This window comes from Arachis ipaensis, chromosome B10 (assembly GCF_059453495.1).
Source record: "Arachis ipaensis isolate K30076 ecotype BB chromosome B10, ASM5945349v1, whole genome shotgun sequence".
Classification (NCBI taxonomy): Eukaryota; Viridiplantae; Streptophyta; class Magnoliopsida; order Fabales; family Fabaceae; genus Arachis; species Arachis ipaensis.
In genome coordinates, this window is record NC_142435.1 from 26031543 (window position 1) to 26103631 (window position 72089).

The 72089-nt window shown below is 38.1% G+C and overlaps 2 protein-coding genes across 2 annotated transcripts; one reads left to right on the forward strand and one right to left on the reverse strand.

Moving 5' to 3' along the window:
• Positions 1-22298: 22298 nt before the first annotated feature.
• Positions 22299-23256, reverse strand: LOC148579463 (uncharacterized). Its single transcript, XM_088490301.1, has 3 exons — positions 22991-23256; positions 22718-22874; positions 22299-22619 (listed from the first exon to the last, which is right to left on the reverse strand). The coding sequence occupies exons 1-3, from the start codon at positions 23254-23256 to the stop codon at positions 22299-22301; spliced, it is 744 nt and encodes a 247-aa protein (XP_088346427.1).
• An 11655-nt stretch (positions 23257-34911) lies between these two features.
• Positions 34912-36808, forward strand: LOC107624190 (membrane magnesium transporter-like). Its single transcript, XM_016326672.3, has 4 exons — positions 34912-35115; positions 35204-35256; positions 35338-35438; positions 36486-36808. Exons 1-4 carry the CDS (start codon positions 35043-35045, stop codon positions 36577-36579), a joined length of 321 nt encoding a protein of 106 aa, XP_016182158.1. The 5' UTR covers positions 34912-35042; the 3' UTR covers positions 36580-36808.
• The last annotated feature ends 35281 nt before the right edge of the window (positions 36809-72089 follow it).

The following is a 72089-nucleotide window of genomic DNA, read 5'->3' on the forward strand; positions in this document are numbered from 1 at the left end:
CCAAAGGCTTGGTGCTCTAATCTCAATTCATAATTTGTCATAATTTCGATACAACTAACCAGCAAGTGCACTGGATCGTCTAAGTAATAAACCTTACGTGAGTAAGGGTCGATCCCACGGAGATTGTTGGTATGAAGCAAGCTATGGTCACCTTGTAAATCTCAGTCAGGCGGATATAAAATAATTATGGAGTTTTCAAAAAAGGATAATATAATGAGGATAGAAATACTTATGTAAATCATTGGTGAGAATTTCAGATAAGCGCATAGAGATGCTTTCGTTCCTCTGAACCTCTGCTTTCCTGCTGTCTTCATCCAATCAATCTTACTCCTTTCTATGGCTGGCTTTTTGTAAGGATGTCACCGGTGCCAATGGCTACTTTCAATCCTCTCGGGAAAATGGTCCAAATGCTCTGTCACAGCACGGCTAATCGTCTGGAGGCATCACCCTTGTCGATGGTTGCATCCTATTCCTCTCTGTGAAAATGGTCCGATGCACTGTCACTGCATGGCTAATCATCTTTGAGGTTATCGATCATACTGGAATAGAATTTACTATCCTTTTGCGTCTGTCACTACGCCCAGCACTTGCGAGTTTGAAGTTCGTCACAGTCATTCAATCCTAGAGTCCTACTCGAAATACCACGGACAAGGTTTAGACTTTCCGGACTCTCATGAATGCCGCCATCAATCTAGCTTATACCACAAAGATTCTGATTAAGAGATCTAAGAGATACTCATTCAATCTAATGTAGAACGGAAGTAGTTGTCAAGCACGCGTTCATAGGGAATGATGATGATTGTCACATTCATCACATTCAGGTTGAAGTGCGAATGAATATCTTAGAAGCGAAATAAGATGAATTGAATAGAAAACAGTAGTACTTTGCATTAATCTTTGAGGAACAGCAGAGCTCCACACCTTAATCTATGGAGTATAGAAACTCTACCTTTTGAAAATACATAAGTGAAAGGTCCAGGCATGGCCAAATGGCCAGCCCCTCTGATCTAAGAACCAGGCGTCCAAAGATGTCTAATACAATAGTAAAAAGTCCTATTTATAATAAACTAGCTACTAGGGTTTACAGAAGTAAGTAATTGATGCATAAATCCACTTTCGGGGCCCACTTGGTGTGTGCTTGGGCTGAGCTTGAAGTCTACACATGGAGAGGTCATTCTTGGAGTTGAACGCCAGCTTTTGTGCCATTTTGGGCGTTGAACTCCACTTTGCAACTTGTTTCTGGCGCTGGACGCCAGAATTGGGCAGAGAGCTGGCGTTGAACGCCAGTTTGCATCATCTAAACTTGGGCAAAGTATGGACTATTATATATTTCTGGAAAGCCCTGGATGTCTACTTTCCAACGCAATTGGAAGCGCGCCATTTTGAGTTCTGTAGCTCCAGAAAATCTATTTTGAGTGCAGGGAGGTCAGAATCCAATAGCATCAGCAGTCCTTCTTCAACCTCTGAATCTGATTTTTGCTCAAGTCCCTCAATTTCAGCCAGAAAATACCTGAAATCACAGAAAAACACACAAACTCATAGTAAAGTCCAGAAATGTGAATTTAACATAAAAACTAATGAAAACATCCCTAAAAGTAGCAAAATTCTACTAAAAACAATGCCAAAAAGCGTATAAATTATCCGCTCATCAATATGTAAAACCATATGCATTGATATATTTGTATATACTTTAAAAAAATGATAAAAAAAAGAACATATATATATATATATAAAAGAAAAAAATATAGAAAAAAAAGAAAAAAAAAAAGAGAAAAAGAAATAAAAAAGGGGCAAAAATGCCCCAAAGTAAAGTTCAATAAAAATCAATGCATATGGAATGTAAATTAAAAAGAATGCATGAGTATGTGAAAAAGTGGGAATCATGGGTAGCTAGGTTGTGTATTAGAATTGTATAGGTTGTTATATGTGTTAGGTGAGAGCTTAGGCTAATCAAAGATTCAAATTTCAAGCTCACTTGATCATATGCATCCTACCTTTGACCCTAGCCCCATTACAACCTATGAACAAGTCCTCATGATGAATGTATGCATGCATTGAATAATTGTTGATTGTTAGATAAAAAACAAATCATGAAAAACATGATTAGAAGAGAATTGAGTGGATCGACCCTATACACTAGAGCGACTAGAGTGCATGCACTTCCGGTGAGGGTTCGATGCTCAATTCCTTGTTCCCGGCTTTCATGAGCTTTCTTCTTGCAAGTCTATTTGAACTTTATTTTGACATTTGAATTGGTAGAGTTTGTGAGTCGTCATATGACCTTTGCCCTACTTGCTCATTGATGACATGTCACCATGTCATGTTTTTTATGCTTTTTCATACAAGAAAATTATGATTAGTGCTTAAATATTGCATTCTTTGGTGCTTAAATGGTATATTTCTTTGATTTTTGATTTGATAAACTTTGTAGGAAATAAGAAGAAAAAGAAGCAAAAAGAGCACAAAATAAGCTAAAAAGAAGAAAAGAGGAATTTTGGGCACACTTTGAAGTTGGAGCACACTTTGGAGACTTAGGCCACGCTTTTAAAAGCATGGCCCATGACCAAATCAAGGAAGAGAAGTGTGGCCCAAAGGAAGAAAAGCGTGGCTCAAAACAAGGAGCAAGAGCACAAAGCTCTTGCCAAGAGCTTAAAAGCTCTTGCCAAGAGCTTTATCAAAAGCACATGGAAGAAGGAAGCAAGGCAAGCTCACATGCAGAACTCTTGCCAAGAGCTTTGCCCAAGAGCTTTTTTGGGCTTGCCTCAAGGAAAATGAGCTTGGAGGCAAAAATTTTCGCTAAGTTAAACTTGGGCACTTACAGCATGACCATGCCTCCTTCAAAGGGCCATAACTTGAGCTACAGAAGTCCGATTGATGTGCTTCTAGTTGCGTTGGAAAGCTGACATTCAGAGCTTTCCAACGATGTATGGCAATCCATATTTGGCATGAAATTGAGGCACGAGTGAAAGGTATCTTTAAGGACCAAAAATAAGCAAAAATGAATCAAAGTGGCTTCACCAGGATTCGAAGAGGGAGACCAAGGGAAGCAAGAAAGTAGCGCTCTCCTCATGAAAATATAAGAAAAAGGGCTCACAAAATGCTTCCATCATGGTTCGAACTTGGAGTTTCTCTCCAAAACAAAGGGGTGCTTCTAATAGAGCTCTTACGGAGAGCTTTGAAGCTCTTGGGGAGAGCTTTGCCCTGGGAGTGTGACCCATGGTCCAAAAATCAAATTAATTCAATCCTGCACCAAAATTTAAAAGCCCATGGACATCATTTCAAGGCACAAGAACAAGTTATCTTAGGAATTTATTTTTAATTGTAATTTGTTTAGAATTTCATTTTTTATTTTCATTTTTATTTTGTGAAAAGCCTATAAAAAGGCATCTGCTTCATTTCTTTAGGGGGGAGCTCGATTAGAAAGGAGGCTAGCTCCAATACAGAGTTGTGCACTCTTTAGTTTTCATTTTGCTTTCTCTCTTAGTTTTCTTTTCTGTTTTGAAATTTTGGATTGAGATTGGAAGGAATTCTATTTTCATTCTCCATCTGCAACTTCTCTTGTTCTTCTTCTGCAATTTACTCTTCCATTTTCATTTTGCAATTGTTCTTGTTAGATCAAGGAAGGATTTGAGATCTAGACTTGTTTTCTAGTCTCTTCCACTCCTGATATCTTGAACCACTTTTAAATTACTGCAAATTAAGCACTGCTTTTCTGTTTTGAATTCTTCAAGCAATTTCCCTTTTCTGTTTAGATCTGTTGCATGATTTTGCACCTTTTACTTCTCTGTTTGATTGCTATTTACACTTTCCTGTTAAATTTTAATTTTCAGCACCCACTCCCCTTTATATTTCATGCAATTTACATTTCTTGTCATTTAAGATTCTTGCAATTTACATTTCTTGCTCTTTAAGTTTCTGTCCAATTTACTTTCTGCACTTTAATTCCTCTTGTCATTTACTTTTTGTTGTTTCAACTGTCACTCAAATCACTCAATGTTAGCTTGACTAAACTAATCACCCACTAAAGTTGCTTGATCCATCAATCCCTGTGGGATCGACCTCACTCTAAGTGAGTTTTACTACTTGATGTGACCCGGTACACTTGCCGGTGAGATTTGTGTGTTTGGAAATTCATTTTTTCATAAAAACAACCATCACTCATACATGCTCTTGAAGATTGATTTACTTTTGACCAAGTAGGTAGAACCATTTTGCATTTAGTTGCATTCATATAGATAGGTGCATAGAGTTTATTTGCATTGAATAAATGTTCATACCCCTTTTCTTGTCCTTCTTTATTCTTAGCATGAGGACATGCTTATTTTAAGTGTGGGGAGATTTGATAAACCCCGATTTTGTGGTTTATCTTGTGCTTATTTTGGGGGATTTTATCACATTTTCTCACATTTATTCAATGAAATAGCATGGTTTTGCAATTCTCCCTTGATTTGTGCTTAAATGTGAAAACATGCTTTTTAGGCCCTAAAATTGGTGATTTTAATTCACTTTAATTCCATTCGATGCCTTGATATGTTTGTTGAGTAATTTCAGGTTCATAAGGCAAGTATTGGATGGAAGAAGTGAGGAGAAAAGCATTCAAAGTGGGAGAACTCATGAAGAAATGAAGGAACCGTAAAGCTGTCAAGCCTGACCTCTTTGCACTCAATCGACCATAACTTGAGCTACAGAAGTCCAAATGAGGTGGTTCTAGTTGCATTGAAAAGATAACATCCGGGGCTTCAAAATGATATAAAATTTGCCATATGTTGCTTCGTGCATAGGGGCACGCGTGCGCCATGTATGCGTGCGCGCCGATGGAGCACGTGGGTCCACTAAAGAGAAATCGCCCCCAGCGATTTTGTAGCTCATTTTGGGCCCAATCCAACCCATTTCTGATGCTATTGAACCCAAGGATTGAAGGGGGAATGAACCAAGTAGTCATAGTTTAGTTTTCATCATGTTTTAGGTTAGAATTCTAGAGAGAGAAGCTCTCTCTTCTCTCTAGAATTTAGGGTAGTTTAGGTTTAATTTTCTTAAATCCAACTTTTAATTCTTGTTTTAATTTAGTTTCTCCTTTTAATTTCTTGTTGCTACTACTCTATTCTTCTTAGTTTTCTTGTCAATTTTACTTTTATGTCTTTTTTATGTTCATGAACCCTTTGTTGGATTTGGATCTTTTCTTTAATGAAATTTAATGTTTGATGTTCTTTTATTGATGATTTGAGTTGTTGATTTACTTTTCTTGCAATTGATAGTTGGTAGATTTATATTTCTTGCACATTTTACTATGCTTTCCATGTACGCCTTCCAAGTGTTTGACAAAATGCTTGGTTGGTCTTTAGAGTAGATTTTTGAGCATTCTTGGCTTGGAGAGAGTAATTAGACAATCTTGAGTCATGAAAACCCAACTCATGTTGGTGATTTAGAGTTGTTAGCTAATATTGTTTCCATTGACGCTAATCTTTTTCTAATTTAATTAGTAAGTTGATTAGGACTTTTGGATTGAGATTAGCTAGTCTTATTAGACTTTCTCTCATGGAAGATAATATGATACCTTCTTCCAATGTTGGAGATTATGTAATAAGATAAATTCTTGTTTATTATTGTGATATGATTGATTAATCTTGTTTGACTTTCTCCCTATGTGTTGGAGTTGACTAAATAAGATGAATTAATCATTGCATGACTAGGATAGAAAGCCTAGGATCTCAATCTTTGCCATGAATGTCTCCCTTTATTACTTTCTCTCTTTAATTGCTCTCTTTAACTTTTCTTACCATTTAATTCCTTGCCCTCTTATCAATCAAACCCCCACTTGCATCTTCATAGCCAATAATTGAGCATTTCATTGCAATTCCTTGTGAGGCGACCCGGAGTCTAAATACTTCGGTTAATTTTCATTTGGAATTTGTTATTTGTGACAATCAAATTTAATTTGATGTGAGAGTTATTTGTTGGTTTGGAGCTATGCTTACAACGAAATTCTTATTTCTACAAGAGAAATTCCTTGCCGACAACGATTTTTGCTTATTAGTGGTTCACCAAAAAGATACGCCAGGGATGGCGACCTCCCCACACTTAAAATATAGCATCGTCCTCGATGCTCACTCAAGCTGGGTGGAAAGAAGTGTTATCACCGGAAGGATGGGCTGCGGGTGTCTCTGTGGAAACCTGAAGGTCTGCAGACTGGATAAGTGTAGGAGGATCTGTCTGCTGCAGTGGAGGCACTGACTGTAGAGGAATCTCTGGGTCTGTGGCCTAAATCTGGTGTGGCTCCGCATGCTGTGGTGCGGCCTACTCTGGTCCTGCCTGCTCAGCCTCTCTCTGTGCATGTGTCTCCTCCTCAGATGGCTCTGATGGTATGTCAGGCTCGGAGGGGATGTCGTCGCCGGATCGGATCATCAACTTGAGGTGCTCATAGCATCGCTTGTTGCGACGCTCAGATCTCTCATATCGCCGCCGGTTGTGGCGCTCCATCTAGTTCAGCTGCTGAAATAGGCGGTGCACGAGGTGGTAAATGGGCTCTGAGGCAGGTAGAGGTGCAGTGGTGGTAGATGGTGCAGCAGTGGATGAAGAAGGGGCAGATAAAAGTGTGGCGGTCTCATCAGAAGCGGTGAGGAATGGGGGTCTGTGGCCTAAAGCCTGAAACTTCCTGCTGTGAGGGATAATCTTCTTGCAGTCTGCAGCAGGTGGCTTCTCATCAGCAAGCTCCCAAGGCACGTCAGCTCGACGGCCTAGCTGGGTGATCAGATAAGGGAAAGGAAGAGTGCCTCTGACATGGACACTGTCCATATAGTACCGGATGAAACGTGGAAGGTACAGGTCCTTACCCTCCATCACACACCAGATGAGGGTGATCATAGCAGCGGGCAACTCTGTCTCATGAGTGCTCGGCATCACATAGTTGCTCAGAATCTGGTGCCAGAGCCGAGACTCATCATTCAGGTAAATCAGCTTGATTCCCTTAGGCATCATTGTGTTCTTCCCCATGACCCATGGGACAGTAGGATCAAGGGCTATCCTCTGCTTGACAGCATCCCAGTCAAATCTCATAAAGCGCATGTCCTCTTCAGCCTTTTGGTAACCATCAGGCTAATCTAATTTAGGCTGAAGGTGGAGGATGTCCTCAATGGCTTCCTCAGTTACCAAAATCTGTTTCCCTCTGAGGTGCACTGCATTCAGAGAAGTCTTGAAATAGTTGCAGTAAAATTCTCTAACCTAGGAAGCATTGTCCTTTGTCAAGTTTCTCTCCAAGAAGAACCAGCCTCTCTGTTTTATCTGTTCGGAGGTGTAATGCTATAGTTCTTTTGGAATTTTCAGAGTTCTCTCCAGGTACAAGTTCCTGGAGGTGGCAAACACTGAATACTTCAGCTCACAATATCTGTTTGCAAATTTAACTGGATCATTAGCAGTGAGGAGCTGGTCAGCCTTCTCCTACGGGGTAAAGTGCTTTTCCCGCCAGGAGTCGTCATGCATAATGTCGAGGATGGACATAGAGGATTCGTCTCTTTTTCATTTGCTAGTGGTTGCTTTGCCTTTTCCTTTGCGCTGAGGGTCAGACATCCTGAAAAGTAGAAATTCCAGGGTATAATTGAAGAACAAAGCAGGAAAATAAGTAAGCAAATAGAATAATAACAATATAAGCACATAGTGGCAAAAGAGCAGTAGAATTATGAAATGAGTTGAGTATATGTGCATTATGGATTGTATTTGAGTTAGAAATCTAAGATGAAAAATCACAATCTAAAATGTAATATAAGTAGAATTCATGTTAATTAGGAAAACCAATAATCATGCCTTGAGTTAGAAAGTTAAAGTAAATAGTTAAAAACCAAAAAGAGAAGTTTGAAAGTTAGATCGGTTAGGATTGAAAAAGAGGTTAGAAAGTGGAAATCAGTGAGTTAGGAGAAAGAAAATTAAAGTGAGTGGCATTGATAAATGTTTTCTAGGTAACAATAAATTCACAAATTTAAAGAATAATCAACTCATATTCAAGCAAAAATTTCAGTTTATTGATGATAATTCAGAAGGATGGAAAAGTTGCAAAACTAACATGAAATCATCAATAGTGCAAGTTATTAACTAGGGGATCAAAAGGAATAAGAATGCTAGCCCGGGCAGGCATGAATTGGTTTAGTTGTAGCCAAGTAAGGTAAAATAGTAAATTACCAAACTCAATACATGAAAACAATTTGCGAAAAATTGGGCAGCATCTCGGCTAAAAATGGATGATCCCAGAAATAAACAGCATGAAAAAAAAGTAGTTCATATAAATTAAAATGAAGTTGCATAGATACAGATAATATGAACATGAAAGAGCAATATAATAGCAGCAAGAAACATGGAAGAACAATGTATGAACAATATGATTATCATAGCAAAATCAGAATTGCAAATGGATAAAACAGGTAGCAAGAACGGCACAATTATCAGGCCTAAATCCACTAACCATATCCTAGCTACCTAACCACCTAGAATCCACTACAAACATGCATCTCTAACTAGTCTAATTCGAACATAATCTGAAAAATAAATAACTACAAGTGATAGAGAAATTGGCGTTCGGCAGAACCTGGTATGTGTAAGAACAGAGGTGAGGGCAGAGAGATGGTGGTGGTGATGCGGCGGCGCTGAAAGGGAGCACGGCGGGGCGGTGGCGGAGCAGGGGCAGTGGCAGGGGGTTTCAGGTTGGGGTTGATGGTGGAGGGGTGGGTTAGAAGGGAGGTAGGTGAGGGTTGTGGGGGTGGGAGGTGGCGCTGGTGGCGGGGTGGTCGTGGCTGGCCGCGATGGGGGGGCAGCGGTGGTTGAAGGAAGAAGAGAGAGAAGAAGGAGGGGAAAGGGAGAAGGAGGGAGGAAGAAGGGCATCGGCGGTCGGGGTGGTGCGGCGGTCAGGTCTGGCGCGGTGGTCGGAATGGTGGCTGGGAGTGGTGGTGGTTGGTGGTGGGAGAAGGGAAGGAGTTGCAGAGAAGAGAGGAAGAAGGGGGGTTATGGGGCGCGACGGGTAGGGTTTCGCGTGGAAAAGGGGGTTAGTGATTTTGAATCCATGCGAACGTGTGGGGCACGCGATCACGTGACTAGGGTGAAATGGGGTTGACGCGGTCGCGTGATTGACGCGATCGCGTGGGTTGGGTAAAAGATGGATGACGCGGACGCGTGAGGCATGCGACCGCGTCGCTGTAAATTGTGCTAAAGGCACAATTCCAGTGTTGTTTCAGCGCAACTCTCTGTTTCCATTTAGGGGGGCCATGATATCCACGCGACGCGGGCGCATCGTTCACGCTTCCGCGTGGGATGAGTGTTTTGCAAGTGACGCGTCCGCGTCAGGGACACGAACGCGTGGGCCGTTTGTGCTAAACGCACACCAGCCGCATGATTCCAGCCCAGATTTCTGGACGTTGGATCTTTTGCCGATTTCCAGGTCACGCATTCGGGTGAGTGATGCGGACGCGTGGGAGGCATGTTTTCGCAACTAATGTGAACGCGTTAGCGACGCGGTCGCGTGGAACAATTTGTGCCAAAGGCACGCCTCCAGCCACGCTTTCGCGTGACTTTCTGTTCACTTTTTTTCCTAATGCACTTGTGACGCGAACGCAAGCATTGCGTGCAACCCTTTATATATATATATATATGCAATTATGCAGTATGCAATGCTGATGCAAATGCTATGAATAATATTCAGGTTCAATGAAAATAATATAATATAAAAACAAACAGAACGAAATAAAATTGAAACAGGAACGATCATAGCATGGTGGGTTGTCTCCCACCTAGCACTTTTAGTTAAAGTCCTTAAGTTGGACATTTGATGAGCTTCCTGTCATGGTGGCTTGTGCTTAAATTCATCCAGAAATCTTCACCAATGTTTGGAATGCCGACTGCCTCTGGGGTCCCAAACTAGGCATGTAAAGCTTTTGAGCGGCTTCAAACAGATTCTCAGGCTCCCGGGGTGACGAATGTCAGAATAGATTCCAGGATCCCAAACTTTGCTTTTAAATCCGCCTTCGTCTTGATCTATATTCTTCCATCTGGGCGGTTTAGAAATTGTATTCTCACCAAGATGACCAAACGTCTTCCGAGACCCATTCAATTGAACTTGGTATCAATCCGTGCACTTCGAATTGAAGCGTGGAACCTTATTGAATCTTGCATACCAGCTCTTAGTATGAGCCATCTTCCTCTTACTCTTAAAGTCGCAGAGAGCTCTAAGCTGGCCATCTGTTTCAAGCAAGCCATATTCAAGTTGAAAAGTAAAGATAAAGGTTAAGGATTGTACCCACTTGAAGCTTGTATTAGGTGGTAATGGCCTTGGGATAGGTGTTTCCTGTGGTTCTGTAAGCTCTACTCCCTTGTATTTTTCTGTGAATTCCTCCACTTTCTTACAAAATTCTTCAACTGCAACTGCGTCCTGATCAAGGTCTTATATGTCTTCCTCGTCACTTAAGTCATACGTTGGAGGTTGAGAGAAATCTACCTCGACGTCATCTTCGTATTCACTTGGATAAGGTTCTTCAGGCTTATGGAGTTCAGTTGCGGATGTAAGTTCGTGACTAGGAGAGCTTGATTCATGGTCATCACTGCCTATGGAATCAATTTCTTGGTCTGTTCCGTCCAATTTTTCACAAGGTATATGCATTGGAGGTTGTGCACTATCCTCCTTGGCATCAAATTCGAATGTCTCGGCGGAATTCTTCACAGTTCTCGATTCCCATGGAGGTTCAGCATCTCCTAAATCTTCAACCATTTCTTCCTCTACAACTATCATGGCTTCTTCCACTTGTTCCAATACAAAGCCATGCTCCTCATTGTCCACCGAAGTTTCTAGTGTCTCCTTCATGCTACGCTCTTCTCTAGATTCTCCACATGTAGCCATGGGAGTACTTTGAGTGCTCAGATGTCGAGAAGCTATTATATTTACTATCTCGATTAAGGCAGTAGTGAGTTCCAGTACGTTCCTTTGCATCTTCGCTTGCCCTTGAAGAAGAACACGAAGTTTGTCATTCATTGGAGGTTGTGGTGGGTATGAGGGTTCATTGGTTGGGGAAGAGGGTTCAAAATAAGAATGTGGTGGTTCTTGGGAGTAATTGGATTGGGATTGTGGTGGATAAGGGTCATACGGTGGTGAATGGTGAAAAGGAACTTGTGAGTGTGGTGGTTCAAAGCTACGTTGAGAGGATGGTCTATAAGCACAGGGTGGGGCTTGTTAGTAATTACAAGGGGGTCCACCATATCTATCTGCTTGGTATGCATTGTAGAGTGGTCCTTGCCCATGATATCTTGGAGGGTGTTGTTGCCTGGGTTGATCAGGGCCTCTTGGCTCCATCCATCTTTGATTGCTTAGACCTTGATGCATATTTCTGTTATAGCTTTCACTCCTTCCAACAGATTTAGAACCAAACTCAAAGCGAGAGGGGTGAGAATTCATAGTAGCTAATAGAAATAAAAGGGAAAAACAAAAACAAATAAACAAGTAAAAGGAAAAAATAATATTTACAATAACCAATAATAAGGCACACGTTTGCAATTCTCCGGCAACGGCACCATTTTGAAGAGCGGAAGATTAACGGTTTAGAATTCAGAATAAATTCCCGTTGCAAGTATAGTTTCTAAACCAAGCAATCATCCTTTCTTACAAACATTTTGGTTGTCACAAGTAACAAACCCCTTTGAAATTGATAACCGAAGTATTTAAACTCGGGTCGTCTTCTCAAGGAATTGCAGGGAGGTGTTCTTATTATTGGTTGTGAGTCTTGTAAATTGGGGGTTTTGAAAGTAAGGAACAGGTAATTTAAATGACAAGAAAAATAAATAAATAACTATAAAATAAACTCTTTGCAAGGTATGAAAATTCGGAAGTCCTATCCTAGTTATCCTTATGAGAATTGAGTTTAATCCCACTTAGTTAACCTTTACAAAAGCAAGGGAAAGTCAAGTGGACTAATTAGATAGATCCCCAAGTCCTAGCCAACTCCTAAGGAAAGACTAGAGTTAGTGGAATTCAATTCAATTAGAGAAATTAATCAGCAATCACGATAAGTTTGATAACTCAAGAGCCTCCAGTTAATCAATTAAAGCCAAGAATATAAAAAGCTAAATAAGAATCATAAATCTGAAATACCTCAATTTATGTCAAATAAAGAAAATCCTAACATGAATGGTTCATAAGCCAATTTGGCAACATAAGTAATTAAATGAAAGCATTAAAACATCTGAAAGTAAGAGAGAAATATAAAGTAAAAGGAATATTGAACCTGATAAAGAGTTGAAATCCTAAATCCTTTAAGAGGAATCCTAATCCTAAAACCTAAGAGAGAGGAGAGAACCTCTCTCTCTAAAAACTACATCTAAAATATGAAAAGTGAATAATTGAATACTTCTCTTCTGAATGGATGCATTTTCCCACTTTATAACCTCTAATCTGTGTTTTCTGGTCTTGGATCTAGGCCAAAAGGGCTTCAGAAGTCGCTGGGGGCATTTTCTGCAGTTTTTGGTGCGTGGCGTCTGTCACGCGTCCGCGTGGTTCACGTGGTCGCGTCATCTGGGAGTTTTTCTTATCACGCGTTCGCTTCGCTCACGCGTATGCATCATTTGCGTTCTGCTCAAGGCACGCGTCCGCGTCAGTCACGCGTCCGCGTCGCTGCCTTTTCGCGCTGGGCACGCGGCCGCTTCGTCCATGCGTTCGCGTCGCTGCCCTTTTCTTCAAAACTCCATTTTTGTGCTTTCCTTCCATTTTTGTATGTTTCCTTTCCATCCTTTAAGTCATTCCTGCCCTATAAAGCCTGAAAGCACTCAACACACATATTACGGCATCGAATGGCAATAAAGGATGATTAATTTTAATATTTCTAAAGCATAGGAAACATGTTTTTTCATATATATCACTCAATAAGGAAGGAAAAGTAAAATCATGCAAATTATATGAATAAATGGGTGAAGGATTGAACAAATCACTTAAATTGAGCACAAAATACATCATAAAATATGAGTTTATCACTCTATCAAAACAATTCTGTACGGCGTAATTGGGACTGATCCAGCTCCCAGCACCAAGTCAATAGCAAATTCAATCTTCCTTTAAGGAGGAAAATCGGGAATATCTTCTGGGAACACTTTTGGAAACTCCCTAACTGCCGGAATTCGATCTAACCTCTTCATCACCTAACGCATTTTTAGCCAACAATATATAACCATGATACTCTTCTCCAATACAGTTCACCAACACAGAGTTCAGATAATAACCCTCAGCTACCGCTGCTCCATCTTCCCTTTCCGGCATAAACCGAATTGATCGCTCAAAACAATCCAACAATACCCGATTCTTTGACAACCAATAAAACCCCAAAATCATCTCCAACCCAATCATTGGTAAATAAATCAAATCATGAACAAAGTCCTTATCCTCAATCTTAAAAGAAACTTGCCTACATCCTGATCTAGTCATAACCGTCTGATACAGGGTATGCACACGCAAATCAAAAGCTAATTCTGGCATCTTCAACCTTAGTTCCTCAACTTTATCAAATGCAACGAAAGAATGCGAGACTCCAGTATCATACAGTGCAACCAATGTTTTCTCGTCAATTAAACAGTTACCTCTCATCAAAGGATCCGCCTTAGCAGCATCACTGGCGTTCACAGCAAACACTCGCCCTTAGTGTTGATTCCAACCCGCATTCGGGTTCCTCCCATGAGTACAATCCCTCGCCATGTGACTAAGCAGTCCACAATTGAAGGAACCATCTATACCCAACTTGCACAATTCATTCAAATAAAAATGTCCACAACAATCACAAGTTAAATTCAAAGAAGTCTTACTCTGATTATCTTCCTCTCGTCGGATGATACTGATCAAAAGTGGGTCTCCTAATGTTGCCTTGACCTTGAGGTACATGTCCTCTCCTCTTGAAGCTCTGAGCTCTTGGTTGAAAGTATTTTTCACGCCCACGGTTTTTGTTTCCCCCACAAATATCTCTTGCTGATGCCACTTTCTTCACACACTCCTCCACGACTCTTGCCTTGTTCACAAGCTCGAAAAAGATCCGAATCACCAAAGGAGCCATAGCAGTCATTATGTTGTCCCTCAAACCTCCTTGATACTTTATACACTTCCAACTCTCATAGGACTCCTGGGCACCTTGACACACACTAGAGAACCTATAGAGCTCCTCGAATCGACTAGTGTAATTGGCCACAGACAACGAGCCTTACTTCAGCTGAATAAACTCTAACTCTTTAGCTTCTCTCACTGATTTCGGTAAATACTTCCTATAAAATGCCGTTTGAAATACATCTCAAGGAATGTCAGCATTCGAAAGTCACATCAATTGGCACTCTCCTTGCCACCGATGTTGTGCCTCTCCCATCAATTGATAGGCCGCAAACTCTACGTATTGAATAGCCGGGACATGTTGAGTGTGTAGTGCGCGCTCTATGGCTCGAAACCAATTGTCTGCTTTGGTGGAGTTTGTTGTTCCTCGAAAAGTTGGTGGGTGAACCTTGAGGAACAAAGCTAGGGTCATCGGAGTTCCTCCCAAATTGTTACCGACCCTTTCTCCATTCGTATTTCCATTTCCATTACCGTTCCCAGCCGAATAACCCATCCTTTCCACATCTTGCATAGTCGCAGTAGCGTTGGCTTGCATAGTATTTGCCAAATTGGTCATCGCCGCCATGAACTCAGCATGGTTGTCGGCTGGTTGGTCATTCTCAGTTTCTCCCCGTATACGTGTATGACCTCATCCGTGAGTAGTCATTAGGGTTCCTATCTACACCAAATATTCGATATCAAGGTGATCAGTCTCAATATCAAAAGTCTAGTGCTTCAATTATCCCAAAGGCACTCAAAAACAAGCATGTTATACATATATCAGCAGATAATTCTAAATAACATGAAAGAAAAAGACACAGAGTACGTAATGAAGCATAATCAGTCCATCCCTCAGGCTCATGAGGACGAACCGCTCTGATGCCACTAAATGTAACACCCTAATTACCCTAAGCCTTATCTCATGCCGTAAAGCAAAGGATAATTAAGGGTCACGACAATTCTAAGGCTTATACAATATTTTATATGTATATATATAGAAAAAGATAGTAATTCTAGAAGCCCGATGAAGAAATAAGCTCAAAAACAAAGTTACAAAAAAAAGAAAAACGTTCACACAAAGCTACAAGCTGAAAGGCACAAGACATAGATACAAGATAACAAAGCATATGTAGATATATGTGTATAATAGTCATAAAGTACTGGTCGCAGCCCGCGAAATTTCGGCCGGCAAGTTATATACAGACATAACAGAGTTTGGTAAGTTAAAAACAACATATACAATATCTCTCTCAAAGATAGCCTCTAAGGCAAAGAAAGATACAAAAGTGAAAGTACTAAACAAAATATCCAAAATGACTCCAAAATATGATAAAGATCCTCCGCTCTGTCACCATCACGTATCTCACCGAGGTGGGTTACGACCCGCATCTGAAAAATAACAACAGAATATGGTATGAGAACTGGAGGTTCTCAGTATGGTAACAGTGCCCAGTAGTGTAAGATATAAGATTTCGGGATGCCAGAGGCAATCTTAGAACTTCATATCAAGCATAAGGTTCAAACTTAAAGAATAACTCAAATTAAAACCATAACTTTAAAACCATAATGAAACGGGGTAATCTAACTTATAAAATTTCTAAACTAACATTCACACCGCTGACCCAAAGCCTTCGCCAGCCTAACCGCCATGTGATCCTATCGCCGCCGCTTATGGATCCTACTCAATCTCAGTATAAAACACAAGTAAAGCACAAGTAATTATCAAGTACAGCAGGTAAATCAAGAAGCACTTAAGCATGTTATACAATTAGGCAAATTAAGCAAGTAAACAAAGCAAGCAACCATATAGAAGATGCACATGATGAATGCCTGCCCTATTGGCTACGATATCGCATTGTCAGTTCAATTGCCAACCCGACACATTCCCATGGGAATCTCGCCTTTCGATCACGAATAAAATGGGTACCCCCCCCAAGGATATCGTGCCTGGCACACAGTCCAGGGATATAGTGCCCGCGCACACTCTTGTGACTCCAAAAGGATGCAAGCGGGATACTCAGCCACAGATCTCACATCTCAACGTAAGCGGGACTAACCACTGCCCTTACGACGCCGCCGTGACCTCGACAGGCAGTATTAACCAACCGTCCTTGCCAGATGCATAGCGTCTCAACAATACCAATAATAATAGTATATCCATATTTCTCAATGATCACTTTTAGTATTCATAAATTCATCATTTATCCTTGAGTCGCAGACTCGTTACAAACATTATCAATTCTCAGTTCCACAGCTCATCATGCTCATCATCAACATAAGTACTCTTCCAACCCACACAACTATTCCATCCTCAGTACTCCAAAAACTTAAGACTCTGTTTTCTAACTCATGATAGAAAATTACCAAGTGAAACCAACTAATTCATCTCTATTAGCTTTAGAGCCTAAATACAAGGTAGCAATCTCAAACAGCAATTTAAGAAAGTTTAGAAAGTAAGAGAACCCTTAAAAATGAATAAATATAATTTTTCAACAAAACAATGTCTGTGCATACGCACGCCCAAGGGTGCGTACGCACACTTTAAATTTAGACTATTCCACGTACACACCTGTGAGCTGCGTACACGGGGGTGTTGGACAGACGCCATCACCCGTGTATGGTGCATGGGGCCGCATACGCATCCTTGGGTTTTGGCCCATCCTGCGTACGCATGCATATGCTGCGTACACAAGAAGGCCTGGCAGAGACGCACACCCGCGTATGGAGGTACCCGCGTACGCATGCCCTTCCAGACTTTGTAAAATTTTGTAAAGTTACAGAATTTTAGTTTAAACATCAAACTTTAAACATTTATAACTTTCTCTACAAAAATTCATTTTCCTTAAATATATCATTTTAAAGCTCTTGAGATAACCTTTAATTTAAAACAAAGTTAATCCAATTCAAGGTTTGGGGCTCAAGTTATGATCCGTCAAAGTTCATCAAAAATCAAGTTTTACAAAATCATTCAGGTTCTCAAAATTTCAAGACTTCCCAACCAAAACCATTTCATAAACATGCTAATACATACTAAATCTCACCATTCATGCCCATAATCACAACCATATGTTTCTCCACTTACCAATTAACTTCCTCCATCATTTTAAACATATTTTATTCAACTTTCCCAATATAATTCAACAAAACTCCACAAGTTCTCAATTAAGACTCCAACCTTCACAATTTTACACAATTTGACTCTTCACCAACACAATTCAACATATCTCATCATAATTCACATAGTTATCATTATTCATCTCAACATCAACAATTATCAATATAATTCATCAAAATCATCACAAACATCAATAATCATAATCCACTATCAACAATTCAAACCTATCCTATTGTCCACTAGTCTAAGTATCTAGAAATATTACATATTACATAGAGAAAACTGAAATCATACCTTGGCCGATTTCCAATATGAACCACACACTAAATTTGAGTCCAAATCAAGCCTCCAAGCATCAACCAATACACTCCAACAAGCATCAACAATCAAATTTTCCAAGCTATACACATTAATTTACCAAAAATCAATACCTAGGGTTCCTAAATACACAATTTCACAAGGGATAAGGCAAGCTTACCTTACCCACAGTTGATTAGGACAAAATTTAATAGAAACCAAGTGCTAGAGTGTACCTAAACACCCAAAATCACAAAAATCGACTCAAACCAAAATCCAAAATTTCGAAATTCACAATGACTAAAAATTGGGCAGGGATTTTCGAAAAGCTTACTATAATACCTAGCTAGAAGTGACGGGATTGGCGAGAGTTTCGTGTAGCCACAAATGGCACACGAATCGGAGCATCATAGCTCGAGTTATGATCGAAAAAGTGATGAAGTGAATAGTGTTTTCTCCCTTTTCTTCTCTTAACTCCTGCTGCTGCTAGGTTTAGTGTTTAATGAGTTATGAGGCTGAAATGGGTTCATTTGTGTGTTTATGTATGTTGGGCTTGGACCCAACCTGGCCCTGGTCCAACCCATTAGTGTTTTTGGCCCGTTTGGCCCAACTTTGGACTAAACCTTTAAAATTAGCGTCCGGTTTTTTACTTTAAATGTTTTTATAAATTTTTCTACAGTTTTTACCGCTCTCACACAGTACCGGAAGATTTAAGCCGGTACTGCTGGCTAATTTATCGGTACGCATTTTTACGCAATTTTTTGCAGAAATTTACATTTTTTAACTCAGAAAAATCTTCTTTTTTTTTGAAATAAAGAGCTCAACACACAAGGTGGAGCGTTAAAGATAAAACAAAATAAACCAGTAAACAACAGTTGACAACTCAAAGTACATGACAACCCCTATTCATCCTCGGCATTGCCATCGACAACCAAAGGGTTCACCACCAATCCATTCCTTAGAGAAATTAAAGGACCTGTTTATAATTTCCTGCACACTTGAGATTTGATTTTTGAAGATTTTATCATTCCTTTAATTGTCCAAATAACAGCAAAGAATCCAATGAACCACCGCTTCCTCTCATCTTTTCTCGTTGAAATATTCATCCAACTTTCAAAGTGCTGCTTTAGTGAACCTGGCATTATCCATATCCTCCCAAGAGCGAACAGCCAAGCACACCACACCTGCCAAGTGAGCTCACAACCAATAAACAAATGAAATGCAGACTCTACAGACTTTCAACATAAACACACATATATTATCATTCTGGTCAATAACACCTAATTTACACAATCTATCCTTAGTATTCACCCAACCGACTAACACAAAACAAGATAATAGCTCAATCCTTGGTGGGACGAAACCTCTCCAAATAACACTAGTGAAGCTATAGCTTATGATTTCCTCTGAAAGAATTTCTGCTTGCAACACCTGCACAAAGGAGTTAGTCGAAAAAATACCTGATCTATCAAATTTCCAAATCACTCTATCCTCTCTCTCATTTGTTAGCTTAACTGATTGCAACCTTTCATGAAGTTGGTTTACTAGCTCCAACTCCCATTGGAATAACTCTCTCTTCCATTGGAAACTCCAAATCCACTCTAACCCATCCCAAAATCCATAATTTCCTATAACAGATCCTTTAAGGTTTGAGACCAAGAAAAGTCTTTGAAATACATCTTTCAATGCACCACTAGGTAACCAGCTATCCTCCCAGAATCGGATTTTTTTGCCAGTCCCTAAATCCATGGACAAGCCTATGATCATCCTTTCTCTCACATGTGGCTCCCTGATTTGTAATTGACAAATATCCTTCCATGGACCCCCTCTTGTAGGTATTGGCTGACCACTCAGCATCTTAGAAAGATTCATGTTATTACAAGAGCAAACAACTTTCTTCTATAGGAGACAGTTCTCTTTTGAAAATCTCCATCACCACTTAAAAAGTAGAGCTGTATTTTGAACCACTACATCACCAACTCCCAAGCCACTTGCCTTTTTTGGAGCCATTACTAGTTTTCATTTCACTAGCGGCATCCCATTTCTTCCATCCTCTTTACTCCACAAGAGCTATATTTGTAGGGAGATCAACTTCTCCGCCACAGCCTTGGGCATCTTGTATAAACTGAGATAGTAAATAGGTAGACTATTAAGAACAGATTTAATAAGAACTAGCTTACCCACCTTATTGAGTGTTTGTGCTTTTCATAGACTTAACTTTTCTTCCACCTTGTTAATCACTGGTTTCCATGTCTTAACAAGACTCAGATTTGCTCCCAGAGAAATGCCTAGATATCTGACTGGTAATGATGCCTCATTACATCCCAACAAATGACACATTTTCCGTGTCCAACACCGCTCACAATTAACCGGTATAAATCTAGACTTCTCAAAATTAATACTTAACCCCAGGGACGGATGCATGTATATGAGTGTGGGGGCAATCGCCCCACCTACGATTTGAAATTTTTTTGAGTAGTATATGATAATAATATTTATTTGCCCCCACTAAATTATTAAATTTGATCCCACAATAATTTATTACTCAACTTTTGATATTTCATAGTCAATTTAAAAATTTCATATTAGATGTCATTAGAATGATCAATTCTCAATTTAAATAAAATTTGTATTTTTTCTTAGAAATCAACTCGAAAGAGTGTTATTTATCATTTTTTATATTAGTTTTAATTTTTTTTCTATAACATCATTAATTGAAAGAACTTTTTTAATTATGAATCTCAATAAGAATTGACTTCTAATTGTATAAGAAGTAAATTTCTAAATAAGTATTTACTTATATATATGTAAAAAAAATACTACACATCCAACTCTTTTTATGAAATAAGTCTAACCAATTTAAACAATAAAACTTAAAATAATATTAGTCATAACTGATTTTTGTTGTCTTAGACAAATTTGATTAGACTTTGTTAACAAAAAAATATGAATATATAGCATTATCCTATATAAAAAGACAGATATTTATAAGGGTAAAGTATATTTTTTGTCCCCGAAGTTTGGCAAAAGTTTTAAAAATACCCCTAAGCTTTATTTTGCTTCAATTTTGTCCCAGAAGTTTTTGATTTGCATCAAATATACCCTCGAAGGCTAAATTTTCAAAAAATTTAAGACAAATATAACAATAATGCATGAAAATTATGCTTGATTTGCTTGTGTTGAGGGGTTGTTCTTATGAAATTGTTGTTGAATCGATCTTAAATTTTTTGAAAAATTAGCCGTCAGGGGTATATTTGATGCAAATCGAAAACTTTTGGGACAAAATTGAAACAAAATAAAACTTAGGGATATTTTTAAAACTTTTGTCAAACTTTAAGGAAAAAAAATATACTTTACCCTATTTATAAATGATTGTTTTAGTGTTTTAATTTGTAAAATTAGATATTATAAAAACTAATCATGTTATATTTACATCAAAATAACTATCTGTGTATATATATTGAAATAAAAAATACATATTAAAAATAAATTAAACAATACATATATTTATATACAAATATATAATGATTAATAAATAATTTGATAACTAATTTTTATGTATATATAATATTTTTATTTTAAAATTATTATTATTATTATTATTATTATTATTATTATTATTATTATTATTATTATTATTATTATTATTATATTTTGCTCCCACTATCAAAATTGTTTGAATCCGTCATTGCTTAACCCAAACATCATCTCAAAATATCGCAACAACCGTTTGTAGTTCTTGATAGTCTCCTCCTCAGTAGGACAGAACAAGATAGTATCATCTACAAACTACAAGTGTGACAACTCAATGTTATCCCTCTCAACCAAAAATGGAGAGATACGTTCCTTCCTCACCGCCTCCCTGATCATTCTATGAAGAATATCAAGAACTAGCACAAACAGAAAGGGAGACAGTGGGTCTCCTTGTCGTAGACCCCTTTCCATTTTGAAGGGCTTAGAGGGGGACCCATTTATAAGAACCGACATAGATGCAGAGCATACACATTCCTTGATCCAGGCCCTCCACCTAAGGCCAAATCCCATCTTGTGTAACACAATATCCACAAAACTCCACTTGACCCTATCATAAGCCTTTTGAAAATCCAGTTTAATAATCGCTAAGCTCTTTTTTTACTTCAGCCACTGCGCAGTTTCACAAGCAATCAGCGTCCCATCATGTATTTTCCTGCCCTTCACAAAAGCACTCTGAGTCTCCCCTACTAAACCTGGCATAACCTTCCGCATCCTCTGAACCAACACCTTAGATATGACCTTGTACACACAACCCACCATACTAATTGGTCGAAGATATTTTATTTCTTTGGCTCCAATAAACTTTGGCGCTAACGCCACCCAAGTGACATTCGAATCCCTAGTTAGCACAGCTGACTGGAAAAAACCAATCACTGCTTCAGTGAACTCCCTTCTGACATCTTCCGAACACATTTTAATGAAATTCATATTATACCCATCGCTGCCTGGTGCCTTAATTAGCTCACAATCCCAAACTGCATCCTTTATTTCTTCAAAAGATGGCATTGACTCTAACTCTGTTGCCTCTTCCTCACTTATCTGCTTTACCAGCCCATCTCGGAACCCTATATTAGGCAATGTCTCCTGATGGTACAAGTCCTTATAGAAATCTCGTATAGCAACCTTGATCCTGGCTTGATTCCATACTAGCCTTCCATTAATCATTAAGGCATCAATTTAATTGTTCTTCCTCCGAGCTGAAGCTAGATTATGAAAGTATCGAGTATTTTTGTCCATCTCCTTTGCATGCCTGGATCGTGACATCTGCTTCTAATGAAGTTCCTTTCTAATATACCACTTCTTACAAGAGCTCACAAGCACCTTTCTTCTAGCTTCCATAGTTCTGTCATACACTCCGTTGCTCACCATATCATCTATTTTCTTGATCTCTTCTTCAAACTGTTTAATCCTCATGTCCATATTTTCAAAATTCTCCCTATGCCATCTGCCCAGTGGAACCATCAAACCCTTCAACTTGTCCATGAATTGAACATCCCCTAAGTTCCTCTGTTCCTCCTTTTCCATCCTCAAGAACCCCTCGTGAGAAAACCAGGAATCTAGGCTCCGAAATGGTCTCAGCCCCCTCTCATCCTTGTGACATCCACAATCAGTGGATAATGGTTTGACAAACCTCTAGGCCATCCTCTTTGCCTTGTTTCAGGAAACTTTTCTAACCACCCCAAGCTAACCAGAACCCTATCAATACGACTGCTTGACTGGCCCCTAAACCATGCGAACATGCGATCAGTTAGTGCTAGGTTCACTAACTCCATATCATGAATCCATGATTTAAACTTTGCTGCAGACACCGTCAAAGTAGCAGCTCCGTTCTTCTCTTCCACTTTACTAACCTCATTAAAATTTCCCAAATAACAAATTGGTACTTGACATGCGCACCATATACTAGACAAAAAGTACAACGAAAATTATTTTTTAACAGCACACCATCCACACACAAGCACCTTTCTCCTTTATAACAGTTATTCATCTTAAAAACCATTTCATCCCACATCAAAAGCAGGCCACCTGATGCGCCTTCCGTCCCTACAAACTCCCACCGAACTACATCATTTCTCCAAAGTTGTACTATATCAAATTTAGTCAAAACCGCTTTCTTTGTCTCTATTAAGCCTAGCATATTCAGTTTAAATTTTCTCCTAAAGTTTTTCACCATACTCAATTTCCCAACTCCCGCCAACCCCCTAACATTCCAAGAGCTAAATATCATTTTAACGCATTTATACACACTTTTTTTCAATTTTTCGGACGACTTCTCCTAGCCTTCTCCTTCTGCTTAGCTTGCTTTTTCTTTTGGGTTATCGCCTCATTCTGTGTTTGAAGTATCACCATAATGTCATCTTCCTTATTGTACTGTACTGCTCCAAACCCCACTGCAAGCTCCCAAGCTTTCCTATTTTCTTGCATTTTATTTGCACATTTATTTTCTGAAGTTTCAGTTCCAGCTTCACTACCATCATCACAACTGGTATTCCCCAAGCCATCTGAAGCCTCCCTTGCGTCATCATTACCTAGCTCCGACGCTACCATTAGTTCTTGTACCTTAACTACACCTGGGACATTGTCTGTTGTACCCTTCATTGAACACATGTTTCTCTGGCAACCACCTTTGCAACTTGCTTCCTCACCTTCCTTTGCATTTGGGACACCCAGCCTCATTCCATACCCTACTGTACCACCACACCGTTCTCCCTTATGCTTCGCAACAACATCGCCGTAACAACCAAGGCCTAAACCAGTTCCGCCTCCAAACTGGTCCGCCCACCAAACCTCCACTTACCCACAGTGTACTCGCCACAGCCAAATCACCAGCATCGTTGCCCCACCCCTCTCCTCCATTCAGATCTCGCCTTGTCTCAACAAACCCAGACCCTCACGATAGCTAGTATTCGTCTTTGTCAGCGATGCATGTCTCCCTCTAGTGCCCATAGCAGGCTTCGTCACCCAAACTTGGCCTCCATCACCAACTGCTTCCTAGCTCCCCCTCCCTCCCTCATCATTCGCCATCGTCGGGTCTTCAAACTTATTTTGAGCCATTAAATTATTTTAATTAAACAATTAATTAATCGTGGTTTTTAAACTTCTACTATATAAATATTCTATGATTCAATTCTAATCTACACATTTTTTTTCAAAAGTATATGTATTTTATTCATTAAATGAAGTAAAATACAATGAGTTCCATTTTAGGGCACATAACAAACAAAAGTCAAAATTTTTAAAGTTTTCACTAAAAGGTGAATGCATCAACAAAATTTGAATGAAAGAATCAATAGATTAGGAAAAGAAAAGTGAGCTCAGCACTAATGAATTTTAAGTTATTGAACCCACGACCTCCTTCTTTTAAAAGTTTAAAATAACTACTAAGCTATTAATTTAAATTACTAATTTAGTATGTTTGTTATTTAAAGGATAATGTTGCAAAAACTTGAAGTTAAAAAAAGAGTGATAAAATATTTATGTTTGTTTGTATTATTTTTATTTTATTAAGAACTTAACGATCATGATATTTATAATTTTATGTTAAATTTTTTTAAGATTTCACTGTTTTTAATTTTAATTTAATTTTAATTTAAATTTAGTTTTTTTATTTTCTATTTTATTAATATATATGAAATATGAAAAGATAAATTTTATATTTTCTTAAAAAAATTTAATTTTTCTGTAAGTAAGATAGGATTGAAAATTTTAGGGTGACTAGAATTAAGGTCGAGAGATTCTCAACCCACAAATAAAGTAGTATTGAGTTTTAAGAAAATTTTTAAAATAAAAATCCTACACTACTCTATTCATTGGTAATTTTAGTAGGAATCTAATTAAAAATTTGATAAAAATATAGAAAACAACAGAATAATTAAACTTTATCTTTAAATATAAATATTATTGAATTATTAACGAAAACCTAACCTCCCAAATGAATAAGGGTCATCCTAGGGTGCTGAAACGAATTTTTTTCTGTCCGTGCTAAAAGTGTGTGGTATGATGAAAGAGAAGACACGTGGTTCTGCTGCCTCTAAGTTGCCGACAATTTTTGCGCTAAGACTGATGGTGATGTATGCTGAAAATTTGGTTACATGATAATAATCTTTTATTAATGATAGCAATTATGTTATTGGGCCTATTTTTGAGGATCCAGTAAATATTTGGTTTCATTATTTTTTTGTTATGTTATGGAACAAAAATAAAGAGAACATAATGTATATGACACTAAACAAGATTTTTGTTTTACGTTTTGGGCCATGAAATATGTTTTTGGACATGAACATAAAATTGGATCATAAAAATACTATTATTGTAATAATAAACAATAAAAATATAAAATCAAAGAAAATAAATAATAATAATAATAATAATAATAATAATAATAATAATAATAATAATAATAATAATAATATTTAAAAAAAAATAGAAGACAGTTCTAAAATTAAAGATTTAGAATACAAAAGGAGAAGATACTTTTTACTCGTTTATGTTGTTGTAAAGTCATGTTATTTAGTTTTAAAATTTTTTTCTTTGGAATAAAAAAAATTAATAACTTTATTTATTTTTAAAAAAGAATATTTTTTTAGATATTTAATTATTTTTAATTTTGAAATTAAATAAATTGAAAAATTTAAGTAGTAGTATTTTGAGTTTAAATATAAATTTTGAAAGTTTACGTTAAAGCGAAAATATATGTTTAAACTTAAAACAATTTAAAATAATTCAAGGTATGAATTATATCTATTTAAATAAATTCATAAAAAATTTATTTTCAAAAAATTTTTAATTTAAACATAATTTTTCAATTTAACATAGACTTTTAATAATTATATTTAAACTCAAAATACTACTATTTAAAATTTTCAATTCATTTAATTTAAAAATTAAATTTATTAAACTTGAAAAATTAAATATCTAAATAAATATTCTTTTTTCAAAAAAATAAAAGTTATTAATTTCCTTTAATGTATAGAACAAAATTTTAAAACAAAATAACATGCGCTTTAAACACTATAGAGCAGTAAGAAGCACCTGTTTTCTTTGTATCCTAAATCTTTAATTTCATACCTATCTTCTCTTTTTTTTTTTAAATATTATAACTATTATTATTGTTATTATCTATTTTCTTGGGTTTTATAGTTTAATTGTTTATTATTACCATAAGAGTATTTTCATTATCCAATTTCATTTGTATGCCCCAAAAAATTTTCATGGTTCAAAACATTAAACAAAAATCGGATTTCAACGTCACATATTATGTTCACTCTTTTTTGGTTCAATAACACAAACATAAAACAGCCACACTTAAATGTGACCTCCAATACTTGTTGGATCCTCAAAAATAGGCCCAATAATTTAACTCCCATTATTTACATAATATTATTATCATTTAACCAAATTTTGGGCAAACATCATCAATTGATCACCATCAGCTTTGGCACAGCAAATGTCGGTACTTTGGAGGCAACAAAAGAAAAGCACGTGTCTTCTACTTCAAAGTGCCACATATTTTCAGCATCAGAAGAAAAAAAACATTTTCAGCACCTTAGCAATGGCCAATGAATAAATCAGGGGCAAACCCCAAAATACCTCTATCACTACGCTACCGTACCCGGTTCTCTAAAGTATTCACGCTTATCAATTAAATATGGAGTTAAATCTCAATTTGACCCTTAAAATTTAGTCCGATACTTAGAATGATCCCTATAATTTTGTTGATTCCAATTAGAATTTTTAAATTTGCAATTGTGGCTCTAGGTTGCCTCTGCAATCATCTTCGTCAGCAGAATGTTGATCTGATGCAATTACATGACATAGTAGACACTACTTAAACGACGGCGTATTGGTTTTGCTCCCAAACCCTTTGGAAACCATGTCGTTTCAGTTTTTTGTGGGTTAAAACTCTCTTTCTTTCTACTAGGACGATCATAAGTTGTGTCCATCATATCATACAATTGCGCTAGATCAGCATTCTGATGACAGAGATGATCGCAGGGGTAAGCTAGAGCCACAATTACAAATTTATGGGTTCTAATTGAGACCAACAAAATTATGGGATCATTTCAAGCCAAATTTCAGGAGTCAAATTAAGATTTAACTCGTCAAATACCCCCTGTTCCAAATCTCAAATCTTCTTCCACGGCAGCCTCTTCATTCTCCGTCATCCTTTGAGCTCGTCGCCGATCCTCTCTCCTCCCGCCGCTTTTCTATCCACCAGCATCCTCCACCCCGCCTGCAAAATCTACTGCCGGCACTGCAACAAAAACTGCCTCCTTCAGAAACTTAGGTATGCGTTCCTGTTCTCATCTTCTATTAGTTATTCTTTCACTTTCTAGAACTTAAATTTGTGTCTCTTGTTTTATTTTATCCAAATACTAGTTATTTTTTTCTCTTCCTCTGCAAATTGAATTTATTTATTTTAAACTATGGTATTTTGTACAGTGTTTTGAGTTCTTTTCTAGAATTTCAAAACTTTGGCAATAGAATTTCCCTAATGGAATGGACATTGATTGTGTGTTTCTTCTACTTTCTCTGGCTCCTGATATATTGATTTCTGATTAATTGATTATTGAATATTGATCACTTGATCAGTTAACTATATTGCTAGTTCAATTTTAAAATTTTTTTGTTCGTCTATCTTTTTTATTAGATTAGTTCTGGTTTTGCCTCTTTGTGAATGGAGGAAAAATGATAGGGTGCGAATAATGTTATAAAGGTTTTAAATCCGCAAATTGGGTTAGGGTGAAGTTTAAATGGACCTTATTCTACTCATTGCTAGCCCTATTTGAGGTTCTGTTTTTCATCGAAACCTAACAGATTTGTTTATGCCATATTCAGTTTTCTATGTTCTATTGTTTATTTCTTGTGCTAGATTCGATTGGGGTTTAGAACCAGTGGGCAATTAGAACTTCTAACTTATTTTTAATTTTTCAATCTTTTTTTATTGTTTTTATAGCCTGGTGTAAATCCGGTTTTAATTTGACACGGCTTGATCAGGTCTATTGAATTAGAGTCTTGAAAATAAACCCAGTCAATATTTTGGTTCGGTCGTTTAGATCAAAGCAAACCCAGCTTCACTTTAACGCATATAGGCCCTGTTTTTACTTTTTATTCAACGCAAAGATGATGGTAACTTGTCTTGGTTTGTGTGGTTGTGTGGGCAGCTTGGTTACACAGTAGGACGGTGCGGTAATTTACAACCACACTTACTAACCGGCAAGTGCACTGGGTCGTACCAAGTAATACCTTACGTGAGTAAGGGTCGATCCCATGAGGATTGATAGATTAAGAAACAATAGCGTTTGATAGGATTAGTTAGACAAACAGAAAATAATGTTTGGGAGTTCAAAAGACATTAAACAATATTAAAATATTAAAGACAGGCAGATAAATAAATTGGGAATAAAATATGGAGAAAATAGTTAAGGTTTCAGAGTTATTTATTTTTCCGGATTAACTTTTCTTACTAACTAATTTAATTATGCAGGATTTAATTCATGGCAAACTATATATGACTAGACCCTAATTTCTTAGACCTTCCTAGTCTCCTCTAAAATTCATTAACTGCCAATTCCTTGGTCAATTAATTCCAATTAGAGGGTGATAATCAAATTCCAGTTTATATGCCACAAAAACTCTAATTACCCAAAAATAAAAGGATTATATGTCACGTATCCCATTAAGTCCAAATAATTAAAATTTAGGAGAATATGTTTTCAAGCTGTTGTTCAAGTAAAGAGCTTTTCCAAGTTTTACAAGAACTCAAATAGAAAGAGGGTCATACTTCCGTTCCACCCAAATTCATAAAATAAAGAGCGAAGACAATTCTTAAATATAAATCCATACATAAATTAAAATAGAAAAAGTAATAAAATCAATCCATACAAATAGACAGAGCTCCTAACTTTAACAGTGGAGGTTTAGTTGCTCATAGAAAAGAAAGAAAATTAGGATTGTCAGTTATGTTCCCCTGATGGGATGAGGTGGAATCTCCCCCGGACCTCTAAAAAGGAAGGAAAGCCTCTTCCTTTTATAACTAATCCTAATAAATTTAAAATCTAATATCTAAAACTAAAAATTAAAATAATATCTTTTTCCTAATTTAAGATTTGAATTTAAATTTGAATTAATTAACAGATCTTCAGTTGATGGGTAGGGACCACTTGTTCTGTCCATTCTACAGCTTCTAATCTGTGTTTTCTGGGCTAAGAACTGGGTCAAAACAGCCCAGAAATCGCCCCCAGTATTTTTCTACATTTTCTGCACGTGACGCATGTGACGCGTCCGCGTCGTCCACGCGTTCGCGTCATTTGTGCAGATTCCAGTCCACGCGTTCGCGTCAGGCACGCGATCGCGTCATTGTGATTTTCTCCATTCCGCGCGGTCGCATGAGCCATGCGTCCGCGTCGGTATTCGCTGGTCCATCTCCTTGGCTTCTTCTCTTTCTCTGCAGAAACTCCATCAAATTCCGCCAAATGATACTTAAAATAAACAGTATTGCACAAAACTCAAAATAGCATCCATAGTGGCTAAAATATAATTATTTCTTAATTAAACTCAACAAATTAGATGCAAATTCACTAGGAAAAGACAGACAAGATGCTCACGCATCACAACACCAAACTTAAACTGTTGCTTGTCCTCAAGCAACCAAAACTAATATAAGCTTAGGATGTGAATTTGCATGAGAATGAGAGTTCGATTAAGCCCATGTCTTCTCTTATAGTGGGGTTTACAACTGCAATCCTGAACAGTTTTGGCATCTCACTTTATCCTTTGAAGTTCAGAATGATTGGCATCCATAGGAACTCAGAATTCAGATAGTGTTATTGACTCTCCTAGTTCAGTATGTTGATTCTTGAACACAGCTACTTTATGAGTCTTGGCTGTGACCCTAAGCATTTTGTTTTCCAGTATTACCACCGGATACATAAATGCCACAGACACATAACTGAGTGAACCTTTTCAGATTGTGACTCAGCTTTGCTAGAGTCCCCAGTTAGAGGTGCCCAGAGCTCTTAAGCACACTCTTTTTGCTTTGGATCACGACTTTAACCGCTCAGTCTCAAGCTTTTCACTTGACACCTTCACGCTACAAGCACATAGTTAGGGACAACTTGATTTAGCCGCTTAGGCCAGGATTTTATTCCCTTGGGCCCTCCTATCCATTAATGCTCAAAGTCTTGGATCCTTTTTACCCTTTGCCTTTTAGTTTAAAGGGTTATTGGCTTTTTCTGCTTGCTTTTTCTTTCTTCTTTTTTTTTCTTTTTTTTCTTTTTTTTTTTGCAAGCTTTGTGTTTTTCACTGCTTTTTCTTGCTTCAAGAATCAATTTTATGATTTTTCAGATTATCAATAACATTTCTCATTTTTCATCATTCTTTCAAGAGCCAACAATTTTAACATTCTTAAACTTTACTATAAAAAATATACACTGTTCATGTCATGCATTCAGAATCACAGAAAATACCACCACATTTAAGTAAATCAGATTATTCTTAAAATTAACTCAATTTCTCATGCAATACATCACTTCTTTTTCTTTTCTTTTTAGATTCAAGTTCAGTGAGTGGTACATGAAACATCTTTTCAGCATTAAAGCAATTAAAAGAAAACTAAACTAGTCCTAGGATTCTAACTAATAAAGGATCATGCAACAAACAAAGCAAGATAGCAGAAAACCGGAACATAACATAGACAAAGAGGGGAGGAATAAAAATGAAAGGAACACAACCACCTTAGTTATCCTAGCGGACGTTTTATTTTTCAGGTTGTGCTCCTCAGTAAAGATGATTCGCCTCCATTTTTGTGCCATAGGAATAAACAGAAAACCTTTAAGCGAAGCATCAACACCAAACTTAAAGGTTTGCTTGTCCTCAAGCAAACAAGAACTGAAAATAGAAGAGAAAAATATTAAGATAAAAAAAAAATAAAAGGATAAGAGAATAAGAGAGAATTAGGATTGGGAGAGAGAGGGAAAGAAAACTGGGCGGCGCAAGCGACGCGTTTGCGTGGGGCACGCGGTCGCGCGCATTGCTCTTATACGGATTGACGCGATCGCGTCGGTCACATGGTTGCGTGACCCAGTTTGTGCTTCTGGCGCGAGTGCAGCCTCGCGCCAGCACAACTCTCTGTTCAAATTGATATAATTGCCAAAATTGGGGTGACACGATCGCATGGGGCATGCGATCGCGCGAGTGGGAAGTTAATGGGGTACGACGCGGCCGCGTGGGGCATGTGGTCGCGTGAAGGGAATTGCGCGTCCAGCGCCAGTCCAGCACCACTCTAGCACAACTTTCAGCTGTGCACTCGTTTTACGTCGAAAATCAGGGCACGCGGCCGCGTGGGACGAATTGTGCTATTGGCACGCCTCCAGCCACGCTCCAACGTGACTCTCTGTTCGTTTTTATTTTTCTCTTCTCCCCTTGCGACGCGAACGCGTCGCTGATGCGGTCGCGTCGCGTAGCATTTTTTTTTTCTAGCTTGAGGTGGTCGGTTCCTAGAAGAACATAGCTGCATGATCAGAGAATTAGTAAGAACTTAATAAAAATCAACTAAGTAAGAAAACTACTATTACGAAAAACAACTAAGAATGAAAAAGAACGATCATACCACGGTGGGTTGTCTCCCACCAAGCACTTTTAGTTAAAGTCCTTAAGTTAGACATGTTGTGAGCTTCCTTGTCATGGTGGCTTGTGCTTGTACTGATCCAGGAATCTCCACCAATGTTTGTAATTCCAATGGCTACCGGGATCCCAAACTAGGCGCATAAAGCCTTTGAGCAAGTTGAAACAAGTGACAAGGCCCCAAGAGTGTTGATTGTGGGAATGAATTTCAGGGTCCTAAACCTTGCTTTTACACCCGTCTTCTTGTGGATCACCATTGTTCCCATCGGGGTGGCAAGCGATCTGAATTCTCACAGAGACATCCAAACAACCTTCTAGGCCCATTCAAATTAGCTCTACACCAATTCTTGCACTTCAATTCGGAGCATGCAACCATATTGAACCTTGCTTGACAACTCTTACCACTGACCATCTTCCTCTTACTCTTAATGCCACAAAGAGCTCTAAGTTGACCATCCGTCTCCAGTAGCCCATATTCAAGTGGGAATGTAAATGTTAAAGATAGGAATTTTACCCACTTGGATGTTGTATTGGATGGTGATGGCTTTGGAAGAGGTCTTCAAAGCTCCACTCCCTTATGTTCTTCTTTGAATTCTTCCACTTCTTTGCAGGCTTCCTCAATTTCAACCTCTTCCTCTTGGTGACTGTCTTCTAATGCAATCTCTGCTTCATTGCTTACCAAAGGCATAGGAGGTTTTGCATCTTCCTCCTTTGTGGGTGCATCTTCCTCCTTTGTTTTCGCATCTTCCTCTTCTTCCGTGTGTGAGGATGGAAAGTTCTCTAATGCACTGGAGTATAAACTCCTTTGATTGATTTCCTCACTTTCTTCCATAGGATTTTGAATTGTATCTTTTGGGAAGGAATTTGCTTGTTCCTCTTCCTAGTACTTGATAATCGACTGCATATGCTTCTCTATATTTTTGACACTTGTCTTTATATCATGTAAGCATTCTTTCATGAGAAGCTCAAGATCTGATGGTATTTGAGATGAATAAGAAGGAGGTGATGGTTCTTGATAAGTGTAAAAAGAGGATGGTTCTTGGTATGGATAGGGAGATAGTGGCTCTTGATATGGGTAGAAAGATGATGGTTCATGATACGAATAGAGAGGTGGTGGTTTTTGATATGAATATGGAGGTGGTGGCTCTTGATAGTTGGAACATGGAGCACTGAGGTTTCTTTGGTTTTGACCTTACCAACCAAAATTTGGGTAGTTTCCCCATTCATAAGGATATGAATCACTACTCGGGTGTGAGTAGTAACCCATATGATCTCTCTCCATTATTTTTCCTTAGCACAACACACCAAAAAGAATTAAACGCACCATGTGGTAAACATGACAGCAAAGAAAAAAGAACAAAATTCTAAAAATTAAAATAAAAAAAATATAAAATAAAACTAACTAGGAAACACTAAACTTGATCTCAGATATTAAAAAAAAATATATTAGTGCTATTTATTTATTTAAATTTTTTTTATATATATTAAAACTAAACAATAAAAAAAAAAGAAAGAAACAAAACGTAAAGAAAAAAAAAATTTGACGTAAAAAAAATGAAAAATAAAAGAAAAATAAACAACGACAAAATAAAAAAAGGAAAGGGGTTATGCTAACGAAAAAAAGGAAACAATTTTTTTTTTTAATATATTAAAAAAAAATTTTTAAATAATAAAAAAAAAAGAGAAAGAAAACGTAACAGCTAACGAGAAACAAGAAAAATTTTTTTTTTTTTAAATAATAAAACAAAATTTTTTTTATATATAAAATTAAAATTAAAACGTCTAATCTAAACAATCAAACAACTAATAGTTGTTAATCACAGTCAATCCCCGGCAACGGCGCCAAAAACTTGGTGCGGTAATTTACAACCACACTTACTAACCGGCAAGTGCACCGGGTCGTACCAAGTAATACCTTACGTGAGTAAGGGTCGATCCCACAAGAATTGATGGATTAAGCAACAATAGCGTTTGATAGGATTAGTTAGACAAACAGAAAATAATGTTTGGGAGTTCAAAAGACATTAAACAATATTAAAAATATTAAAGACAGGCAGATAAATAAATTGGGAATACAATATGGAGAAAATAGTTAAGGTTTCAGAGTTATTTATTTTTCCGGATTAACTTTTCTTACTAACTAATTTAATTATGCAGGATTTAATTCATGGCAAACTATATATGAGTAGACCTTAATTCCTTAGACCTTCCTAGTCTCCTCTAAAATTCATTAACTGCCAATTTCTTGGTCAATTAATTTCAATTAGAGGGTGATAATCAAATTCCAGTTTATATGCCACAAAAACTCTAATTACCCAAAAATAAAAAGATTATATGTCACGTATCCCGTTAAGTCCAAATAATTAAAATTTAGGAGAATATGTTTTCAACCTGTTGTTCAAGTAAAGAGCTTTTCCAAGTTTTACAAGAACTTAAATAGAAAGAGGGTCATACTTCCGTTCCACCCAAATTCATAAAATAAAGAGCGAAGACAATTCTTAAATATAAATCCATACATAAATTAAAATAGAAAAAGTAATAAAATCAATTCATACAAATAGACAGATCTCCTAACCTTAACAGTGGAGGTTTAGTTGCTCATAGAAAAGAAAGAAAATTAGAATTGTCAGTTATGTTCCCCTGATGGGATGAAGGTGGAATCTCCCCGGACCTCTAAAAAGGAAGGAAAGCCTCTTCCTTTTATAACTAATCCTAATAAATTTAAAATCTAATATCTAAAGCTAAAAATTAAAATAATATCTTTTCCTAATTTAATATTTGAATTTAAATTTGAATTAATTAACAGATCTTCAGTTGATGGGTAGGGACCACTTGTTCTGTCCATTCTTCAGCTTTTAATATGTGTTTTCTGGGCTAAGAACTGGGTCAAAACAGCCCAAAAATCGCCCCCAGCGTTTTTCTACATTTTCTGCACGTGGCGCATATGACGCATCCGCGTCGTCCACGCGTTCACGTCATTTGTGCAGATTTCAGTCCACGCGTTCGCGTCAGGAACGCGATCGCGTCATTGTGATTTTCTCCATTCCGCGCGGTCGCATGAGCCATGTGTCCGCGTCGGTATTCGCTTGTCATCTCCTTGGCTTCTTCTTTTTCTCTGCAGAAACTCCATCAAATTCTGCCAAATGCTACCTAAAATAAACAGTATTGCACAAAACTTTCAAAATAGCATCCATAGTGGCTAAAATATAATTATTTCTTAATTAAACTTAACAAATTAAATGCAAATTCACTGGAAAAAGATAGACAAGATCCTCACGGATCATACGACAGCCACCGGGGTTGGGCATCTGGCGATTTACACATACCTCTCACAGTCCAAAACCTCAGAATTCATCAAGTAGATCGATCTGCATTGTCGCCCTCCGAATCATGGCTTTAGGTTTTGCCATCGGAGTCTTCGGTGTTCTCATTCTTTTTCACGCCGCTCATTCAACCATCCAATGTATATATATCCCTTCAAACATATCATTTCCTTTCTCTATTTTAACCTTCTTCAATGGAATCTAATTCTGGTTTTGATTTTGTTGTAGATAGGGGTTTGCTCAAGATCACCGAAGAAGAGTTTTCAGGGCCTCCCTTCAATGTAATAATTACTCTTTCATCTTTGAATCTTCTTGCAATGATGCGTTTTTTATTATCCAATTTATGGTTTTTGGGATCGCAGGTGGTAACTGAGCTATCTCTGGGGCTAGTTCTTTGTATGTGGGCTGCGTTAACTGTGCCGGGGAAGTTTCTGTCCATACACCCAGATTCTGAGGAGAATAGGTAATTTAATTCATTCTTTTTTGTTTCATGTGAGTGCTAGATTCTAGTGAGTTTTAAGTAGTTTGTGCTTGATTTCATTTTGCTATCATGATGATTTGCTAATTAATTATTATAAGATGGGCCGTTGAAGTGGTTCATATAGGTTTAATTTGTTTCCAACACAAAAGCTATGATATAATTAAAGTTCTGTCGGTTGCTGGCTATTTTCTGAGTTGAGGCTTTAGTTGGCAGAGAGCACCATGATAGTCAAGGAATGGAAATATAGAGAATAATATGGGGGATGTAAATAGAATAGGTCTAGTTGACGCCAGGGTTTAAAAGAGAGGTGAATATACCGCCGGAAAATAAATCTGACTTTGGAGCGGCATTGCTGTGAGAATTTGGGTTGTTATAGTTGCAATTCAGTTTAAGTTTGGTCTAACTTGATCAATTGATCTTATTCAGCCGCTTCATTTATAGGTTATCTTTGTCTTCCACTGTACTTAATAGAGAGGGATAGTAGGTTTTTATGTTAAAGGTGACTTGACTCTTGAGAAACATATAATCCCACCTTATGCATTTTCCGTGAGGAGTGAAAAGCCAAACAGAAAGGGAAAAAACAGATTCAACTTTTCCTGTTTATTTACACAAATCAAATCCAGAGTGTCCTACCATTCCGTGTGTAGCTGGTGGTCTAGGATGGAGGTTCATGTTGTTTTAAATGTTCATTGCATTGCAATTTGCAAGGATCCATTAATTTGCAATGATCAGCGATGTGTTCATTCACAATCTCTCAGTAGATGAAAGGTGGTAGGCAGCTGGCTTTGACAAATATACTCACTATCAACATTTCATCAAGAAGAGAAGAGACAAGGAAGATATCTCACTGTTTCTGCAAAGGAATTTTACATTTGCAAAAGTTTATTATTTCTTCCTTTGTTTATGTTGTGCTGCCCTCATAGTTGAGGCACATGACTACAATATACAATTCTACATACTAGCTGCTGATCAATCTCACATGTTATGAATCATTTGAATCTCAATCAGAGTTTGTCTCCTTTGGTGCAGGATTGTTTCTTTGCCTGCTAACCTTGACTTCATGATCTTCAACCACCGAGGCAAGGTCTTCCCCGTGGAAATGGATTTGAAGCTGAAACAATGATGACTTTAGGATATCCCTCTTTTGAGGATTAAAGATATTTTCCCCGGAACATTTTAGAATTTTGGATTTGAATTTTATAATGTCATTGGTTTATCTAGGTCTCTTTGCACCTTCCTTTTGTAGCTTATATATACTTCAGATTCCTGTACTGGCCGCTTAGCACTTACTGATAATGTTGACATCATATTATCACTTAAATCATTATGAAGAAATAGCTTGCACTTTAACCTTAGTTGTTGTGCACAAGTTTTCTAACCGGAGGAATATTTTTGAAAACGTAGCTCTTCAAGCACCATGTTATTCTTAGAATTTGGCAACATTTTCAAGCTACAATAATAAAGTTTATTTTGGTAGTTGGGAGAGTAGTTGACCTGGAAGCTAAATGTTGATAAATGCCAAAATTTAGGGTCGTCTTTGCAAGTAGTTTCCGAAACACAAGACCTTACAGTTGCTATGACATGATTGATAAATATTTATTAACGCATAATAATTGCATAAGACAGGTAAGATCAAGTCATAACTCATATACAGCAACATGCAATGGGCAAATTTCATAAGGTGATTTAGTAGGTAATTGAAAGATCTTTATATCTACATTAAAAGCAACAATTTGATTTTTGAAATTGGTAGATGAATCAACTGGGAGGGGGAAACAATTGGAATGCGGTGTAATACGGCTCGCGTGGCCCATTTTAACAGAGATGTAATAAACATTAGGTCAAGTTGTAATTGTGTTTCACATGGGACCACATGTTACGTCTAGCCGGATCTCAACTTGTAAAACTGCTGTCCATAAATGCAAAAAATCATAGATAAAAATCTGGAAAAAAAAAAGTTAGATAGTGGACAACATTATATTAAGTACCCAAATAATTCTTCTTAATTCTAATATACCATATATGTACTAATTTGTTCTAGCAATTTGTGATCCTTTTCCAATTTGGGATCAGATGTTCACAATGTCACAAACTGTAATGTTTCTGCTTCAGCACAAAAGCACACATTATCAAACAAAGTAACAATTTGGTTTTAGAAAATTTTAAGAAATACCTCTCAGATAACAAACCAAAGAGTATTAAAATTATATTCATAAGCATGTGCCATGCTGCAAAATTATTTGGGGAATTGAATGGGAAAATCGTGTTTGGGAGGAGGCAAATGTGATAAGTAAAACAGAATAGGTTCCAAGAAACAACGATAGCAAAGTGTTCTTCCATAACATCTTCACTTGATCTTCATTCTTCAAGTGTCTCATTGCTGTCATTTTGGTGCTAAGAGTGAGAGACTTCTGACAAACAAATGAGCTGACCATCTAGAAAGAGAAATAGATCTTTTCAATTTTTTTCTTTTCAATTGTTGTTGTAAAATGTGATTTTTCACTTTACACTATTTAAGTGGAATTAAAAAAAAAATATGAGAAAAGATATTAAACATATAAAATCACACTTGACAATATTAATTTAACCAAAAAAAATTGAGAAAATTTATTCTCGAAATAAAAGTTTATGTTGTCTTTATATGAGTTTGGCTATTTATTTTGATACTAACATCTTAGAAAAATATATAGCATAAAAATAAAAAACTTGGGATGGAAATTTTATAGAAAAGTCATGAAGTTAATTAATTAATATTTAACATAAGTTAAATTGTGTGAATTATATTTTTTTTTATTCCAAAATCACAAGTATATTTCTATTATAAATTTTTATTTTATATAATGTCAGATACTTTTGGCTTAAAATAACATTGACATTTAAGTATTTTAATATCCTGGTTAATTCATTTTCAGAAAATTCATAGAAGTCGCCTTCATCAAAATTTAAATTTGAGTAGAATAATGTTTTTGAATCAAAATCAACTTTTGAAACAAGTATGAATTCCCTTGTAGCAATAAGATTTGCCGGTGAAACTCCAGCTTCTCATCACTTGTACGGAATTCTTGGATAGAGAATTAATTGACAATTTATCATCGCAAGTTTTGTCACCATATTTTTGAGAGGTTAGACAACCTTTTAATGAATTATTAGTTCCAGGTTTGAATTAGATATTTTTTATAAATAAATAAAATAAATATTTAGATCTGTTACACATCTAAGTCTTCTTGTCATCTAAGTCTAACCAAGCAAACCCAATACCAACAAAAACCATTCTCATTAAAAGAACGTGTACACGCGCTCGAAATCCCAAAAAACGTTACCTATCTCTTTGCGCTCTAATATGAAAAACCATTCATATCTCCTACTCAAAACTGCAATAAAGAAATTTGAAATCTCTCTCAAAACCTCTAAAAAATCTTTCAAATTCTCTGCGAAAACTACTGTGAAATTCGGTGGTACGTTTGAGATCAACAAAAAACACAGAAAAATAATAACAAAGATTCCTCAAAGTACTGACAAAACTACTTATTATCAGTTTTTCTTTCGCATTCTCGCATTTCTACTAGTTCGGTTAGAGTTTAGTGGATCGAGTTTGCTCATTTAGTTGATTGAGTTTCTCTAATTCAATTTTTTTTTCTTTTTCTTGTTTTGCTTGAATTTGATGAACTTGTTCATGTATCGTTGTTTAGTTAGTTTTTGTTCAAATCTGAACTAATTTCAGTTCATTTGTGAATTAACTGAGGTTCACTTGTGGCTATTGTTAAGTATTGACCAAACTTTTTATTCCTCAAAAAATTTTGGTTCATTTCTTGTTTAATTTAAGTTCACTTGATTTTGTTTCGCTTGAATTTGCTGAACCTGTTCATGTGTGGTTGTTTATTTAGTTTTTGTTCATTTCTAAACTAATTTTGGTTCATTTATGAATTAATCGAGGTTCGCTTGTGAGTGCTATTAAGTATTGACCAAATTTTTTATTCCTTAATTTAAAAAAGGCTTTTCTACTATTATTTGTATATTTTTGTTTATATTAAACTATTTCGGTGCTGGTGCTATTGTAGGGGATAATTTTCCTAAAAAATTGAGTACAGTAATCTGAATGAGGCGCAGAAGAAAATTATTGACAACTTTAAATGTGCTATTTTGGCATCTTTGATAAAAGCTATCATGGAGATGATTGTTGAAGGGGAGAAAAACTTGCTGAAATTCAAGACAATGTTCATCCTCTTCATTCAGAAATGATTTTTGTTCCCGACAACAATAAGCACAGTCTCCCTAGTCCATAAGCCACATGTCCTTCATGTGGACATAGTCTGACAATGAAATTGGACGTCTCATGTGCTCATCTTCTTGATCAAGGGGATCAAAGCTTAGAAAGCAGGAGAGAAACTTTCAGTTGATGGCTATGTCTTTGTCTTGATGAAAATCTATTTCCATAAATCGATGTTCATTGACGCAGCAGCAGAAGATACTTCTGAGCCACCATGGATGGCGTACTGGACACAGAAGAGGCTGGTCAACAAGATTGCCTTTGAGGCAAAGAATGAAATGGTATGTAAAAAAAATCATTCCCCTTGAAATTTCGATTTAGTTGCTTTTAAATTATTGTGCTAACTAAATAAGTTTCTATTTTAGGACCTCGTAAAAAGAGTAGAGCTGAGGGAGGGAAGAGAAAGAAGAAAAGAAGGAAAACGAAGGGAAAAAAGAAGAAAGAAAAAAAAACCTGTCATCTTGCATTCATCTTTGGAAGAAGAAACTGATTTTGAATATGAGTATATTTCTCACCATGACTTATCAGAAACTATCTATTTATTTTAAGTTATATATTATTATTTTAACAAAACCTTTTTGTATGTATTGTAGAGAAGAAGAAATACAGAAAACACCACCAAAGAAACGAAAACAACCACAAAGAACGACAAAGGAAAAAAGCAAAAAAAAAGAAGATTGTTCAACTGGATTCATCTTCGCAAACCAAAACTGAATCTGAAGATGAGTAAGATTCATAAATTATTACTTTATTGTTATAAATATGTACTCCTTAAACAATTTTGGTTCATTTCTTAGTTTAATATAAGTTCATTTGGTTTCATTTCGCTTTAATTTGCTAATCTTGTTCATATGTGGTTGTTTAGTTAGTTTTTGTTCAAATCTAAACTAATTTTGGTTCATTTGTGAATTAATTGAAGTTCACTTGTGGTTGATCTTGTTCTCAAGTATTGATCAAATTTTTTATTCATTAAACAATTTTAGTTCATTTCTTAGTTTAATTTAGGTTCATTTGGTTTTGTTTCGCTTGAATTACTGAACTAGTTCATGTGTGGTTGTTTAGTTAGTTTTTGTTCAAATCTAAACTAATTTCAATTTATTTGTGAATTAACTGAGATTTACTTGATGCTGCTCTCAAGTATTGAACAACTTTTTTATTTCTTACAAAATTTCAGTTCATTTCTTAGTTTAATTTAGGTTCATTTGGTTTCATTTTGGTTCATTTCTTTTTAAATTAAGGTTCATCCTAATTTTAAATCAAAACTTTTTGTATGAATTTTCAAAAGAGAAGAAATAGAGGAGACAAGTAAAAAGAAAAGAAACGGCAAAAAGAATGAAGAAAAAAAATGACAATCCTGCAAAAAGAAAAGTTGCTCGGGATGAAACACAACGAAATGACTGCGAGTCGACAGACACGTGCTATGATTCATCACAGACATAAGATTCCGTTTCTTATATAAAGTTCTTTTTCTTTCTCTGCTAAGTTTTCCTAAAACCTGATGTAATTTCTTTAGTTTTACTAAATAATATTTATTAGTTTTGGTTAATGAGTAAGTTCTACTTAAAATTCTTTTTATTAGTTTTGATGCTATATCATAATAATTTTGGTTCATTTTGAAACAATTTTTTGTGTAATTTAGCTGCCTTCCAGATCCTCAACAGCAAGCCCCTATAGAAACTTCGACAAGGGAATCAGAGCAAGAAGCTCATGTTAATGAGTAAGTTCTATTAAAATCCTTTTTATTAGTTTTGATGTTATATCATAATACTTTTTGATTATTTTTGAAAACTTTCCTCTGTCATCTTGCAGTCCTCCCTACCTCAGCATTTAGAAGATGACTTTGCTGCACTTTTATTCTCCCTTGGCAAAAATCCACTGAGCTCTACACTAATAATAACACAAATTAAAAGTTTGGTGAAGGTGGTGATGGATGCTGGGGTGCCAGCAACATTTCAATATACGATGAAAACAAGTTCGGAGCTGAGTTTGAGCACCCTTGAAAAGTACAAGACTCCGGTAAAACAAAAAAAAGTAACAGAGGAGCTGAGAAAAAAATGTTATTAGTGGATGACGCATATCAAGACTGACAAAGATGGGTCAAGCAATAAGTTCGATATCATATTCCTATTGGACCACAAATCTCATTTAGAAGAGAGTAGATGCCACTTCTTGTCTCTAAGACCCACAGAACACGTAGAAAATATGGTAAATCTTCTGATATTACATTAACATTAATGATTTTCCTAAAAAGTTATATTTTTATATATCTAATAAATTTTGGTCATATAGGTGGTCTCCGCACTATGTATGTCAACAACAAAAAATGTCACAAATTTGATGAAGAAATATACTATGTTCCAACAGATATTGTGGTAAGCTATCATTAAAGTTTATCACTAACTTTGGTTCATTTTGATTATGTATGGTATGATAAGGGGATTTTATTTCGGTTCATTTTTCAGAATTTCATGTTAGCAAAGCATAACCACAAGTACATTGATCCAGACACTAAGAAGACCTTCCAAATCAGTGAATTTAAGGACTACCACCTTTTCTTGACAAAAAAACCAGCATCTCATCCATTTGTAAGTTGTGATTTTTAAAACTTCTTAAATAATTCTATCATTTGGTATCATTTAGACTGAAATATTCTATTATTTGTCCAAATTTTAGCTGTTTGCACCAATTTGCTATGGAGGCCATCGATGGTTGTGGATTGCTGATGTTCAGAAGAAGGTCTTTCATGTGCTTAACCCCAGAAAAAAAGATCATGTGTCTGTTGAAAGAGTAGCTTTAAATAAATTTATTCTAAGTTATTTACATAATACATATTTTTGTTGTAAGTTATCTCTTATTTCTAGACCTTTTGCTCTAATTAAATTATATCAATCACTTGTTATGTAACACCCTAATTTTTAGCACATCAAGATCGTACTAAAGGCTTAGGCGTTTCTTACCTCGTTACCTTTTTATTTTATACTATCTTTATTTATATCGAGCCTTTGCAAATACGAATTGAAACTTTAATTAAGAAAATGAAAAGTCTTCACTTAAAATCTCTTAATCTCAAATATATATATATATATATATATATTCACATAGCAATATATACATAGACTTATTCAAAGATCCTCAACTACAAGTCCTACCCCTATAAAAAGCCAAACAGTAAACGATAAGGGGAAAATAAAATCTAAGATTAAACCAAACATAAAAAGTATGAATACATATATGCATAAAGATTCGTAGTTCAGTCACGGCTCCGTGCCAAGGATTCGTGAACCTGTTGCTGAAAAGAAAATCTATAGGGGGGTGAGAACTTCGTCCTCATAGGTTCTCAGTAGTGACAGTGAATACTATGAGATTAAGGAAATAAGTTGCAAATAATTGCTTTATAACTTTAAAATAATTGCCATTAGAATTCCTCGAAACTTACTTTAAAGACTTTAGTTAGTTCTCTTTAAATTATATTATTCTAAACGAATTCCAGTTACGTCACTCAGTTTTTGAGTTACAGTAATCAGTTCTCGGCTATCTTAATCCTTGACACATACAAGTACCAATAAGCACAAGCACATACGCAACACAAACACACAAACAGTTAACACATAAATCAAATACAAGGAATTCACAAATAACATAGCACAGCATACAGGAACACTCAAGTAATTCACGCAATGCATATGATGAATGCATTTCCTATGCAGGCCATGGGCTCATATGTTAGTTGTCTACCTGCAACCCGACGTTACTCAGAGCGAACACCATATATGGTTTCTTTACTGTGTCAGTCAGACACAATTATCAGCATGGGCAAACCCATGTGGTCGCACGAAACTGGCTCTGCACGTTTCGCACAGATAAACCGACAAGTGTACTGGGTCGTCCAAGTAATACCTCAGGTGAGTGAGGGTCAATCCCACGGAGATTGTTGGTTTGAGCAAGCAATAGATACCTTGCAAATCTTAGTTAGGTGGATAGAAAATATGGTTGTCACGAGAAAAGCATAAAACAGATAAATAAATAAAGCGTTACTAGATAGGTGTGAAATCAATGGTATGAGAACGATTGAGGCTTCGGAGATGCTTCTTCCTTCTGGATCAACTTTTCTCACCATCTACTCCAACTTCTGATTGATTCATTCCATGGCAGGCTGTATATGATTTACACCGGGTCAGCGGTCATTAATTTCCTCTGCTTCAGATCAAACGCCGAGTCAGCGGTCATCCAATCTGAATGGGGGTGAAGCTCTAGCAGTCCATTCCCTTGGTAATCCTACTCAAAATACCACAGATAAGGTCGGATCTTCTAGATCAGAGAACGCTGCTTCATGAATTCTAGCCTATACCACAAAGGCCTTAATCTCCCCGCACCTCGGCTGAACTGATGTCTCGAGAAGTCCCCTACGAAGCCGTGGATTAGTCATCTAAGAGACGTATAATCAAGCTTGTGGTTCAGTACTATCCCGTTAAGGACTCGCAAGAACCCATGTAGAATGAAGATGATTGTCACGGGTCATCCGATTCATAAGTTTGAAGAATGAAGATACATCTTAGAATAGAATCAAGCGTAAATTGACGTAGAATAGTGATATTATTAATTCATAAGAATCAGCAAAGCTCCTAACCTTAACCTTAGAAGGTTAGTAATTCATACTATACATTTTTCAAAAATACAAAAATGCGGGAAAAAGATTGGAGGCCCTAAACAAGGGTGATATTCTCCTATAAATACTAATCTACTAACTAAGGATTACAAAAATAAGATAAACTAGTCTTGTAGTGCGAAAATCCACTTCTGGGGTCCACTTGGTGAGTGTTTCGACTGAGCCAAGGGTGTCTCCACGTGCTAGGACTCCTTAGGGGCATTGAACGCTGGCTTGGGACTCCCTTTTAGGCGTTCGATGCCAGCTGCTCCCCTGTGGGCGTTAGACGCTAGAATGAGGCAGGTGGATGGTGTTGAATGCCAGTTTTGGACCTTCATTTCCAAAGCAAAGTATGGACTATTATCTATTTCTGAAAAGCCCTGGATGTTAGCTTTCCATAGCCATTAAGAGCGTGCCATTTTAGCTTTTGTAGCTCCAAAAAAGCTCCTTTGAGTGCACGGATGTCAGATCCTGAAAAGCATTTGCAGTCCTTTCTCTATTTCTGAATCAGACTTTTGCTCAAGCTCCTCAATTTCAACCAGAAAATATATGAAATCACCATAAAACACACAAACTCAAAGTAGAATCCAAAAATGTGAATTTTGCACTAAAACCTATGAAAACACAATAAAACTTAAACAAAACATAATGAAAACAATATGAAAATGATGCCAAAAAGCGTATAAAATATCCGCTGATCAGAACATCAAACTTAAACTGTTGCTTGTCCCCAAGCAACCAAAAACAAAGTAGGATAAAAAGAAGAGAAGGATACAATAAATTTCAGAGTTTTCAATGAAGCTCAGTTTCAATTAGATGAGCGGGACTAGTAGTTTTTTTCTTCTGAATAGTTTTGGCATATCACTTTCCATTGAAGATCAGAATAATTGGCATCTTTTGGAACTTAGAATCCAGATGATAGACTCTCCTAGTTTAGTTCTTTTTTATTCTTGAACACTGCTTCTTTAGAGTCTTGGCCGTGACCCTAAGCGCTTTGTTTTCCAGTAATACCACTGGATACATAAACACCACAGACACTTAACTAGGTGAACCCTTTCGGATTGTGATTCAGCTTTGCTAGAATCCCCAGCCAATGGTGTCCACAGTTCTGAAGCACACTCTTTTGCTTTGGATCATGACTTTAACTGCTCAGTCTCAAGCTTTTCACTTGACACATTCACACCACAAGCATATAGTTAGGGAAGCAGCTCATTCGAACTGTTTAGGCCAAGATTTCATTTCTTTTAGGCCCTCCTAACCATTGGCTTTTTTCTCTTGCATTTTGGTTTTAAGAGCTATTGGCTTTTTCTTTTTTCTTTTTCTGCTTGCTTCTTTTTTTTTCGCATGCACCTCTATTTTTTTTTCTTTTATTGCTTTTTGCTACTTTTTCTTGCTTCAAGAATTAATTTTTAGATTTTTCAGATTACCAATAATATTTAACTTTTATCATCATTCTTTCAAGAGCCAACATTCTTAACTCCAACATGAAATATGCACTGTTCATTTTTAACTCCAACTTCAACTCATGTGGTCTCAAATGACGCGATGCATAAGCCACTACGTTTCGCTGTTGCATCAACACGCAACCCAAACCTGTAATACCCGGTCTAACCGAAATTAATTAAATAATGAGTTAAGTAGGAGCGAATATGGTTGGAATATTTGGCAATTGGAATTTGATGATTTAAATATGATATTTGGATTCAGTGAATTTTTCTGAGTCGGAAGACATAGTTTTCTACGTAAAAGCGCGCAGTGGAATTTTGATCGGCAGTACCGGCTGAGACCTGTCTAGTACTGCAGCTGAGAAAATTGATTATAAGTAAATAAGATTAAGAAATGAGGAATTATAATTAGGGGAGGTAGAAATATTTGAAGTGCGATTTAGAGCGCTAATCTTAAAGGTTTTGGTCCAAAATTGGGCCAACGGACAAAAACAAGTGAACTGGGCCTAAGTGGGCCCAAGATCCAACATATATAAACATTAGTTATGAGCATTTCAGCTCATTTTACCCTAAAAAGATAGGTTGGGGCGCTGAAATAGAGAAGAGAGAAGAGAAGAGAGAAAACCTAACTCTCTTTGATCTTCAAACCACCATAACTTGAGCTACGGAACTCCGATTGACAAGCCGTTTGCGGCCACGCGTCGCTCTTCTCATCCTCTACAATTATATCTAAGTTTTGTGGTGAGTAATTCACTGTCCTCTGCCCAGTTTTCATTTTTCTCTTCAAATTCAAATTTGGTTTGGGTTTTGAGAAAACCTTGTGATTTTGGTTGTTTAGGAGCACTCTAGTATGAGCCATGGGTGATATTCATCACAAACTTCAGTGGGTAAAGATAAGAAACCCTCCAACCCTTGTGAATTGTCATTTTTATGAGCCCTAGGTTGATGTATGTATGTAATATTGGTTATGTTAGTGCATTTGATGGTTTTGGTGCACAATTGGGAGATTGGTGTTGCTTGAGGAGCTTTGGTGAGGCTTGGGGCTAAGGTTGGTGGAGACTTCCAAAGAAGAGGCTCAATTGATTTGGCTACAAGAGGTACGGTTTAAGTTTCATTTAAGTACCGTGTGGTGTGATGAGACTTCATAGGCTAGATGCCCCTAGGATTAAGTTTGGATTGTGTAAATGGTTGGTGCTAATATGCATAGTTGGTATGTAATGTGAATTAATGATTGGGTTGAGAATTGTGTGGCCTTGAATGCTTGGTGTATTGAAAATTTGATGTATTGGGTAATGAGTATTGATTTGTGGTTTATGCCTTTAAATTATGAAATTGGGCCGGAGGCCGTAAATTTTGGGCCGGAGGCCGCAAAAAGGTAAGGAAGGTAAGTTGATGTGTATTGTATGATGACACAAGTGATTGGATGAATTTCAGATAATGAATATATGAATGATTGGGTTGGTTATTGAATAATGAGGTTTGAGGAGTTGAAGTGTGGAAATTGGTAATTTTGGGTGAAATTGTATAGATGAGGTATGTTTGATTTTGGTTGAGATATATTATGTGGTCATATATGTGAGTATGATTATTGATGCCTTGATGGTATGATAATGCATGAGAGATATGTATGTTGTGATATATGCTTGAGGAATGATTAAGGTTGATTTGTGGGTGAAACCATGTGACAGTGAGTATAATATTGATTATGTGTAATGATGATTGATTGGAAATAGTATTGTTGGAAATTGGGATGAGGAAAGATGTATGACATGTTAATGTGTTTGTAATTTAGCCATTTGTTTGAAATGGGTAAAGATGGTTATATGGCGGTTTTGTGAATCGTGGCAAAGCATTAATGTATGAGTTGAGGAGGCTTGATGTTGGTTTTGGTATATTTTGATTGATTTCAAAAAGGGTTGAAACTAGCATGTTTTGGTTGATTTTAAAAAGGGTTGAAAATGGCTTGTTTTGAAAAGGGCACCTTGCGGTTTTGTATGAAAACATGGTTTTTGGGCATACTTTGATGGGACATAACTTGAACTCTGGATCTTCGTTTTGTGCCAAACTTATTTAGAAGTGAAATTGGATCCGGGATGTCCATGCCGTTCGAAGAACGGGCGAAAAACGATTTAAAATGAGAAAGTTATGTCCGTTAGAAGATTGGGGGTTGAATCTGTGAATTCTGCAGCTTTTAACTTAGAAAATTTTTAGCAGAATGACCCCCCGTGCGTAGGCGCACTTGGCGCGTACGCGCCGTTCTTCGAGAAAGCACCATCCACGCATGCGCGTAGTGTGCGCGAGCGCGTCGATGCGCTGCATCAAATGCCCAGCCATTTTCCAGAGAGTTGTGCCAGAGTTGTGCCAGTTTTGTGCCTGGGGCGCAAGAGCACCCACGCGTACGCTTGGCTGACGCTTGCGCGTCGTTTGGCTATTTTCAACCCACGCGTCCGCACGTATGACGCTTGCACGTCGATGAGTCTTGTGGTCATCCACGCGTGCGCGTGGAGTACGCGTACGCGTGGCCCTGTTTTCATCCCAAAGTTGATTTTTGAGTTTTAAAAGCTAAATCTCATACTTCTAAGCCTCCGATCTCACCCTTATGTATTAAATCATTATGATATGCCTAGTAATGAGAAAGGAGCTAGGGGATGTGGTAACTTGCAAGTGAAGCAAGGGGAAAAGTTATGATCAATGGTGATCAACGATGATTATTTGAGATATGGAGGATGACGGTAGAAGTACTGTGTATGCCATGAGCCGAAGGGCTATATCTATTGATAAATGGCTGGTTCTTGATTGAACCATGAGCCGGATGGCTGAGTTATTGCCGGGTCACGGCAAAGCCATTATTGATTATGGCTGAGTATAAATGCATATATGATTAATGAATGAATGTGTTAAATGGATAATAATGGGAAATGTTGAAATGTGATGTGTAACCCCGGGTAGTAGGCAGTGGCGTTGTCCACTTGCTCCGGGTATGAGACGGAAAAGGATGTTAATGATAAATGAGTTAATTATGCAGTTTTGAATGAATGTAACTCTGATACCTGGGTAGTAGTAAGGGTTGGGGTTCGTCCCACTTGCTCCAGGTTAATGTTTGAGATTTGATAACAATGAGGATTAATAATATGAATTGAGATTGAATGAATATATGTTTGAGATACCTGGGCAGTAGCAAGGGTTGTGGTTCGTCCCGCTTGCTCCGGGTTAATGCTTAAGATACCTGGGCAGTAGCAAGGGTTGTGGTTCATCCCACTTGCTCCAGGTCAGAGATTGTGACACCTGGGTAGTAGCGGCAGTAGTGGTGAATCCACTCGCTCCAGGTTGAGCTTTTAAACACCCGCCTGGGTAGTAGCCGCAGTAGTGGTTGTTCCACTGGCTCTGGGTTGAGCGGGTAGTAGCAAGGGGGTTGTAGCTCAAACCTACTTGCTCCGCAAGGGGTGTTTCTGTCCAATGGTTAGCTACCAGGACATGTCGGGTTGGCTATATAACCGACAGATGATGTCATCAGCCATAGGGCAGGCATACATCATTTGCATATGTTTGAATTGTTTGGGTTTGCCTATTTGTTTTGGATTTCTACATCATATATGCTATGTTACCTGATTACGTGCTACCTGTTCTACTTGTACCTTATTTGTGTATTACTTGTCTGTATTGCTTGTGTTTGTACAACTGAGAGATCCCTCATGTTGGTGTCGGTGGATGTTGGGGGCTGTTCTTGATGAGATGAATTGATGGTGTGATTGCATGATGATGATGATTTTTGAATGAGATAATTTGAGCCCCCTGGGTAGACGCAGTGATGTGATTTCACTAGCTCCAGGCGAGGGTATGATGTATTGATATAGAGTTGCTGAGGCAGAACAACTGGTGATGGTTTTTCTTATGATTCTGAGTCCGATTCGTGGAAAAATCAGCGAGTTGGGAAACATGTGTAACATGAACTAGATTTAGTATCCCCTTACGACAGATGCCTATTTATGGATTAGTGAGAATCTAGGCTGGATACTTGGTGAAAAGGAGTTTAGGATGCTTAGTGAGTTTTTATTGCAGTGCATTGTATTTATTTGGCACTTTTACCGTACTAGGAACCCATGGGCCCGGGGTTCTCATTCCGTATATATCTCTTGTTTTTCATATACAGGTTCAGGTACTCAAAAGTGAGCGGCGGTTCGTCTGAGAGACGGCGAAGATATTTATTTTCTCCACTTTGTGTTTTTCTTAGAATCTCTCCACCTTTGTTTTGAAAAGATTATATTATGTATTGAACTCTTTGGAACTTGCCTATAGAGGCTCTTATGTTTCCTTTGAGAGAGATTAGGATATACTGTTGTCAACTACTTTCATACTATACCCTAGCCGGCCTAAACTTCGCGGGTCGCGACTAGTGGCTATTACTTATGTTATATATATCTATCCATTATCTATCTCTTAATCTCCTTTATGCCTTGTCCGTATATCGCTTTCGGCTTCACAGTTTAACTTTTCGTTGTCGAAACGTGAGTGATACGTCTTCGCGATTTTATTTCTTCTCCTTTCAGGCTTCTCGATTAATACTCCTTTCGAAATTACCTATATTTATATATTAAAAATCCACCTGAGAGTCATACCACCGTAATATCATTGACTTATGACTCGAGCATAAGGATTTGAATATTAGGGTGTTACAAAACCCTTCAACGAAGCATCATAGTACACTTCAAACGGCTCGTGCGGTTTCGGCAGAATCAAAACAGGCGCTGAAGTGAATTTCTCCTTCAAGGCTTGAAAGCTCTCCTCACAGTCCGTCGTCCACACAAACGGTACCTCCTTCCGAGTTAACTTAGTCATCGTAAAGTAATTTGAGAAAATCCCTTGATGAATCTTCGGTAATATTCGACCAAACACAAGAAATTCCTAACCTCTATTACCGTCGTCGGTTTTTCCCATTCCATCACTGCCTTCAATTTTGAAGGATCTACCGCTATTCCGCCCTTACTCATTACGTGGCCTAAGAACTTCACCTCTTCCTTCCAAAACTCACGCTTAGATAATTTTGCATATAATTTATGCTCTTTCAGAATTTGCAACACAATTTTCAAATTCTCTTCATGTTCTTCTATCGTCTTTGAGTAAACTAAAATGTCGCCTATGAATACTACCACAAGTTTGTCCAAAAAGGGACGACATACTCTGTTAATGTAATCCATAAACACAGCAGGTGCATCCGTCAAGCCAAAGGATATCACCGTAAACTTGTAATGTCCATAGCGCGCCCTAAACGTAGTCTTTGGAATGTCATCCTCCTTCACCCTTATCTGATGGTAACCAGATCTTAAATCAATTTTAAAAAATACTCCAACTCCTTGCAATTGATCCATTAAGTCATCTATCCTCGGCAACGGATACTTGTTCTTCACAGTTACTTTGTTCAACTATCAGTAATCCACGCAAAGTCGCATTCCCCTATCTTTCTTCTTTACCAATAAAACTGGCGCTCCCCATGGAAATATACTCGGTCGAATGAACCTCTTGTTCAGAAGCTCTTCCAACTGAGTCTTTAATTCCGCCAGCTCTATCGAAACAATTCTGTACGGCGCAATTGAGACTGGTCCAGCTCCCAGCACCAAGTCAATAGCGAATTCAATCTTCCTATAAGAAGGAAAATCGGGTATATCTTCTGGGAACACTTTTGGAAACTCCCTAACTACCGGAATTTGATCTAACCTCTTCATCACCTAACGCATTTGCAGTCAACAATATATAACCATGATACTCTTCTCCAATATAGTTTACCAATACAGAGTTCAGATAATAACCCTCAGCTACCACTGCTCCACCTTCCCTTTCCGGTATAAATCGAATTGATCGCTTAAAGCAATCCAACAATACCCGATTCTTTGGCAACCAATCAAACCCCAAAATCATTTGCAACCCAACCATTGGTAAATAAATCAAATCATGAACAAAGTCCTTATCCTCAATCTTAAAAGAAACTTGCCTACATCTGATCTAGTCATAACCGTCTGATACAGGGTATGCACACGCAAATCGAAAGCTAATTATAGCATCTTCAACCTAGTTCCTCAACTTTATCAAATGCAACGAAAGAATGCGAGACTCTAGTATCATACAATGCAACCAATGTTTTCTCGCCAATTAAACAGTTACCTCTCATCAAAGGATCCGCCTTAGCAGCATCACTGGCGTTCACAGCAAACACTCACCGTTAGTGTTGATTCCAACCCGCATTCGGGTTCCTCCCATGAGTACAATCCCTCGCCATGTGACTAAGCAGTCAACAATTGAAGTAACCACCTATACCCCACTTGCACGAGTCATTCAAATAAAAATGTCCACAACAATCACAAGTTAAATCCAGAGAAGTCTTACTCTGATTATCTTCCTCTCGTCGGATGATACTGATCAAAAGTGTGTCTCCTAATGTTGCCTTGACCTTGAGGTGCATGTCCTCTCCTCTTGAAGCTCTGAGCTCTTGGTTGAAAGTATTTTCACGCCTACGGTTTTTGTTTCCCCTACAAATATCTCTTGCTGATGCCACTTTCTTCACAAACTCCCCACGACTCTTGCCTTGTTCACAAGATCGAAAAAGATCCGAATCACCAAAGGAGCCATAGCAGTAATTATGTTGTCCCTCAAACCTCCTTGATACTTTATACACTTCCAACTCTCATAGGACTCTGGGGCACCTTGAAACACCCTAGAGAACCTATAGAGCTCCTCGAACCGACTAGTGTAATTGGCCACAGACAACGAGTCTTACTTCAGCTGAATAAAATCTAACTCTTTAGCTTCTCTCACTGATTCTGGAAATACTTTCTATAAAATTCCGTTTGAAATATGTCCCAAGGAATGTCAGCATTTGAAAGTTGCATCAACTGGCACTATCCTTGCCACCGATGTTGTGCCTCTCCCATCAATTGATAGGCTGCAAACTCTACGTATTGATTAGCCGGGACATATTGAGTGTGTAGTGCGCGCTCTATGGCTCGAAACCAATTGTCTGCTTCGGTAGAGTTTGTTGTTCCTCGAAAAGTTGGTGGGTGAACCTTGAGAAACAAAGCTAGGGTCATCGGAGTTCCTCCCAAATTGTTACCGACCCCTTCTCCATTCCCATTTCCATCTCCATTACCGTTCCCAGTCGGATAACCCATCCTTTCCACATCTTGCATAGTCGCAGCAGCGTTGGCTTGCATAGTATTTGCCAAATTGGTCATCGCCTCCATGAACTCAGCATGGTTGTCAGCCGGTTGGTCATTCTCAGTTTTTCCCCGTATACGTGTATGACCTCGTCCGTGAGTAGCCATTAGTGTTCCTATCTACACCAAACATTCGATATCAAGGTGATCAGTCTCAATATCAAAAGTCTAGTGCTTCAATTATCCAAAGGCACTCAAAAACAAGCATGTTATACATATATCAGCAGATAATTCTAAATAGCATGAAAGAAAAAGACACAGAGTACATAATGAAGCACAATCGGTCCATCCCTCAGACTCATGAGGACGAACCGCTCTGATGCCACTAAATGTAACACCCTAATTACCCTAAGCCTTTTCTCATGCCGTAAAGCAAAGGATAATTAAGGGTCACAATAATTCTAAGGCTTATACAATATTATATATGTATATATATAGAAAAAGATAGTAATTCTAGAAGTCCGATGAAGAAATAAGCTCAAAAACAAAGTTACAAAAAAAAAAAAAACGAAAAACATTCACACAAAGCTACAAGCTTAAAGGCACAAGACATAGATACAAGATAACAAAGCATATGTAGATATATGTGTATAATAGTCATAAAGTACTGGTCGCAGCCCGCGAAATTTCGGCCGGCAAGTTATATATAGACATAACAGAGTTTGGTAAGTTAAAAACAACATATAAAATATCTCTATCAAAGATAGCCTCTAAGGCAAAGAAAGATACAAAAGTGAGAGTACTAAACAAAATATCCAAAATGACTCCAAAATATGATAAAGATCCTCCGCTCTGTCACCATCACGTATCTCACCGAGGTGAGTTACGACCCGCATCTAAAAAATAACAACAGAATATGGTATGAGAACTGGAGGTTCTCAGTGTGGTAACAGTACCCAGTAATGTAAGATATAAGATTTCGGGATGCTAGAGGCAATCTTAGAACTTCATATCAAGCATAAGATTCAAACTTAAAGAATAACCCAAATTAAAACCATAACTTTAAAACCATAATGAAACGGGGTAATCTAACTTAGAAAATTTCTAAACTAACATTCACACCGCCGACCCAAAGCCTTCGCCAGCCTAACCGCCATGCGATCCTATTGCCACCGCCTATGGATCCACCTCAATCCCAGTAGAAAACACAAGTAATTCACACAAGTAAAGCACAAGTAATTATCAAGTATAGCAGGTAAATCAAGAAGCACTTAAGCATGTTATACAATTAGGCATATTAAGCAAGTAAATAAAGCAAGCAACCATATAGAAGATGCACATGATGAATGCCTGCCCTATTGGCTACGATATCGCATTGTCAGTTCAATTGCCAACCCGACACATTCCCATGGGAATCTCGCCTTTCGATCACGAATAAAATGGGTACCCCAAGGATATCGTGCCTGGCACACGGTCCAGGGATATAGTGCTCGCGCACACTCTTATGACTCCGAAAGGATGCGAGCGGGATACTCAGCCACAAACCTTACATCTCAACGTAAGCAGAACTAACCACTGCCCTTACGCCGCCGCCGCGACCTCACAAGTGGGATTAACCAACCGTCCTTGCCAGACGCATAGCGTCTCAACAATACGAGTAATAATAGTATATCCATATTTCTCAATGATCACTTTTAGTATTCATAAATTCATCATTTATCCTTGAGTCGCAAACTCGTTACAAACATTATCAATTCTCAGTTCCACAGCTCATCATGCTCATCATCAACATAAGTACTCTTCCAACCCACACAACTATTCCATCCTTAGTACTCCAGAAACTTAAGGCTCTGTTTTCTAACTCATGATAGAAAATTACCAAGTGAAACCAACTAATTCATCTCTATTAGCTTTAGAGCCTAAATACAAGGTATCAATCTCAAACAGCAATTTAAGGAAGTTTAGAAAGTAAGAGAACCCTTAAAAATGAACAAAAATAATTTTTCAACAAAACAAGGTCTGTGCATACGCACGCCCAAGGGTGCGTACGCACACTTTAAATTTAGACTATTCTGCGTACGCACCTGTGTGCCGCGTACACGGGGGTGTTGGACAGACGCCATCACCCGTGTGTAGTGCATGGGGCCGCGTACGCATCCTTGGGTTTTGGACCATCCCGTGTACGCATGCATATGCTGCGTACACAAGAAGGCCTGGCAGAGACGCACACCCGCGTATGGAGGTACCCGCGTACGCATGCCCTTCCAGAATTTGTAAAATTTTGTAAAGTTACAGAATTTCAGTTTAAACATCAAACTTTAAACGTTCATAACTTCCTCTACAAAAATTCATTTTCCTTAAATATATAATTTTAAAGCTCTTGAGATAACCTTTAATTTAAAACAAAGTTCATCCAATTTCAAGGTTTGAGGCTCAAGTTATGATCCGTCAAAGTTCGTCAAAAATCAAGTTTTACAAAATCATTCAGGTTCTCAAAATTTCAAGACTTCCCAACCAAAACCATTTCATAAACATGCTAATACATACCAAAACTCACCATTCATGCCCATAATCACAACCATATGTTTCTCCACTTACCAATTAACTTCCTCCATCATTTTAAAGCTATTTTATTCAACTTTCCCAACATAATTCGACAAAACTCCACAAGTTCTCAATTAAGACCCCAACCTTCACAATTTTACACAATTTGACTCTTCACCAACACAATTCAACATATCTCATCATAATTCACATAGTTATCATTATTCATCCGAACATCAACAATTATCAATATAATTCATCAAAATCATCACAAACATCAATAATTATAATCCAATATCAACAATTCAAACCTATCCTATTGTCCACTAGCCTAAGTGTCTAGAAATATTAGATATTACATAGAGAAAACCAAAACCATACCTTGGCCGATTTTCAATATGAACCACACACTAAATTTGAGTCCAAATCAAGCCTCAAAGCATCAACCAATACACTCCAACAAGCATCAACAATCAAATTTTTCAAGCTATACACATTAATTTACAAAAAATCAATACCTAGCGTTCCTAAATACATAATTTCACAAGGGATAAGAGCAAGCTTACCTTATCAACAGTTGATTAGGACAAAATTCAATAGAAACCAAGTGCTAGAGTGTACCTGATGAGCGGATATTTTATACGCTTTTTGGGGATAATTTCATATAGTTTTGAGTATGTTTTAGTTAGTTTTTAGTCTATTTTTATTAGTTTTTAGGAAAAATTCATATTTCTGGACTTTACTATGAGTTGTGTGTTTTCTGTAATTTCAGGTATTTTTCTGGCTGAAATTGAAGGAGCTGAGCAAAAATCTGATTCAGGCTGAAAAAGGACTGCTGATGCTGTTGGATTCTGACCTCCCTGCACTCAAAGTGGATTTTCTGGAGCTACAGAACTCGAAATGGCATGCTCCCAATTGCGTTGGAAAGTAGACATCTAGGGCTTTCCAGCAACATATAATAGTCCATACTTTGCACAAGGATAGACGACGTAAACTGGCATTCAACGCCAGTTCTCTGCCCAATTCTGGCGTCCAGCGCCAGAAAAGGATTAAAAGCTGGAGTTGAACGCCCAAACTGGCATAAAAACTGGCGTTCAACTCCACAAATGGCCTCTGCACGTGAATTGCTTAAGTCTCAGCCCAGCACACACCAAGTGGGCCCCAGAAGTGGATCTCTGCATCATCCATCATAGTCTACTCATATTTTGTAACCCTAGGCTACTAGTTTAGTATTTAAACAACTTTTAGAGACTTATTTTATCTCATAACATTTCAGATCTAAACTTTGTATTCTCTGACGGCATGAGTCTCTAAACCCCATTGTTGGGGGTGAAGAGCTCTGCTGTGTCTCGATGAATTAATGCAAGTATTTTTGTTTCCCATTCAAACACGCTGGTTCCTATCTAAGATGTTCATTCGTGCTTAACTGTGATGGAGGTGATGAGCTGTGACACTCATCACCTTCCTCAAATTATGAACGTGTGCCTGACAACCACCTCCGTTCTATATACGATTGAATGAGTATCTCTTAGATTCCTTAATCAGAATCTCCGTGGTATAAGCTAGAACTGATGGCAGCATTCATGAGAATCCGGAAAGTCTAAACCTTGTCTGTGGTATTCCGAGTAGGATTCAAGGATTGAATGACTGTGACGAGCTTCAAACTCTTGAAGGCTGGGCGTTCGTGACAGACGCAAAAGGATAGTAAATCCTATTCCAACCGGATCGAGAACCAACCGGTGATTAGCCGTGCTGTGACAGAGCGCGTGAGCGTAGTTTTCACTGGGAGGACGGAAGGTAGCCATTGACAATAGTGATCCACCAACACACAGCTTGCCATAGGAGGGCGTGCGTGCGTGAATCAGAAGACAGAGGAAAGCAGAGATTCAGAAGACAAAGCATCTCCAAAACCCCAACATATTCTCCATTACTGCACAACAAGTAATCTTTAATTTATGCTCTCTTGGTTATTCACAATTCAACTGATAAACATAATTGACTTCCTGACTAAGATTTACAAGATAACCATAGATTGCTTCAAACCAACAATCTCCGTGGGATTCGACCCTTACTCACGTGAGGCATTACTTGGACGACCCAGTGCACTTGTTGGTTAGTGGTACGTGTTGTGAAAAGTGTGATTCACAATTCGTGCATCAAGTTTTTGGTGCCGTTGCCGGGGATTGTTCGTGTTTGAACAACTGACGGATTATTCTGTTGCTTAGATTAGGAAAAATCTTTCTTTTTTGGTTTAGAGTCTTTTATTATTTATCCCTTGTTAAAACACTTTAAAATTATAGCTCAGTTAATTAGAACGTGGTGTTTATGTTCATGATAATTGGCTATCATAAATTTTTTTAAAACCTTTTTCAAAAATAATTTTTCTATTAAATCCTGTGCCAAACTTTAAGTTTGGTGTTTTCAAAAATAATCTTTCTTAAAATTTTTTTTTGAAAGTCCCATAACTCATTTGGCTAGAGCGTTAATCTGTGTTCTTGGTAATTGGGTTAGAGTCTTTTATATTCTTTTCAAAACCTTCTTTTTCATAAATAATATTCTTTCTAGTAAATCTTGTGCCAAACTTTAAGTTTGGTGTTTTCTTGTTGATTTCCCTTTGGTTTTCGAAAATTTTGGTTTGGTTTTCTAAAAATTTTAAGTTTGGTGTTCTTTCTTCATGTTCTTGTGTTCTTGTGAGTCTTCAAAGTGTTCTTGAGTTTTCCTTGTGTCTTGATCTTAAAATTTTTAAGTTTGGTGTTCCTTGGTGTTTTCCCTCCAAATTTTTCGAAAACAAGGAGCATTAGATCTAAAAATTTTAAATCTTGTACTATCTTATTGTTTTTCTCTCTCCTCACTAAATTCAAAAAAAAAAAAATATCTTTTCAAAATATCTCTTCTAACTTCCTAACTTCTTATCTTTTCAAAATTTGTTTCAACTAACTAACTAACTTTTTGTTTGTTTCTTAACTTTTTCAAAACTACCTAACTAACTCTCCCTCTCTCTAAATTTCGAAAATATCTCCCCTCTTTTTCAAAAATTTCTTTTTTTATTAACTAATTAATTTCTATTTTAAAAAAATATATATATATATATTTAACTTCAAAATTCAAATTCTTTTTAGTTATTTTATTTTATTTAAGTATTTACTTCTTATAAAATAAAATAAATAAAAAGGTAAATCAGTCCAAGTTATATCCATAGATCCATCATGGACATAAGTGGAAATGAACAGTCCAGGAGGACTCTGGGGTCATATTCTAACCCCTCTACTGCTTCATATGGGAGTAGCATCTGCATACCCTCCATTGGAGTCAGTAGCTTTGAGTTGAATCCTCAGCTCATTATCATGGTGCAGCAAAGTTGCCAGTATTCCGGTCTTCCACAGGAAGAACCTACAGAGTTTCTGGCACAATTTTTACAAATTGCTGACACAGTACATGATAAGGAAATAGATCAGGATGTCTATAGACTATTACTGTTTCCATTTGCTGTAAAAGATCAAGCTAAGAGGTGGTTAAATAACCAACCTAAGGCCAGCATAAGAACATGGAAACAGCTGACAGAAAAATTCCTGAATCAATATTTCCCTCCAAAAAGGATGACACAGCTAAGGCTGGACATCCAAGGCTTTAAACAAGGAGATAATGAATCTCTTTATGATGCCTGGGAGAGATACAGAGAGATGCTACGAAAATGCCCCTCTGAAATGTTTTCAGAGTGGGTTCAGTTAGACATCTTCTACTATGGGCTTGCAGAAGGAGCTCAGATGTCTCTAGATTACTCAGCTGGTGGATCTATCCATATGAGAAAGACAATTGAAGAGGCTCAAGAGCTCATTGATACAGTTGCCAGGAATCAGCATCTGTATCTAAGCAGCAACCCTTCCATGAATGAAGAGGTTAAAACAGTAACTGCTGAATTCAGTACTGTAAAACAAGCTGCTGAATTCAATCAGCAATTGGATCTTCTAACAAAGCAGTTAGCTGAATTCAAGGACAGGCTACAGGAGACAAGGATAGCTAATATACATATGGACGAACAGTTTAAGCAAACAAAGCAGCAGCTATCAAGGCAAATAGCAGAAGAATGCCAAGCAGTTCAATTAAGAAGTGGGAAAACATTAAATACCCCACCTCAAGGCATCAAAAATTCAAGAAATGAGCGACCCACCAAAGATTCACCTGAGGACAGTAAGAGCCCAGGGAAAATTAATTCTGGCACTAAAACGCCAGAAAATGGGTGGAAGGCTGGCGCTGAACGCCCAGACCATGCCCAAAACTGGCGTTCAGCGCCAGAAACAAGGCAGGATTGGCGTTCAACGCCAGAAATGGGCAAGAATTTGGCGTTGAACGCCCAAATGGTGCAGAATCCAGCGTTGAACGCCCAAAATGGGCATATTTCTGGCGTTCAGGCGCCAGGAACAGACAGTGAGCTGACGTCTAACGTCACTCCAGCTTCTGACTCTGGCACTCAATTGCCAGTGAGGGATCAGACACACACAAGTGCTGATAACAACCCCTCTAAAAAGGCTTCTTTAACCACTAAGGTTGAGGAATATAAAGCCAAGATACCTTATCCTCAAAAACTCCGGAAAGAGGAGCAGGATAAGCAATTTGCTCGCTTTGCAGATTATCTAAGGACTCTTGAAATAAAGATTCCATTTGCAGAGGCACTTGAGCAAATACCTTCTTATGCCAAGTTCATGAAAGAGATCTTGAGTCATAAAAAGGAGTGGAGAGAAACAGAAAGAGTTCTCCTCACTGAAGAATGCAGTGCAGTCATTCTGAAAAGCTTTCCTGAAAAGCTTAAAGACCCTGGGAGTTTTCTGATACCATGCATATTAGAAGGTGATTGCACCAAGACAGCTTTGTGCGATCTTGGGGCAAGCATCAACCTGATACCTGCATCTACTATCAGGAAACTTGGCTTAACTGAAGAAGTTAAACCAACCCGGATATGTCTCCAACTTGCTGATGGTTCCACTAAATACCCATCAGGCGTGATTGAAGACATGATTGTCAGAGTTGGGCCATTCGCCTTTCCCACTGACTTTGTTGTGCTGGAAATGGAGGAGCACAAGAGTGCTACTCTCATTCTAGGAAGACCCTTCCTAGCAACTGGACGATCCCTCATTGACGTCCAACAGGGGGAAATAACCCTAAGAGTCAATGATGATGAGTTTAAGTTGAACGCTGTTAAAGCCATGCAGCATCCAGACACATCAACAGACTGCATGAAAGTTGATCTCATTGACTCTTTGGTAGAAGAGATCAACATGGCTGAGAGTCTCGAATCAGAGTTGGAAAACATCTTTAAAGATGTTCAGCCTGATTTGGAGGATTCAGGGGACATGAAAGAGCCTCTGAACTTTCTTCTAAAAGAGGAAAAACCTCCTAAACCAGAGCTCAAGCCACTGCCACCATCCTTGAAATATGCATTTCTAGGAGAAGGTGACACTTTTCCAGTGATCATAAGCTCTGCTTTAAATTCACAGGAAGAGGAAGCACTTATTCAAGTGCTAAGGACACACAAGACAGCTCTTGGGTGGTCCATAGGTGACCTTAAGGGCATAAGCCCAGCTAGATGCATGCACAAAATCCTATTGGAGGATAATGCCAAACCAGTGGTTCAACCACAGAGGCGGCTAAATCCAGCCATGAAGGAAGTGGTGCAGAAAGAGGTCACCAAGTTACTAGAGGCTGGGATTATTTATCCTATTTCTGATAGCCCCTGGGTGAGCCCTGTTCAAGTCGTCCCAAAAAAGGGAGGCATGACAGTGATTCATAATGAAAAAAATGAACTGGTTCCTACAAGAACAGTTACAGGGTGGCGCATGTGTATTGACTACAGAAGGCTCAATACAGCCACCAGAAAGGATCATTTTCCTTTACCATTCATAGACCAGATGCTAGAAAGACTAGCAGGTCATGATTATTACTACTTTCTGGATGGCTACTCAGGCTACAACCAGATTGCAGTGGATCCCCAGGATCAAGAGAAAACAGCATTCACATGTCCATCTGGAGTGTTTGCTTATAGAAGGATGCCATTTGGGCTATGTAATGCGCCTGCAACCTTCCAGAGATGCATGCTCTCTATTTTCTCTGACATGGTGGAAAAATTTCTGGAAGTCTTCATGGATGACTTCTCAGTATATGGAGACTCATTCAGCTCCTGTCTTGATCACCTGAAACTTGTTCTGAAAAGATGCCAAGAGACCAACCTAGTTTTAAACTGGGAAAAGTGTCACTTCATGGTGACTGAAGGAATTGTTCTTGGGCATAAAATCTCAAACAAGGGAATAGAGGTGGATCAAGCAAAAATAGAGGTAATTGAAAAATTACCACCACCTGCCAATGTTAAGGCAATCAGAAGCTTTCTGGGGCATGCAGGATTCTATAGGAGGTTTATAAAGGATTTTTCAAAAATCGCAAAACCTCTAAGCAATCTGCTAGCTGCTGACACGCCATTTGTGTTTGACACAAAGTGCCTGCAGGCGTTTGAAACGCTGAAAGCTAAGCTGGTCACAGCACCAGTCATTTCTGCACCAGACTGGACATTACCATTTGAGCTAATGTGTGATGCTAGTGATCATGCCATTGGTGCAGTATTGGGACAGAGGCATGACAAGCTTCTGCATGTTATTTATTATGCTAGTCGCGTTCTAAATGATGCCCAGAAAAATTACACAACCACAGAAAAAGAACTACTTGCAGTGGTTTACGCCATTGACAAGTTCAGATCATACTTAGTAGGATCAAAAGTGATTGTGTATACTGACCATGCTGCTCTTAAATATCTACTCACAAAGCAGGATTCAAAACCCAGGCTCATCAGATGGGTATTACTTCTGCAAGAGTTTGATATAGAAGTAAGAGACAGAAAAGGGACAGAGAACCAAGTGGCTGATCATCTGTCCCGGATAGAGCCAGTGGAAGGGACGCCCCTCCCTTCTCTTGAGATCTCTGAAATGTTTCCTGATGAGCATTTATTCGCCATTCAGGAAGCACCATGGTTTGCCGATATTGCAAACTATAAAGCTGCAAGGTTCATACCCAAGGAGTACAACAGGACACAAAAGAAGAAATTAATTACTGATGCAAAGTACTACTTGTGGGATGAACCTTATCTCTTTAAGAGATGTGCAGACGGAATTATCCGTAGGTGTGTGCCTAGAGAAGAAGCACAGAGGATCTTGTGGCATTGCCATGGATCTCAATATGGAGGCCATTTCGGAGGTGAGCGAACAGCCACCAAGGTCCTCCAATGTGGCTTCTATTGGCCCACACTCTATAAAGATTCCCGAGAGTTTGTACGTAATTGTGACAGTTGCCAAAGAGCTGGTAATCTGCCTCATGGTTACGCCATGCCTCAACAAGGAATCTTGGAAATTGAGTTGTTTGACGTATGGGGAATTGACTTCATGGGACCTTTCCCACCATCATACTCAAACACTTATATTCTGGTGGCAGTTGACTATGTATCAAAATGGGTTGTGGCTATTGCCACACCCACCAATGATACTAAAACAGTGCTGAAGTTCCTCCAGAAACATATTTTTAGCAGGTTTGGTGTCCCTAGAGTACTAATCAGTGATGGGGGCACTCACTTCTGCAATAAACAGCTTTACTCTGCCATGGTTCGGTATGGAATTCGCCACAAGGTGGCCACTCCATATCATCCACAAACCAATGGGCAGGCTGAAGTCTCTAATAGAGAATTAAAGAGAATCCTGGAACGGACAGTAAATACCCGTAGAAAGGATTGGGCAAGGAGCTTGGATGATGCTCTGTGGGCTTACAGAACAGCATTCAAGACCCCTATAGGGACCTCTCCATACCAACTGGTGTATGGTAAGGCATGTCACCTGCCCGTGGAACTGGAACATAAGGCCTACTGGGCAACCAGATTCCTAAACTTTGATGCCAAATTAGCAGGAGAAAAAAGATTGCTCCAGCTAAATGAGCTAGAGGAGTTCAGATTCACAGCTTTCGAAAATGCCAAGCTATATAAAGAAAAATAAAAAAAGTGGCATGACAGAAAGCTGTCATCTAGAATCTTTGAACCAGGACAGAAGGTTCTGTTGTTTAACTCTAGACTCAGGCTATTCCCCGGGAAACTGAAATCCCGGTGGAGGGGACCATACGTGATTACAAGTGTATCACCATATGGTTATGTGGAGCTTCAAGATATTGATTCTGATAAGAAGTTCATTGTCAATGGACAGAGAATCAAGCATTATCTAGAAGGCAACATTGAGCAAGAATGCTCAAGGCTGAAGCTAGATTAAAAGCTCAGCAAGGTCCAGCTAAGGACATTAAAGAAGCGCTTGTTGGGAGGCAACCCAATTTTTATTTACTTTCATGGTTTTTCATGTTTTATTAGGTTCATGATCATGTGGAGTCACAAAATAAATATTAAAAATTGAAAACGGAATCAAAAACAGCAGAAGAAAAATCACACCCTGGAGGAAGCACCTGTCTGGCGTTCAACGCCAGAACAGAGCATGGTTCTGGCGTTGAACGCCCAAAATGGGCAACATCCTGGCGCTGAACGCCCAGAACAAGCATGGTTCTGGCATTCAACACCAGAAATGGCTAGTAAATGGGCGTTGAACGCCCAAAATGGGCACCAACCTGGCGCTGAACGCCCAGAGTTGTGTGCAAGGGCATTTTGCATGCCCAAATTGGTGCAGGGATGTAAATGCCTTGACACCTCAAGATCTGTGGACCTCACAGGATCATTTCAAGATCTGTGGACCCCACAGGATCCCCACCTTCCCTCCTCATAATCCTAGTTTTTTCTTTCCACATCTTCTTTTTCATCTATTCCCTCTTCTTTTGCTCGAGGGCGAGCAACATTCTAAGTTTGGTGTGGTAAAACAATTATGTGAAGGATCTATTGCTCAGTGGTAGAACATGTGGCTGCAAATCAAGAGATACCTCAGGGGATGCACTTCCCTCCACATAATTATTGGAAGCAACTGAGGATAGAAATACCAAAAATCACTAGGAATCAAGCCACAAAGGCAAGGAAGAGACATAAAAGAGCTCAAGAACATCATTGGTGCCTCAAGAAGGAAATTCCATCATCACTAAGGTGGACTCGTTCCTTGTTCTTACTTTCTCTGTTTTTCGTTTTCTCTATGTTAAGTGCTTATCTATGTTTGTGTCTTCATTACATGATCATTAGTAGTAATTAGTGTCTAGTTTGATTTTATCCCCAATTAAGTTATAGTCTATTTTTCTCATCATCAGCAAACATGAATAAAATAGTAGATCTTTTGAATAAGAGGCAATAAAATTTCAAGTTTTTAATAAGAAAAATTCTAATTAGTAACATGTAGTGGCAACGCTTTCTGTCTTCTGAATGAATGCTTGAACAGTGCATATGTCTTTTGAATTTGTTGTTTAAGACTGTTAAATATGTTGGCTCTTGAAAGAATGAAGAACATGAGACATGTTATTGATAATCTGAAAAATCATAAAAATGATTCTTGAAGCAAGAAAAAGCAGCAAAGAACAAAGCTTGCAGAAAAAAAAAAGAAAAAAAAAAGAGAAAGAGAAAAAATAGGCGAAAAAAAAAAGAAAAAGAAAAAGCATGCAGAAAAAGCCAATAACCCTTAAAACCAAAAGGCAAGGGCAAATAAAAAGGATCCCAAGGCTTTGAGCATCAGTGGATAGGAGGGCCTAAAGGAATAAAATCCTGGTCTAAGCGGCTAAACCAAGCTGTCCCTAACCATGTGCTTGTGGCGTGTAGGTGTCAAGTGAAAACTTGAGACTGAGCGGTTAAAGTCAAGGTCCAAAGCAAAAAGAAGAGTGTGCTTAAGAACTCTGGACACCTCTAATTGGGGACTTTAGCAAAGCTGAGTCACAATCTGAAAAGGTTCACCCAGTTATGTGTCTGTGGCATTTATGTATCCGGTGGTAATACTGGAAAACAAAGTGCTTAGGGCCACAGCCAAGACTCATAAAGAAGCTGTGTTCAAGAATCATCACACTGAACTAGGAGAATCAATAGCACTATCTGAATTATGAGTTCCTATAGATGCCAATCACTCTGAGCTTCAATGGATAAAGTGAGATGCCAAAACTGTTCGGAAGCAAAAAGCTACTAGCCCCGCTCATCTAATTAGAATCTGAGCTTCATGCAAAAAAAACTCTGAGATATTATTGCTTCTCAACCTATTAGTCTTCTATTTTATTTGTTTAGTTGCTTGAGGACAAGCAACAGTTTAAGTTTGGTGTTGTGATGAGCGGATATTTTATACGCTTTTTGGGGATAATTTCATATAGTTTTGAGTATGTTTTAGTTAGTTTTTAGTCTATTTTTATTAGTTTTTAGGAAAAATTCATATTTCTGAACTTTACTATGAGTTGTGTGTTTTTCTGTAATTTCAGGTATTTTTCTGGCTGAAATTGAAGGAGCTGAGCAAAAATCTGATTCAGGCTGAAAAAGGACTGCTGATGCTGTTGGATTCTGACCTCCCTGCACTCAAAGTGGATTTTCTGGAGCTACAGAACTCGAAATGGCATGCTCCCAATTGCGTTGGAAAGTAGACATCCAGGGCTTTCCAGCAATATATAATAGTCCATACTTTGCACAAGGATAGACGACGTAAACTGGCGTTCAACGCCAGTTCTCTGCCCAATTCTGGCGTCCAGCGCCAGAAAAGGATCAAAAGCTGGAGTTGAACGCCCAAACTGGCATAAAAACTGGCGTTCAACTCCACAAATGGCCTCTGCACGTGAATTGCTTAAGTCTCAGCCCAGCACACACCAAGTGGGCCCCAGAAGTGGATCTCTGCATCATCCATCATAGTCTACTCATATTTTGTAACCCTAGGCTACTAGTTTAGTATTTAAACAACTTTTAGAGACTTATTTTGTATCTCATAACATTTCAGATCTAAACTTTGTATTCTCTGACGGCATGAGTCTCTAAACCCCATTGTTGGGGGTGAGGAGCTCTGCTGTATCTCGATGAATTAATGCAAGTATTTTTGTTTCCCATTCAAACACGCTGGTTCCTATCTAAGATGTTCATTCACGCTTAACTGTGATGGAGGTGATGAGCTGTGACACTCATCACCTTCCTCAAATCATGAATGTGTGCCTGACAACCACCTCCGTTCTATATACGATTGAATGAGTATCTCTTAGATTCCTTAATCAGAATCTCCGTGGTATAAGCTAGAACTGATGGCAGCATTCATGAGAATCCGGAAAGTCTAAACCTTGTCTATGGTATTCCGAGTAGGATTCAAGGATTGAATGACTGTGACGAGCTTCAAACTCTTGAAGGCTGGGCGTTCGTGACAGACACAAAAGGATAGTAAATCCTATTCCAACCGGATCGAGAACCAACCGGTGATTAGCCGTGCTGTGACAGAGCGCGTGAGCGTAGTTTTCACTGGGAGGATGGAAGGTAGCCATTGACAACGGTGATCCACCAACACACAGCTTGCCATAGGAGGGCGTGCGTGCGTGAATCAGAAGACAGAGGAAAGCAGAGATTCAGAAGACAAAGCATCTCCAAAACCCCAACATATTCTCCATTACTGCACAACAAGTAATCTTTAATTTATGCTCTCTTGGTTATTCACAATTCAACTGATAAACATAATTGACTTCCTGACTAAGATTTACAAGATAACCATAGATTGCTTCAAACCAACAATCTCCGTGGGATTCGACCCTTACTCACGTGAGGTATTACTTGGACGACCCAGTGCACTTGCTGGTTAGTGGTACGTGTTGTGAAAAGTGTGATTCACAATTCGTGCATCAGTACCTAAACACCCAAAATCACAAAAATCCACTCAAACCAAAATCCAAAATTTTGAAATTCACAATGACTAAAAATTGGGTAGAGATTTTCGAAAAGCTTACCACAATACCTAGCTAGAAGTGACGGGATCGGCAAGAGCTTTGTGTAGCCACAAACGGCACATGAATCAGAGCATTGTAGCTCGAGTTATGATCGAAAAAGTGATGAAGTGAATAGTATTTTCTCCCTTTTCTTCTCTCAACTCATGCTGCTGCTACGTTTAGTGTTTAATGAGTTATGAGGCTGAAATGGGTTCATTTGTGTGTTTATATATGTTGGGCTTGGACCCAGCTTGGCCCCGATCCAACCCATTAGTGTTTTTGGCCCGTTTGGCCCAACTTTGGGCCAAACCTTTAAAATTAGCGCCCGGTTTTTGACTTTAAATGTTTTTATAAGTTTTTCTGCAGTATTTACCGCTCTCACACAGTACCGAAAGATTTAAGCCGGTACTGTCGGCTAATTTACCGGTACGCATTTTTACGCAAATTTTCGCAAAAATTTACATTTTTTAACTCAGAAAAATCTTCTTTTTTTTTTTGAAGTGAAGAGCTCAACACACAAGGTGGAGCGTTAAAGATAAAACAAAATAAACCAGTAAATAACAGTTGAGAACTCAAAGTACATGACAACCCCTATTCATCTTCGGCATTGCCATCGACAACCAAAGAGTTCACCACCAATCCATTCCTTAGAGAAATTAAAGGACCTATTTATAATTTCCTGCACATTTGAGACTTGATTTTTGAAGATTTTATTATTCCTTTCTAGCCAAATTGTCCAAATAACAGCAAAAAATCCAATGAACCACCGCTTCCTCTCATCCTTTCTCATTGAAATATTCGTCTAACTTTCAAAGTGCTGCTTTAGTGAACCTGGCATTGTCCATATCCTCCTAAGAGCGAACAGCCAAACACACCACACCTGCCAGGTGAGCTCAAAACCAATAAACAAATGAAATACAGACTCTACAGATTTTCAACATAAACACACATATATTATCATTCTGGTCAATAACACCTAATTTACACAATCTATCCTTAGTATTCACCCTGCCGACCAACACAAACCATGAAAATAGCTCAATCCTTGGTGGGATGAAACTTCTCCAAATAGCACTAGTGAAGCTATAGCTTGTGATTTCCACCGAAAGAACTTCGGCTTGCAACACCTGCACAAAGGAGTTAGTCAAAAAAATACATGATCTATCAAATTTCCAAATCACTCTATCCTCTCTCTCATTTGTTAGCTTAACTGATTGCAACCTTTCATGAAGTTGGTTTACTAGCTCCAACTCCCATTAGAATAACTCTCTCCTCCATTGGAAACTCTAAATCCACTCTAACCCATCCCAAAATTCACAATCCCCTATAACAGATCCTTTAAGGTTTGAGACCGAGAAAAGTCTTCGAAACACATCTTTCAATGCACCACTAGGTAACCAGCTATCCTCCCAGAATCGGATTGTTTTGCTAGTCCCTAAATCCATGGACAAGCCTCTGATCATCTTTTCTCTCACATGTGGTTCCCTGATTTGTAATTGACAAATATCCTTCCATGGACCCCCTCTTGTAGGTATTGGCTGACCACTCAGCATCTCAGAAAGATTCATGTTATTACAGGAGCAAACAACTTTCTTCCATAGGGGACAGTTCTCTTTTGAAAATCTCCATCACCACTTAAAACGTAGAGCTGTATTTCGAACCACTACATCACCAACTCCCAAGCCACCTGCCTTGTTTGGAGCCATTACTAGTTTCCATTTCACTAGCGGCATCCCATTCCTTCCATCCTCTTTACTCCACAAGATCCATCTTTGTAGGGAGATCAACTTCTCCGCCACAGCCTTGGGCATCTTGTATAAACTGAGATAGTAAATAGGCAGACAATTAAAAACAGATTTAATGAGAACCAGCTTACCCACCTTATTGAGTGTCTGTGCTTTTCATAGACTCAGTTTTTCTTCCACATTGTCAATCCCTGGTTTTCATGTCTTAACAAGCCTCAGATTTGCTCCCAGAGAAATGCCCAGATATCTGACTGGTAATGATGCCTCCTTACATCCCAACAAATAACACATCTTCCGTGTCCAACGCCACTCACAATTAACCGGTATAAAGCTGGACTTCTCAAAATTAATACTTAACCCAAATATCATCTCAAAATATCGCAACAACCGTTTGTAGTTCTTGATAGTCTCCTCCTCAGTAGGACAGAACAAGATAGTATCATCTACAAACTAGAAGTGTGACAACTCAATATTATCCCGTCCAACCAAAAACAGAGAGATACGTTCATTCCTCACCGCCTCCCTGATCATTCTATAGAGAATATCAACAACTAGCACAAACAGAAAGGGAGACAGTGGGTCTCCTGGTCATAGACCCCTTTCCATTTTGAAGGGCTTACAGGGGGACCCATTTATAAGAACTGACATAGATGCAGAGCATACACATTCCTTGGTCCAGGCCCTCCACCTAAGGCCAAATCCCATCTTGTGTAACACAATATCCACAAAATTCCACTTGACCTTATCATAGGCCTTTTGAAAATCCAGTTTAATAATCGCTGAGCTCTTTTTTTTTACTTCAGCCACTGCATTGTTTCACAGGCAATCAGCGTCCCATCATGTATTTTCCTGCCCTTCACAAAAGCACTATGAGTCTCCCCTACTAAACCTGGCATAACCTTCCGCATCCTCCGAACCAACACCTTAGATATGACCTTGTACACACAATCTACCATAATAATCGGTCGAAGATATTTTATTCCTTTGGCTCCAACAAACTTCGGCGCTAACGCCACCCAAGTGACATTCGAATCCCTAGTTAGCACAGTTGACTAGAAAAAACCAATCACTGCTTCAATGAACTCCCTTATGAAATCTTCCCAACACATTTTAATGAAATTCGTATTATACCCATCGCTGTCTGGTGCCTTAATTGGCTCACAATCCCAAACTGCATCCTTTATTTCTTCAAAAGATGGCATTGACTCTAACTCTGTTGCCTCTTCGTTACTTATCTGCTTTACCAGCCCCGAAACCCTATATTAGGCAATGTCTCCTGATGGTACAAGTCCTTATAGAAATCTCGTATAGCAACCTTGATCCTGGCTTGATTCCATACTAGCCTTCCATTAATCATTGAGGCATCAATCTGATTGTTCTTCCTCCGAGCTGAAGCTAGATTGTTAAAGTTTCTAGTGTTTTTTGTCCATCTCCTTTGCATGCCTGGATCGTGACATCTGCTTCCAATGAAGTTCCTTTCTAATATACCACTTCTTACAAGAGCTCACAAGCACCTTTCTTTTAGCTTCCATAGTTCTGTCATACACTCCGTTGCTCACCATATCATCTACTTTCTTGATCTCTTCTTCAAACTGTTTAATCCTCATGTCCATGTTTTCAAAATTCTCCTTATGTCATTGCCAGTGGAACCATTAAACCCTTTAACTTGTCCATGAATTGAACAGCCCCTAAGTTCCTCCATTCCTCCTTTCCCATCCTCAAGAACCCCTCGTGAGAAAACCAGGAATCTAGGCTCCGAAATGGTCTCGGCCCCCTCTCATCCTTATGACATCCACAATCAGTGGACAATGGTTTGACAAACCTCTAGGCCCTCCTCTTAGCCTTGTTTCAGGAAACTTTTCTAACCACCTCAAGCTAACCAGAATCCTATCAATGCGACTGCTTGACTGGCCCCTAAACCATGTGAACATACGATCAATTAGTGCTAGGTCCACTAACTCCATATCATGAATCCATGATTTAGACTTCACTGCAGACACCGTCAAAGTAGCAGCTCCGTTCTTCTCTTCCACTTTACTAACCTCGTTAAAATTCCCCAAATAACAAACTGGTACTTGACATGCGCACCATATACTAAACAAAAAGCATAACGAAAATTATTTTTTAACAGCACACCATCCACATACAAGCACCTTTCTCCTTTATAACAGTTATTCATCTTAAAAACCATTTCATCCCACATCAAAAGCAGGCCGCCTGATGCACCTTCCGTCCCTACAAACTCCCACTGAACTGCATCATTTCCCCAAAGTTATACTACATCAAATTTAGTCAAAACCGCTTTCTTTGTCTCTATTAAGCCTAGCATATTCAGTTTAAATTTTCTCCTAAAGTTCTTCCCCATTCTCAATTTCTCGACTCCCGCCAACCCCCTAACATTCCAAGAGCTAAATATCATTTTAACACATTTATACACACCTTTTTTCAATTTTTCGGACGACTTCTCCTAGCCTTCTCCTTCTGCTTAGCTTGCTTTTTCTTTTGGGTTATCGCCTCATTCTGTGTTTGAAGTATCACCATAATGTCATCTTCCTTATTGTACTGTACTGCTCGAGACCCCACTGTAAGCTCCCAAGCTTTCCTATTTTCTTGCATTTCATTTGCACATTATTTTCTGAAGTTTCAGTTCCAGCTTCACTACCATCATCACAACTGGTATTCCCGAAGCCATCTGAGGCCTCCCTTGCGTCATCATTACCTAGCTCCGATGCTACCATTAGTTCTTGTACCTCAACTACACCTGGGACGTTGTCTGCTGTACCCTTCGTTGAACACATGTTTCTCTGACAACCACCTTTGCAACTTGCTTCCTTACCTTCCTTTGCATTTGGGACACCCAACCTCATTCCATACCCTACTGTACCACCACACCGTTCTCCCTTATGCTTTGCAACAACATCGCCGTAACAACCAAGGCCTAAACCAGTTCCCCCTCCAAACCAGTCCGCCACTA

Bases quoted from the DNA above. Each gene is read 5' to 3' on its own strand.
- LOC148579463 (XM_088490301.1), bottom strand. From the start codon at position 23,256: ATGATATTTAGCTCTTGGAATGTTAGGGGGTTGGCGGGAGTTGGGAAA. The intron at 22,875-22,990 runs GTGCTTGTGTGT...TAATGAGGTTAG, and splicing joins AACTGTTATAAAGGAGAAAG to TAAAGTGGAAGAGAAGAACG. The intron at 22,620-22,717 runs GTTAGCTTGGGG...GGATGTCACAAG, and splicing joins GTCGTATTGATAGGGTTCTG to GATGAGAGGGGGCTGAGACC.
- LOC107624190 (XM_016326672.3), top strand. From the start codon at position 35,043: ATGGCTTTAGGTTTTGCCATCGGAGTCTTCGGTGTTCTCATTCTTTTT. The intron at 35,257-35,337 runs GTAATAATTACT...TTGGGATCGCAG, and splicing joins TTTCAGGGCCTCCCTTCAAT to GTGGTAACTGAGCTATCTCT. The intron at 35,439-36,485 runs GTAATTTAATTC...CCTTTGGTGCAG, and splicing joins CCAGATTCTGAGGAGAATAG to GATTGTTTCTTTGCCTGCTA.